Below are 72,089 nucleotides of genomic sequence, written 5' to 3'. Positions count from 1 at the left end.
AAAAAACATAGCATAGTCTTCAGACAAAGTTTTGCATAATAAAGGAATTACAACTGAGGTTGGACTTAAACATTCAACCCATAAGGATTCGACACCGGCCGACATGCTCTTTGATAAGATGAACTATTTCCACACAGCCACCATGTCATATTCGTTGGGAGCATTTGGGTTCCTAGAAATCATATCCCAATTGCTTTGATCTATACTCATGATGTCAATCACTGGATTGTCAGGATTATTTACTGCCCGCCGTAAGCTTGAATATTATTTAAAATTACGAGACTGCAGAGTATCAATAGAAAACACTTACTTGCTACTGGAGGCCCAACCAGGATACCTATTCCTGAGGCTAACATCACAATCCCGTAGGCAGAGGCGAGGTTCCTGACCCCCACAATGTGCAGAGTGAGGGGGTTGACCAGCACCCAGCCAACTGAGGCATACAAGCCGAACATTAAGGCATACGCGACTTTTCCAACTATTGTCTTCGTCATTGGCGTTATAAAAAAGTCTACGGTTGTGATGACACCATATGTTCCTGAGAATAGAACAGAAGGTCCTATATTTGGATCGTTGGCAGCGAACCCCCCAAGAAGTCTGGACAAGGCTCCCCCTATTCCAACGACGGAGATGAGGAAGGAGGCTTGTTGAGGAGACGAGCCTTGTTTGATGAAGATGTCGGGGAGGAAGAGGTAGGAGATGAAGTTGCCCACACTGAAGGAAAACGTTGCCAACAGCAACAGGAGAAACGCTGGATGGAACATCTCCCCCACACGGTCACATTGTCCACACAAAGACGTAAGGATTTGTTGACAGAGGGTTTTCCTTGACTTGGCACTGACTGCTAACGCCGTCTCAAGCTCAGAGGGTCTCATCAGGGCCCCGAATACTGCTGCATGGAACGCTATTGCTCCCAAGAAGAGGAAGCATCCTTCAAGTCCATAAATGTCCAGCAGATACTGAGTCAGGGGAGGCAGGAAGAAGGTGCCTATCCCAACCCCCGCCATTCCAACGCCAGTTACTAAACTCACCTGTAACACAATAGAAAAAGACGTTAGCAGAGGATGTTTCGGTATCGCGAAAAGCAAATACCAGGTGTAACATTTGTATAACATGAGCTTTAGGCGCATGTAGGCTGTCCCGTGTTGGGATTCGAAACTTGTGATCGGACGTCAAACACCTTGTTTACATGACCAGAGATTAAAACCTGACAGTTTAATGATGTCATCTGTGGGATGACTCTACATCCTGTTACAAAAGCATAGCACACACCTGTTAACTCCTAATGCGACCCCTGAACAAAGTTATTGTTATTACAGCATTTTTAACAAAGGATTCTAATCGTACTAAATGTTCCATGGTTTTGCAAACTGGTTAACGATATAAGGCGATAATTTGGGGGAGCTGTATGATCCCAGCCAGGTTGTGGGACTACAATGGCACTATGCCACGAAGGAGGCAAATTCCCTGAAGTCAACGTTCTGCTGGTTTAGAAAGTTCCGAGTCAGTCTTGCAGGATGGGGCCTGGCATTGTCGTGTTGAAACAATGTCCCCTGCTGTTGGTTTTGTAAGAACAGAAGCACAACTGGTTGCAACACTTGGTCTCTGTACTGTACAACGTTCACGTTTCCCTGTATAATCACCAAATCAGTCTTCTGATCTCTTCAAATACCGCCCCACACCATGACACCTCCCCGCCGAATGGATGAACCTTTCGAATACACGCCGGAGCCAAACGTTCCCCTCTGCGTCGATAAACTTGTTCTCTGCCGTCATTTCGAAACAAGTTAAACTGACTTTCATCAGTAAACAGCACTCGACGCAAAATTCGCACCAGCCAGCGTCGAACCTGCCTCGCCCATCGCAGTATCAGGCATCGATGTTGAGCAGTCAGTACCATTGCTCGGAAAGGACGATATGCTCGGATTCCAGCAGCACGAAGTCGTCGTAGTGCTGTGCGTTGGCTAATGGGATGTCCCAACGCTGTTGCTGCCGTCGCCGTCGCCGTTACGAATCTGTTTCGCAAGTGAATGAGCCGTACCTGACCGTCTTCCAGTGGTGTCGTCCGGTTCTAGGCCTGTCCTGTGTCCACCCTGCCTGCCTGTACCGTTGAATAAGCCTGGCTACTGTCAATGGTGTACAACCAAACCTTCTGGCAATTTGGACCTGTGTTGCCCCCATTTCGGCCATACCGATGGCTCTCTCTCTCTGCTCCTGTGACAGTCGTGGCATTTCTTTTATGTGCTTCCATCACGTGTGGTTATACCCAGCACACGAACGCATTTATGCAGCTACCGTGCACGTGCAGTTTATGCCATAGGCTTGAAACCTGTTTCACCATTTTTTGTAACAGCACGAGCGCAGTCAAAGGTGGTGCGTTCAGGTGAGGTGTTTTTTGTACCTGTTCCTGGGCAGTCACATTATCAATACCCACTTGCCACTAGTTATCGCTGTTTTTAGGAAAACTACAAATTCCCAACCTATACTTTCTTTTGCCGCTTAGTTTACTTCATTGTCCGAAAATTTACTTTTTTCTTTTCCTGTTGTTTCTGACATTTTTTTTAAATTCCGGGACATAATTTGATGATGAAGAATGTTTGGCTAGAGTATCTCCAAGTGAATTTTCAGTTTCAGTTTTATTTGTTGATAACTGATTACCTACCTTAAGATGGTGAACATTGGTACAATGTGTGAAGCCCATTTCTGGTGTCCCCCACCGTTATATTGCTGGAATTTTGCTAAAAGTGGCGTCAAACCATACTCACTCACTAAGATGGTGAACTGAAGATTTTGAACTTTTGCCTTTTATACTCTGAACCATATTCCACACCTTCGACATGGGTATAGGGAAATTTAGTTTGGAGACATAGTTCAAACAAGATTGTTATTTAGTTTGTTTAAAAGCACGTCATGCCTTGGCATTTGTAATTTTAACCTTATCTTAATTATGAACTGCAGGTTGTCGGTGAAAATATTTTTCTGCCTTCTTCCTACACTTTGTGGCCTGTTTGCATTCACTAGTAAACCATGGTTTAGGAATATGGGGATTTGCAGAGGACTATGAAATGGTTTGGTCAGCAATGTCATCCATTAAGTCCGAAAACAACTGTATCAGATCTGGAATATTCTTGAAAATGTCACGTTTTAAGTTGTAAGTACAAAGTACTTCATTTAAGGACCAATTAGCCTTGGTAAAGTTCCACCTGGATAATGGTGGCTCATCAGTAGGATTAACAGTTTTAACTTAACAAGATGTTCTCAGTAATTAATCCTCGATTAATCAGTGTCAACTCAGTTTATTGCCTATTACAGTGATTGGACTATCATGTAGGTACAATGTATTTACAGCAATCAAAACAAACAAAGCTTGTCAGTGTAGATAATCTTCATTGTGTTACAACTGCAGACAGAAACTGCTCAGTCCTAACTGTTGATCACGTCCGGTCAAAATTTAAGAATGTCCGGACAATACTTTTTTAAATGTAGGGACAGAAAAATTTAAATGTCCGGTAAGCAATTTTTAAACCGGACATTTGAGATTCCCAATCGGACATGTCCGGCGCATATGATGGTTTCCGGACCCCTGGTTTTAAGAACAGTAGGAAAATTATCACTCCCGCAGAGGTAATGATGGACTGATCCTCCGCCTCTCCTGTGAGGACAGAGTGACCTCCATATCCAGAGGTCTAAACATGTTCTGTAGAGGAACCTCTGAAGGTGTAGGGACGGTTGGTGTTTGTTTTCTATTAAATTTTCATGTCAAAGGAACGGTGGCTGGTTGTGAAACAGACGGTTGAGATTGTTTCTCAGGCTGACTCTCTGTCTGAGATCCAGCACTAGACTGAGTGACAGGGAAATAGGCTTATTAATTGAAGCTGTGTCAACAGGTTGTTCAGACTTGAAAGTCTGACATGAAATAGAGGATGTTACTACAGAACGAGTGACTGCAGCAGAGTATGTAAAGTTGGAAGGACTTGAGGTCTGATTTGTAAACAGTTTCTTGGCATCTAGGTAGGATATTTTCTTTTCACTTTTCATTTTCATATTTGTATATTCTCTTTGCCAGACAGTACAGGGCCTTGATCAGGCAGGCCATGGCAGTTAAAGCACTTGAAATCATTTTCACAGTCAGAGTTTCCGTGGGTTCTACCACAACGCTGGCACACCACAGAGTTGTTACAAGACTTTGATCTGTGGCCGAACTGTTGGCATTTGTAACATCGAGGTGGATTGGGGACATACACCTCCACTCAGATATTGAAATAACCTGCTTTAATTGATTGCGGAAGCGATGTCCGAGCAAACGTCAAGAAATAAGAGTTTGTATTCGTGATGACACCATAATTCTTGACAGTGAAACGTTTCACTGCGGTGACAGCCTGCTCCTCCAGCTGCAGCAATGTCCTCTTTATAAATGTTGGACAAGCAACGAGCCCGGTCGCAAACGATGCTTCTACAAGAATTGAATGTTCTGTCCACAGACACAGCAACTTCAATTTTGCAAATATTGTGATAGACAAAAGATTGAGAGATTGCCGTCTCCATGCACACTCAACCAGAAGTGAGCCACTACGAAGACGGGTGACATTTTTCACTTTTCCACAAATTCCAGAAACTGCTTTAGAGATAGCAAACGGGTTCAGTTTGATAGGTAGTTGATCACTAGCCTCAATAAACAGGAATCAAGCACAAGAATCAAAGTTTGGAGAATTATTATTTATATCCTCAATACATCTCTTCTTTTCATTCCGAGATGAACTATATTGTTGTAGTGACATGATGAAAGTAAATTGTTCCGCACCCTTGCTCCCGCCCCACCAGGGAGTGACAACAAGGACGGTGTCAAATTGCACCAGATATCAAGGATGATGACAGCAGGGATACAGGGATGTAATACTCCTGGAAATATGACGCAAACAACAAGAAATTGGAAACAGACATATTTCGGAGGTTAACATCACCAAATTGGCCCACCGCTATAACATAATGGCGCTAGCGAGGCCACATTGGGACTTATTTATTGAGTGAGTGAGTGAGTTTGGTTTAACGCTGCTTTTAACATCATTCCAGTTATATCAGTCAGCTTAATTTGGGAGGAAAGCCCAAAGTGATGCAGCTCTCAGAGATTTATCACTTCGTTGAAATCCACGAGCATGGATATGGTGCTGACAAACCTAGAAACATAATCGGGGCGAACCGAGATTCGAACCCACAGTCATAGGTTTCTGGCGTGCCCAAGGGACCCAACTCTGCACAGAGAATCGGGGCGACTTAAACAACTGAGCCACCTATGCCTCCTGAAACCTATCAATACCTTCTAGAAGGTTCTGTGCTATGCTGGATTAGTCAAGCTGTTCTATAAGATTCCAGATTACACTTCCAGATCCAACATCATTTAAATATACTAGTAGTAACTGACACATAAGCCATAATTTTGTACAAGTCATTATATAAAGAAAATATAATTACCCTCTCGTGTAGAAGACAATAAACGCACACACGCACGCACGCACACGCGCGCACGCACGTATTCTCACCTGATCTCGGAAGTAGAAACCCAGAATGACGATGGAGCCGGTGTAGACTAAACCTTCACCTAACCCTACAAAACAAACAATAGGGTCCCTCCTTTATCACACACAACATGGGGAGTACGGGCGAGAATATACGCCCCCGGAATCACAGGCTTGCCGTATGAGGCGACTGAATGAATCAGGCATGCTAACTTAGATCAATGCTCATGATGTCAACCTCTAGCTTGTCTGGTCCAGATTCGGTTATTTACAGACCTGGTCATATACCTGGAATATTACTGAGTGTTGCAAACCTTATTACACCTTGATGTCATCAGACTTATGACTACACACTACAACAATTAATGTCATCGTCTTGAGAAATGTGTTTGTGAACATAATTGACTGATTGATCATTGAAAGTTGATAGGTGTTCGAGCAACTAGGCCCATTTACACCTTGCCCATAATAAAGGTTTGCTTAGTTCAAAGAAATGTCATAAAGAATCAAAACTGCCACATGGTTTAATATAAGCAAGGATTGCATTCTGAACTTCATGACGAACGATATTCCTAGTACATAATATTCCAGCCAAAGAGAGGTCAATATTGAGAATTGAGAGAGACTCGACCATTTCCTTACGTTGATTAACATATGTTTTGCAATGCAATAAATAATGAGTCACATTGTCCACCTGATTACACACTGACAAATGTGCAGAAATGTCTTTATTAATAACATTTAGATATGCACCAAGACCACAATGCCCAAGACGAATTCCAGTCAACAGAACCTCCTCTCTCCGATTGATTTGCAATATTTGTAATGTTATTATTAATAAAAGGCTCGCTGCCATGCATAGAGTGACGTCCTTTCAAGGATGACGCCCATCTCTGTTGCCATTTGGTGTTAGCATGGATCTTACTGACGGTAACTTACTCTGCAGAAGGTGATATTGTCTCCTCCTGGTGTGACTCATCAAAGTCTAATGCTGCAATTATTCGGCCTTCTTATTTCAATGTCGTCCAACGTGAGCAGGTATCCATGACAATTCGACATCTCAAAGATTTACTTATTCATTAAGAAGGTCGAGTAATATGTTGATTAATTCCTGCCTCGCTGAAGATGAACCTACCCGAATTGCTGGTAAAGCACTGACAGAATCACTAAAATTGACTGCTGACACAGGCCGTGCAAAATGAATCCAACAGAACGCTTCAATGATTCCTCCAAGTTTAGCTGAAAATACTGACAAGTGATCAGACAATCGCATAAAAAATTCTCTTTTGTCATTTACACTGAAGACTCCAGCACCAACACGATCGTACACTGGACACTAACATCCATCAGTGTAAATCTGGATGGTATTTATCCACTGTAGACTTCAGAAATGTTCCACGGCTATAGCTTTAATACGAGGTGCTGGCTCGGATTTATGGACTTGTTCCAGTACATCCAGATAAACTGCTGGAAGTTAAGCAACCGCAGTAGCTTTTCAAGCAGAACAGTAGTATCATCCATGTCAACGTCATGTACAATATAATGGAAAGCAGTTCTCAGAGAATGCATCCCATAAGGCCCTATACTATCTTTCCAAGAATCTTGAAAATACTCAACTCAATCATTTAACACAGTTGACGTAGGGTGTTTTCTCCAAAATGATTTCAGTTTAAACATATATCTAACATCTAACATTTCACGCCTGAGATCTAAAGGCATTTCATCCTATTCAACTAGTAAAACCTCAACAGAGGTAGTTCTGAACGCTCCAATACATTATCTTAGGGCTTTCGACTGAACGACATCAAGTCTCGCTTTTTGTGTGGCACATGCAGATCCATAGGTTAGACAACCGCAATCAAGTCGAGATCTAATGAGGGCTCTATATAATATTATTAAACACTTCCTGTCTGCACACCATTTGGTACTGGAAATACTTTTCTGAAGGTTCAGGACTTTAGTGCACTTCTGAATCAGATAATCCATGTGTGGTTTCCAGGTGAGCCTCTTATCAAACCAGTGACCTAAAAACTTGACTTTATCCACAAACTCCAAATCAGAACCACACAAGACTAATTGTGAATTATTAGGAATGTTTTTCCTAGTAAAAATGATTGCAGATGATTTAGAAGCTGAAATCTTAAACCCCCAATGTACATACCCATTCTGTACAAGACAGAGCGATTGTGTGAATGCCTTTGAAGACAGTGTCAAAATTACCTGGCCGTTTCCACAAGGCTCCGTCATCTGCCAACTGTGATGTTGTGACCAGTATATTGATATTCTCTAACAAATCATTTATCATAACATTAAATAATGTTGGGCTGATCACATAAGGTTTTCCATTCTCTAACATGTAACTATCCAACAGAGAAGTTCCAAAGCGAACTTGTATATATCTACCCTATAAGAAATCCTTTATCCAATCAAGCATATGTCCACAAACTCCAAGCTGATACAATTTTATTCCCAAGCCTTCCCAACACATGATGTCATGGCCATTAAATATTCAGTGCTACCCAGTGCATTTTTCATTTCGGTTTCTAGTCGCACTAAATGATCAGCACAAGATCTATTTTCTTGAAAGCCTGATTGAACATCTGAAAAGAGATTGGTTTTTTTCCTTGAGTGAGTGAGTGAGTTAGTGAGTGAGTATGGTTTTACGTCACTTTTAGCAGTATTACAGCAATATCACAGCAGGGACACCAGAAATGGGCTTCACACATTGTACCTATGATGGGAATCAAACCCGGGTCTTCGGCGTGAAGAGCGTACCCTTTAACCACTAGGCTACCCGACCACCCCAATTTCCTTGAAGTGAACCATTATTTCTACATGTGGTAGATGTAGGAGCAATAGGTCTGTAGGATGTTATTTCAGTAGGATCTTTACCAGGCTTTGGAACTGGAATTACTATTGCTTTTTTCAAAGAAATGGGAAGTTTGCCTTCAAGCCAAATATCATTTAAACAAAAAGCATGGTTTCAGGGCTGATAAGTGGAAGCTGTTTAAACATATCAAAACACAATGAATCATTCACCTAGAGAAGTATTTTTTCTTTAATTCATTATTATTATTTTTATTATTATTATTATTATTATTATTATTATTATTATTATTATTATTATCATTATCATTATCATTATTACAGACATTAAAAATCGAGACCGATCTTTTATCCTTCAAATGAATATTGACTGCATTCGCTTCTGTTTCGGATTGTGGGGACCTAAGTTCACTAAATGACACTGATACCTTGATGAGTATGTCACAACCGCCTCTAAAACCAAACTGACGACCTTTCGTGGGCAGACATAACCTTCCCAACGGAATTGCTGTTTCTGATTTAAGAACGTTTCCTGAATACATATAACATCTGGCATTGGCTGTAGATAATAACAGCCTTAAATCCTGGACCATTAGCATTTAGTGATCTAGCATTCCACTGAAAGATCAAGAGAGCCATAATAAGGATTAGGACTTCCATTGGGGAGCCGGCCGGCCAGGGGATGACTTTCACGTTGTTTTGTCGAAGGGAATCCTGAACAAGTCGAGCAAAATGAGGCCGGGCGTTGTCATGTTGAAAGGTAATGCCTGGGCCATGACGACGCAAAAACGGTAGAACAACAGGGCCGATGATCTCGTCGCGGGATCCCTCTACCACATCAAACGGGTCCTCTGTCTTGCTGTAATCCCACCCCATACCATAACGCTGCCGTCCCCGAACATATCTTCTTCCATGACACAACGTAACGTTCACCTCGACGTCGGTACACTCGAATCCGTCCATCGCTGTGGCTGAGGTGAAAACGAAACTCGTCAGTGAAGAGAACTTGTCCCCACTGCATGGCCGTCCAGCGTAGATGCTGTCTGCACCACTGTAGACGTGCTTGACGGTGGTTTCCTATCAAAATGGGACGTCTGGTGGGTCTTCGATCTGGCGACAATCCCTGCACATCTGAGGCGGCGACGTACGGTTTGTGAAGATATTCGTCGAAGGCCAGGGATGCTTCTTGCAGTCACTGTTGTTGGCTGGAATCGATTTCGTAGGTATGTTGTTCGAATCCAATTGTCGATTATTGGTTACGCGTGGTCTGCCACTCCGAGGATGGTCTCTGACTGCATTCGTCTGTTGCCAACGTTGCCATAAACACCAAACGGTGTTTCTGTCGACGTTAAATTGTCTTGCAACATCACGTTGACTCGATCCTGCTTCAAGCATACCAATGGCTCGCAGACGCTCATTTTCGGACAGGCGTGTCATTTCGTAATGTTGAATAATTGCGTAATTTTGCTGTTTTTCTGAGTAGTTGCATATGGAATCCCGTTAACGCACATGTTTTTCTACCCAATCTTGGGTAGTGAAATGCATGGGGCTTGCATAAAAGTCGACTTTTGCATGGAATACATACTTCTCTGTATCAGTTGAAAACCAAACTTTACTTGTTTGAAAAATACACTAAAATATTGGTGTCACAGGAACTTTTGTAGTTGAGTATATGTATAACTATATGATGGGGGGGGGGGGGGGGGGGGTGGGGGGAATCTGGTTTGTTTTATTCAAAAATTGTGATATCCCTTACTATTTTACTTCCTTTGTCGACAGATATTTTAAAACTAATACCCAGTTTCCATCGCTATATGGCGGAAATATTGCTGACACGATTACAAATATAACTCACTCTCTCATTCACTCAAACACAACAGGTCTTCACTGGAAGTGTACTTGACTTGATCTCCATGTATGTAATGTTTGTCAATACCTTGCCAAGTCAACAGGTCTACACTGGAAGTGTACTTGACTTGATCTCCATGTATGTAATGTTTGTCAATACCTTGCCAAGACAACAGGTCTACATTGGCAGTGTACTTGGCTTGATCTCCATGTATGTAATGTTTGTCAATACCTTGCCAAGACAACAGGTATACACTGGCAGTGTACTTGACTTGATCTCCATGTATGTAATGTTTGTCAATACCTTGCCAAGACAACAGGTCTTCACTGGCAGTGTACTTGACTTGATCTCCATGTATGTAATGTTTGTCAATACCTTGCCAAGACAACAGGTCTACATTGGCAGTGTACTTGACTTGATCCTCCCTGTATTCAATGTTTGTCAAGTACACTGCCAAGACAACAGGTCCACACTGGCAGTGTACTTGACTTGATCTCCATGTATGTAATGTTTGTCAATACCTTGCCAAGACAACAGGTCTACATTGGCAGTGTACTTGACTTGATCCTCCCTGTATTCAATGTTTGTCAAATACACTGCCAAGACAACAGGTCCACACTGGCAGTGTACTTGACTTGGTCCTCCCTGTATTTACACCCGCGAAGATCCGAGGTAGAAAAGGTCTTCAGCAACCCACGCTTGCCTTAAAAGGCGACTATGCTTGTTGTAAAAGGCGACTAACGGGATCGAGTGGACAGGCCTGCTGACTTGGTTGATGCATGTCATCGATCCCAATTGCGTGGATCGATGCTCATTAAATCCATCACTGGATTGTCTGGTCCAGGCTCGATTATTTACATACCGCCCTCATACAGCTGGAATATTGCTTCGTGCGGCGTTAAACAACAAACAAACCAACCAACCTCCCTGCATTTAATATATATTAATACCTTGCCAAGAAAACAGGTCTACACTAGCAGTGAACATGAATTGATCCACACTATATTACGTTTTCATCACGACCTTTCCAACATAACTCGCGACATCAGCGGCCTCATTGTCATAACAATGTCATGAACTATGGATTTTATGCAATATGTTTCCACGTTTATTCATTTAAACATGACAACTCATCGTATATGTGACACCTATACTTGATTTACACTGCTCGTTGAATTCCAAACATAATCTATCGCGATTCAATCTGCAGGTAGCCCAGTTCTGTATCAGGACTTGAGGTGTCTATTTTTGAGGATTGTTCAGTTTCTTCATGATGTCCTCTGCCGTGGTAGTATTGATACACTTCTGAAGACAGGCGTGTTACTTCCACACAGGATATCGAGGGCAATGAAAGATACATCTGCAATATTATGCCTTTTGATTCTGTTGAGATTAAGCAGAATCCCGTTAAACTGGACTGTTCAGTGTTGTAGTTATCGAGGTGCTAACATGTTAATGAATGTCACGATGCATGTACCAGCCCTCCTGACTTGCTGATAGTGTTACAGATGGCGTGTGATACCGCCAGACACGGACTTGTCACCCGTTTCGCGAACATCTGGTGTCATCACTGATTTTCAGTGATCCATAGGTATATATGTCATCAATAATTTGCCATCTGTGCCTCTTGGAAGCTGTTTCGGGAGATTTTCGAAATGCATCGGCGTCTGTGATGTATATCATCACCATGATAAGGCGTCTAAGGCGCTATATATCGCTGTGCAGAATTGTCATGGTTTCGAATTTTATTAATCTTGTTTTTTTCAAATCCATATCTGTAATTGTGAGTCTTCACAGGTGTTAACATCACCTGCATCACTTCGGGTTTTCCTCCCACATTAAGCTGACACGCCGTGATGTAACTGGACTACTAATCAAAGCGGCGTTAAACCCAACTCACTCACTCACTCCACTGAATTGTATGAAATGGGGAGCCACTTCGTATAATTGTTCACACTATTTTGCATTTCACGCTGTTTGGAATCTGTTCCGGCAGATTATCAAGAATGATTATTCTCTGACGTTGACGATTTATATTCAGTCAGCGGTCTCAGTCAATGTCTCCCTCAATTTCTCACGGCTGTAACACGAGGTGATAGATTGTCTCATAGGTGCACCTGTAACCTACCTCAACGTGACACATTGTCTCTCATGTAACCTACCTCAACATGACACATTGTCTCGCAAGTGTACTTGACGCCTAACTCGAGGTGATACATTGTCTCTCAGGTCTACTTGTAACCTACCTCAACTTGACACATTGTCTCGCAAGTGTACTTGACGCCTAACACGAGGTGATACAGTGTCTCTCAGGTCTACTTGTAACCTACCTCAACGTGACACATTGTCTCTCAGGTCTACTTGTAACCTACCTCAACTTGACACATTGTCTCGCAAGTGTACTTGATGCCTAACACGAGGTGATACAGTGTCTCTCAGGTCTACTTGTAACCTATCTCAACGTGACACATTGTCTCTCAGGTCTACTTGTAACCTACCTCAACGTGACACATTGTCTCTCAGGTCTACATGTAACCTACCTCAACGTGACACATTGTCTCTCAGGTCTACTTGTAACCTACCTCAACGTGACACATTGTCTCTCAGGTCTACTTGTAACCTACCTCAACGTGACACATTGTCTCGCAAGTGTACTTGTAACCTACCTCAACGTGACACATTGTCTCTCAGGTCTACATGTAACCTACCTCAACGTGACACATTGTCTCTCAGGTCTACTTGTAACCTACCTTAACGTGACACATTGTCTCTCAGGTCTACTTGTAACCTTCCTCAACGTGACACATTGTCTCTCAGGTCTACATGTAACCTTCCTCAACATGACACATTGTCTCTCAGGTCTACATGTAACCTTCCTCAACATGACACATTGTCTCTCAGGTCTACTTGTAACCTTCCTCAACGTGACACATTGTCTCTCAGGTCTACATGTAACCTTCCTCAAAGTGACACATTGTCTCTCAGGTCTACTTGTAACCTTCCTCAACGTGACACATTGTCTCTCAGGTCTACTTGTAACCTTCCTCAACGTGACACATTGTCTCTCAGGTCTACTTGTAACCTTCCTCAACGTGACACATTGTCTCTCAGGTCTACATGTAACCTTCCTCAAAGTGACACATTGTCTCTCAGGTCTACTTGTAACCTTCCTCAACGTGACACATTGTCTCTCAGGTCTACATGTAACCTTCCTCAACATGACACATTGTCTCTCAGGTCTACTTGTAACCTACCTCAACATGACACATTGTCTCTCAGGTCTACTTGTAACCTACCTCAACGTGACACATTGTCTCTCAGGTCTACTTGTAACCTACCTCAACATGACACATTGTCTCTCAGGTCTACTTGTAACCTACCTCAACGTGACACATTGTCTCTCAGGTCTACTTGTAACCTACCTCAACATGACACATTGTCTCTCAGGTCTACTTGTAACCTTCCTCAACATGACACATTGTCTCGCAAGTGTACTTGACACCTAACTCAAGGTGATACATTGTCTCTCAGGTCTACTTGTAACCTACCTCAACTTGACACATTGTCTCTCAGGTCTACATGTAACCTACCTCAACATGACACATTGTCTCTCAGGTCTACTTGTAACCTACCTCAACGTGATACATTGTCTCTCTTGTCTACATGTAACCTACCTCAACATGACACATTGTCTCTCAGGTCTACATGTAACCTTCCTCAACGTGACACATTGTCTCTCAGGTCTACATGTAACCTTCCTCAACATGACACATTGTCTCGCAGGTCTACATGTAACCTTCCTCAACATGACACATTGTCTCTCAGGTCTACTTGTAACCTACCTCAACGTGACACATTGTCTCTCAGGTCTACATGTAACCTTCCTCAACATGGCACATTGTCTCTCAGGTCTACTTGTAACCTACCTCAACGTGACACATTGTCTCTCGGGTCTACTTGTAACCTTCCTCAACGTGACACATTGTCTCTCAGGTCTACTTGTAACCTTCCTCAACGTGACACATTGTCTCTCAGGTCTACTTGTAACCTACCTCAACATGACACATTGTCTCTCAGGTCTACTTGTAACCTACCTCAACATGACACATTGTCTCTCAGGTCTACTTGTAACCTATCTCAACGTGACACATTGTCTCTCAGGTCTACTTGTAACCTACCTCAACATGACACATTGTCTCTCAGGTCTACTTGTAACCTACCTCAACGTGACACATTGTCTCTCAGGTCTACTTGTAACCTACCTCAAAGTGACACATTGTCTCTCAGGTCTACTTGTAACCTTCCTCAACATGACACATTGTCTCGCAAGTGTACTTGACACCTAACTCAAGGTGATACATTGTCTCTCAGGTCTACTTGTAACCTACCTCAACGTGACACATTGTCTCTCAGGTCTACATGTAACCTACCTCAACGTGACACATTGTCTCTCAGGTCTACTTGTAACCTACCTCAACGTGACACATTGTCTCTCAGGTCTACTTGTAACCTACCTCAACATGACACATTGTCTCTCAGGTCTACTTGTAACCTTCCTCAACATGACACATTGTCTCGCAAGTGTACTTGACACCTAACTCAAGGTGATACACTGTCTCTCAGGTCTACTTGTAACCTTCCTCAACGTGACACATTTTCTCTCAGGTCTACTTGTAACCTACCTCAACGTGATACATTGTCTCTCAGGTCTACATGTAACCTACCTCAACATGACACATTGTCTCTCAGGTCTACTTGTAACCTACCTCAACGTGATACATTGTCTCTCAGGTCTACATGTAACCTACCTCAACATGACACATTGTCTCTCAGGTCTACTTGTAACCTTCCTCAACATGACACATTGTCTCGCAAGTGTACTTGACACCTAACTCAAGGTGATACATTGTCTCTCAGGTCTACTTGTAACCTTCCTCAACGTGACACATTTTCTCTCAGGTCTACTTGTAACATACCTCAACGTGATACATTGTCTCTCAGGTCTACTTGTAACCTACCTCAACGTGATACATTGTCTCTCAGGTCTACATGTAACCTACCTCAACATGACACATTGTCTCTCAGGTCTACTTGTAACCTACCTCAACGTGATACATTGTCTCTCAGGTCTACATGTAACCTACCTCAACATGACACATTGTCTCTCAGGTCTACTTGTAACCTACCTCAACGTGACACATTGTCTCTCAGGTCTACTTGTAACCTACCTCAACGTGACACATTGTCTCTCAGGTCTACTTGTAACCTACCTCAACATGACACATTGTCTCTCAGGTCTACTTGTAACCTACCTCAACGTGACACATTGTCTCTCAGGTCTACTTGTAACCTACCTCAACATGACACATTGTCTCTCAGGTCTACTTGTAACCTACCTCAAAGTGACACATTGTCTCTCAGGTCTACTTGTAGCCTAACTCGAGGTGATACATTGTCTCTCAGGTGTACTTGTAGCCAACCTCGAGGTGATACATTTTCTCGTAGGTGTACTTGTATCCTACCTAGAGGTGATACATTGTTTCGTTTGTGTAGGTGGAACCTACGTCGAGTGATACATTGTCTCGCAGGTGTACTTGTAGCCAACTTCAAGGTGATTGATTTTCTCGCAGGTGTACTTGCTTTCAACCTCGAGATGATACATTTTCTCGTAGGTGTACTTGTAACCAACCTAGAGGTGATACATTGTCTCTGAGGTGTACTTGTAGCCTTCCTCGAGGTGATTACTTTGTCTCGTAGATTTATTTGTGTCCTTCCTCGAGGTGATACATTATCTCGTAGATTTATTTGTGTCTTTCCTCGAGGTGATTACTTTGTCTCGTAGATTTATTTGTGTCCTTCCTCGAGGTGATACATTATCTCGTAGATTTATTTGTGTCTTTCCTCGAGGTGATACATTATCTCGTAGATTTATTTGTGTCTTTCCTCGAGGTGATACATTGTCTCGTAGATTTATTTGTGTCCTTCCTCGAGGTGATACATTATCTCGTAGATTTATTTGTGTCTTTCCTCGAGGTGATACATTGTCTTGTAGATTTATTTGTGTCCTTCCTCGAGGTGATACATTATCTCGTAGATTTATTTGTGTCTTTCCTCGAGGTGATACATTGTCTCGTAGATTTATTTGTGTCTTTCCTCGAGGTGATACATTATCTCACGGTTGTACTTATACCCGAGGTCGTGGTGAACCTCGTACAGCTGTGTCTTTCAATGTGGTCGAATTTATGCTTTTATGAGAATAAACATGCATCATCTTGCTGCAGTGGCATTGCAGCCTCCCCCCACTGCAAACCCCATGCATTTCACTACCCAAGAATTGGTATATAAACATGTGCGTTAACGGGATTCTATATGCATTGTTTAGCATCGTGCTGACAACAACCACTCAGAAAAACAACAATATTACGCAATTATTACGAAATGCCACGCCTGTCCGAAAATGAGCGTCTGCAAGCCATTGGTATGCTTGAAGCAGGATCGAGTCAACGTGATGTTGCAAGACAATTTAACGTCCACAGAAACACCATTTGGTGTTTATGGCAACGTGAGCAACAGACGAATGCAGTCAGAGACCATCCTCGGAGTGGCAGGCCACGCGTAACCAATAATCGTCAAGACAACTGGATTCGAACAACACACCTACGAAATCGATTCCAGCCAGCAACAGTGACTGCAAGAATCATCTCTGGCCTTTGACGAATATCTTCACAAACGGAACGTCGCCGCCTCAGATGTGCAGGGATTGTCGCCAGAAGACCCACCAGACGCCCCATTTTGATAGGAAACCTACCGTCAAGCACGTCTACAGTGGTGCAGACAGCATCTACACTGGACGGCCATGCAGTGGGGACAAGTTCTATTCGCTGACGAGTCTCGTTTTCACTTCAGCGACAGCGATGGACGGATTCGAGTGTACCGACGTCGAGGTGAACGCTACGTCAATCATTGTGTCATGGAAGAAGATCGATTCGGGGGAGGCAGCGTTATGGCATGGGGTGGGATTACAGAAAGACCCAGGACCCGTTTGATAGTGACAGAGGGAAATCTCAATGGACAGCGCTACCGCGACGGCCCTGTTGTTCTACCGTTTTTGCGTCTTCATGGCCCAGGCATTACCTTTCAACATGACAACGCCCGGCCTCGATTGCTCGACTTGTTCAGGATTCTCTTCCACAAAACAACGTGAAAGTCTTCTCTTGGCCGGCTCGCTTCCCTGATCTCTCACTAATCGAGCACATGTGGGATAAGATGGGTCAGCGCCTTCGACGTCAACCACGTGTTCCACAGACATTCCGGGAACTTCGAAACATGCTCCAGCAGATATGGACAGATATCCCACAGGACTTTGTGCGACGCCTGGTCCATTCCATGAGACAAAGATGTGTTGCTTGCATCGCAACCAGAAATGGACACACACGCTATTGGTTTGTAAATTGACATGAAATCAAGCATTTTCTGAAGTCAGTATGGCAAATTAAGCCATTTGAACACTCATATGAGCCTTTTATCTGTTGCAAACCGAAATTCTTTCAGATTTAGTAAAAAACATAACTTGGCATTAAATCTTATTCAATGTCACAGGAACTTTTGTTGTTCAGTATATAAGACACCCCGATCCCTACGCACGCACGCACGATGCGGCTGCGGATCGTGTAGGGGGTTATTGGTATGCTGGAAACTGGCACAAGTCAGCCTGCAGTGGTCAGTACGTTCAGTCGACGCCGTTCAGGGCAATGACTAGAGTACAGGAACGATTAATCCAAAGTTATCCTCTACGAAATCGGGCTCAAATGGGCGAGTGGTGAGGTGAGGTGAAATGGGATTTAACGTCGCGTCCAAGATTATTGCACTTATATAGAGACGTGCATGTACGTGTGTGTGTTTGTGTGGCTGCTTGTACTAGTCCGGACTGATGCCGATTTATAGTGCTAGTACACTTAGATACCATGCCGCAGTTTAACATGAATACCCCACTCAGACACAGTATACTGACTCCGAGCCGACCAGTCCTTGTTTTATCCCCTTAATGCCGAGCGCCAGACAGGGTAACAACAAGTACCATCTTTTAACCTCTTTTGGTATGACGCGGTCGGGGATCGAAACCCGGACCTTCCGCTCTCCGGGCGAGAGAAATTGCTCCAAACTTTCATCAGGCAACTGCAGTACGAGCCACGAGTGAGACGATGAGGAATCGTCAACATGCAGCTGATCTTCATACAAGATTTAACTTTTAACTTTTTAAATGCTATTAATTGGATTTTGATACTCGCATATATGTTTGTATTTATTTCTCGTGTGACAATAAATGCGTTTACATGTTGGAATGTTCTCAAATGACGTCTAGCTTCTCGTTTAGCCTGTACATTCGTGTCATAGTCGTCTAAGGCGTTGCAATTCGCTGTGTAGAGTTGCGTCCTTGGGGCACGCCCGAAACCTATGATTGTAGGTTTGAATCCTGGTTCGCCTAGTATGTTTCTAGGTTTGTCAGCACCATACCCGTGATCGTGCTCGACTAGCATCATTTCGGGCTTTCCTCCCACACTAAGCTGACACGAGGTGATATAACTGGAATACTGTTCAAAGCGACGTTAAACAAATTATAAAATTTATTTTTTGTTTCTATTTACAACAGACTTCTGTCGTCATTCCGTTGCATTGAGAATAATGTTTACAAACATTTCCTCACCAACAGCAGCATTAGTTTCCACTATACTTGTAAATTGTAAATATACTCTTCAAAAAAAGAACCGCAAAGCCAGATTTGTGTGAGGTAGGAAAATACATTTATACGAGGAACCGTACAAGGTATTGAGCCAAAATGTTAAGTAGATAACACTTAGTGAATGTAGACATCTCAGGTATCGGTACATAGGAAACGATCAAGGTGAGGGTCAGCTACCGTCAATAACGCGAATGTTCCCCGTTGGAATCGATAGCGGCCTGACCTCTCCTGCCCATGACAGAGATGAGTATGCGAATCACATCCTGGGGAATAGTAGCCCAGTCGGCCTGCAACGCAAAAGCCAACTGCTGCAACGTCTGGAGTTGTGGTTGACAAAATAATCCCACAGGTGCTCTATCGGGTTCAAATCCAGGGATCTGGAGGGCCAGGGGAGACCATCAACGTTGTTGTTGTGTAGACAGGCTCTTGTATGCAATCGAGAGTTGTGCTGCTGAAATACACCGTTGCAGTTGGTTGCAATTGGGAGGACGTGTGGTAGTAGAATTTAATGGATGTATCGTTGAGCCGTCAGACTGCCCTGGATATGAACCAAATCTATCCTGCCATAATGAGAGATAGCCGCCAACGTCATGACGCTACCCCCCACCCCCCACCCCCCAACACACTCACACAAAAAAACAAAACAAAAACTGTCCACTTCCTGTACGCAGGTTCCTGTAACGTTCTCCCCGACATCTGTAAACCCCTGCTCTTCACTCCCCTCGCGATTGGCGGAGGAAAAATCTTGATTCATCGCTGAACCAGACATCACTCCATCGCAATACCTTTTGTTGACGACACCAATGCAGTCGTTGTTGACGATGTTGTCGACTCAATATGACGCGTCTTGTTACATAACAAGCTTATGTTACTGCGGACCCTATTCACTCACCCAAGGATTCAACAGACTGGCAAGGAACTGTTCCAGTAAGTTCATATCGGGTGTGGTCTGAAGTAACACATATGTGTGAAACACTTTATCACTGACCGTCTCCCAAACAATTCGTTTCCGCACTCAGTACATCAGAAATGTACTAAAGAAATATAAAACGAGTGGATGTGGCAGTGTCGGTCAAGTCAATATTATGAACAGGGGGGGGGGGGGGTTGGGGGTAAATTTGGTCTTTCCCACATATTTTTTAGAACTTGCACCTGGGTTATCTGCACCTTTTTCCCAATACCGATTGTCATATCTCTCCTACTTTTGGATGCGATTGCGTTTATCGGCATTGCCCAGCTACATCTACGGGGAACAACTCACTAGACACCTTACTCTAAAATATAACGTCGTCCAGTTTACAACGTCATCAAGTTGCGAGCGCATGATCGAATCTCCAGAAATGACGTCATGATAGAACAATGTATTATCGTTCTTCATTGTTCTTTGTGATTCATCGCGTAGCTATCTATATTTTGAATTACATACATCAAGTCATGCATAAGGAATGTATCGTCACGATATGGCTGAAATATTGCCGATGTGACGTTAAACTTTAACTCACTCACTCACTCATAAGGAATGTAACACCCCATGACCAGCAGAACGTTTGTTTTATCGATGACTGTCAAATACGTCAGCAAACAACGCAAGGATAAATGTTCATTCACATCCCCACCATGGAAAACCGTTTAAAGGGGGAGAATCAGCGGCATTGCACCCCGTCCAGGCTAACCGCCATCACAGACCACACGGTCCACTTGGAAGCCACAAACTATCCATACCCTCGTGACGCAGTGAAGCGCAAACGCTGGGTGGTAACGAAGAGATTGTGTGAAAAGGCATAGCGTGAGTCCGGTGTTGAGAGTTGGCTGCCTCCCTGTATGAACGTAACACCCGTGTGACGCTGTCTCTGCTAACAGTAAGTATTAATAGTAATACGATATCCATACCACAGGGACATGCTCAAAGCGCTACAATATTGTGGTCCCGGTCAACGGATCAGTGTGCACTCAACCATCATTCTCAGCTCCCTAGGGAGTATGCTGGATTGCCATCCCATCCTACCGGGTACCCAGTCACTGCTGGGTGAACAGAGTAACATTTCGAACAAAGTCTCGTCCCCAAGGAGACGCCACATGTGTTGCAACTAACGGGATCGGGTGGTCAGGCTCGCTGACTTGGTTGGTGCATGTCATCGTATCTCAATTGCGTGGATCGATGCTCATGATCTCAATCATTGGATTGTCTGCTCCAGGCTCGATTATTAACAGACCGCCGCCATATAGCTGGAATATTGCTGAGTGCGGCGTTTAACAACAGACAAACAAAAACATGTGTTGCCTGTGTGTCAGTGTGTGGCGGTACCGAGGCCCTTTTACTCTCAGGAGCCAAGCTGCCGAACACGCCCACCTGCCCAAGACCTCCGTGGTCTAGTGGATAGAGCCTCTGCCAGGACAGAGAAAAGGTCGTGGGTTCGAACCCCGGCTGCGTCATACCACAAACACGTTAAACGATGGACCTTGTTGTTACTCTGCCTGGCGCTCGGCATTAAGGGGCTAAAAAACATATTTCTCATTGTCTGCAGCAGCTTAATAAACGCGTCCATGGCTGGAATGTCAAATAAACGTGGAGTAATATGGTTCTTTCTGAGCCGGCTGTAATGTTGACAATAAAGTAAACACTGTTCCATTGCTATAACTAATCACATCTGGTTTGGAACTGGTTGATGTTAATATGTAAAAGATTATTACCTGTTTGTTACTGATTTCAGTGCACCAAACTCCGATATGTCTCTTCCAACGTTTTGTCCATCACAACCGCCAATGGATGTTACTTATTATGATATAGTCAACCCTGAGTCGACCATAACAACTTGATATGTTTGTAGCGCATGGCAAACACCGTGACACTTGTAGAGAACGCACACTGGCTTCAGTACAATCGACCCTGAGTTACATCCATATACTGAATTTTTAAAACTTGTCTGTTCTTAAATACACAAAAGCCTGTAGCCTATATGTATGTGAAATAAAATGATGATGGTGTTCATCACAACCACCGATGAATATTACGAAGTGAGTGAGTATGGCTTTACGGCAATTATAGCAATTTACCACCAATATCATGGCGGGGACACTTAAAATGGGCTTCACACATTGTACCCATTTTGGGAATCAATCCGGGTCCTCTGGGCGACGAGCGAACCTTGAACCACTAGGCTGGCTACCCTACCACCTTCAGTGAATTTAAAAAAGTCTACCCAGAGTTACACTTGATATGTATTTTAGCGCATGGCATACACGGTGGCACTTGTAGAGAATACACACTGGCTTGAGTATAATCGACCCTGAGTTACATCCAACTTAGACGTCGATCATATTTGTTGATGATGAGCATCGCGAAAGGTCTTCATCCATATCAAATTGCCTTCGTTGTATTAGTCCCTTCGGGACATCCGACTTCGATACACCCGGGGACACAGGTCTTCCTGTCTTCTAAGGCGACATGGAGAGTTGCGTCCCTTTGGTCATCAGAAAGCTTGGATCTTGTGTTCAAATCTTATATTCTCCATGACTATGTTTCTAGGTTTGACAGCACATGGGAATCATTAAAGTGGTAAACGTTTAATCGTTTCCTCCCGAATCCAGCTGACACGCATTGATATAACTGAATTAATGTTCAAAGCGGCGTTGAACCCACCTCACTCACTCACTCAATGCATTTATGCTCATTCAACATGTCATCATCTCGGTAAGGTGCACTTGGGATGGGGGCGTGGCCTTTGCTCGGAGGCTGGATGACGAGAGTGAGTCCGTCAGCCTGATGGGCGTGGTCCATCCCGTCTGTCAGACTCTGTAACTCTGGGATGTCGGACTTCTCCTCCGCCAGGTCCGAGTGGGTCTTCTTCAGCAGCATGATCATCAGGCCACACATGGACGACACAAAAAACGTTGAACCTTTAACGAAAATAACGATTTTTGTATCAAGGTATTTTACATACTTCAGTCAGTCTTCTTTTTATAAAGGGGTAACACGGAGGTTAAAGTGTTATCTCTATAGACTGTAAAAGATAAGTCAATACAACCTTTTTATTTTTCAGTCAGTCAATCCAAATGATATTGATATCTTACCAACTTTTAAGAGTATTCAACCTGGTACAACACCTATGCGTTCCAATTTCCTCAATAGGATTTTTAGTTTTTAAGAAAACTAAACCCATAGATGTGTCAGAGGAAAAAAGTTAATTTTTTTTAAATATATGAAACATTGTTGCCAAAAACACTGATCAACACTATCTGGATTTGCCAGCTTCTGTGTTAGAGGACTTGCTGTTTGACAACCTTTTCGTCCCCCCCCGAATCCAAAGACCGGACTTATTGCAGGTTTGCTTTTGTGAACGATGACAATGTTGAAATCACTGGTATACTAACAGCCAGGACGTTCCATACACTCTCACTTCATGTCCTGGAGTGAGTGAGTATGGTTTTATGCCGCTTTTAGCAATATTCCAACAACATCACGGCGGGGGACACCAGAAATGGGCTTCACACATTATCGGGAATCAAACCCGGGTCTTCGGCGTGACGAGCGAACGCTTTAACCACTAGGCTACCCCATAGCCCCCTCATGTGCTGGAGGTTCGGAGACTACGGGTAGGAGAGCAACTGATCTCTTCCTCCGATCATTAGACGGAAATGTGAAATTTCCCTCTTTAATTGAATGTTATCACTTCCCAGAAGCGCGAGAAGAATTCCTACCCCTGATGTCGCCAGACATCACTCCTAGAATTCTCCTAGGATGACTTAACCTGACAATAGATCTCAAGCTTTGAAGCGAGCCCAGATACGTGATGATAGCCTTTGGAAGAATCCAGAACATTCATGCAGAAACTGTTAGATAACAATCATGCGGAAGTAGATCTGCCTTTGAGAAGTGGTGAGGAGTGCTGGTTTATGCCAATATCTGGAGTATGCGGCCTTTAAGATGGCATATTCCAAATATGGGCAGAAAGCAACACTTCCAAAAAACCTGTAGGGTGTTATTTCGGTAATATGTTATTTAGATATTAGCTGACCTCTTGCTTGTAGAGCATACAGAATATATTAGTTCATTTTGCTCTTAAAGTTATCTTACCAACTTTATTAGTCTGTGATAACTGTAATTGTGGCATCTTTTGGGTTTTCAGCTCTTTACCCTTAAAGAAATATTCAGAATGTATTCTTGACTTGAAGCATGCCTTGTCTGTGTTTCAAAGTAAGCCAGAGTCAGCCGTGAATAATAGTGCAATGTGTGTACTTATAGTTTACCTGATCACCTTTGAAACGTCTGAATGTATACATTTTTAGTTTGCATCAAAGAAAAGGGATGGTGTTTTTTTCATAAAATGTTTCAGTTTGTACATGCATAAAACCAGTAAACCCTTGTCACCTCACAGGGAAATATACTTGCTACTCCGTACAATGCCAACAGGAGGTGGATATTTGTTGTACAATGTTGGAGTGTATCAACCAGTTAACCCTTGTCACATCACAGGGAAATATACTTGCTGCTCCGTACAATGCCAACAGGAGGTGGATATTTGCTGTACAATGTTGGAGTGTGTCAAACAGTAAACCCTTGTCACATCACAGGGAAATATACCTGCTGCTCCGTACAATGCCTACAGGAGGTGGATATTTGCTGTACAATGTTGGAATGTGTCAAACAGTAAACCCCGGTCCGCCCAAACAAAAGGTGATGGAAATGTTGCCTGGTCAAACAAAGTGAAATACGGATTACACCCGTGAAGAACCACGTTACATCGCCCCAAATTATACATCATAACAGTTATCAGCACTTACCAGCAAAATAAAAGGCTTCTTGATATGTCCCGTGTTCTGCAGCGATGATACCTGTATAAAAAATAGATATTGTGTTTGCTGTTATACACTGCAATTACCATATTCCAGATCCCAGTTCCACAAAGCGATCGTGGCGCTAAGACAGTCTTATGTCCACGTTTAAAAAAGAGAGCTTTGTGGAACGGGGCCCTGAAGTATCAATAATCCAGTCTGGACCCGGGGTAGAAAGTGTCCCTTGCACCCCATTGCTGGTCAGCCCCGTGGGGACCCGGGGTAGAATGTGTCCCTTGCACCCCATTGCTGGTCAGCCCCGTGAGGACCCGGGCTAGAACGTGTCCCCAGCACCCCATTGCTCCTAATATAAGTCACTGGTTGGCAGGATCAGACTTATACCACCTTCTTGTAGTTGGAATATTGCCGAGAGTGACGTTAAAAAATAAAACAAAAAAAACATTGCATAGTCTTCAAACCAGGCTGGACCAGACAAAGCATTGTATAATAAAGGAATTACAACTGAGGTTGCACTTCACACATTGCACCCAAAAGGATCCGACACCGGGCCGACAATCCTGATCCCTCCTCCACTTTCATGATAGAAACAATTACTCCGGGTAAGAAAGAGGTAAGGTTCCCCACCAATCAAACACATAGTAAGTACGAGGCTGTGGAACTGTCATAGACAACTGGATGGCTGGACCAGTCTCTATTATTACAGACCACTGTCATGCAGTTGACATAATGCTGAACGTGGCGTTAAGAACAAACAAACAAACGAATAAATCATCGTATAAAAAACTTAACTAGGCTCAACCCGACGGAGATATAACATAGGAATGTACGTCAAACACTGCGGCCATCAGGATCCGCGGCCGACATCCCCTTTGATAAGATGAACTATTTCTATATACCCCCCATGTCATATTCGTGGGGATTCCGAGTAAGCATTTGGGTTCCCAGAAAGTATATCCTAATTGCTTTGATGTCAATCACTGGATTGTCAGGATTATTTACTGTCCGCCATAAGCTTGAATATTGCTGAGTGCGGTGTAAAACAACAAACAAACAATCTTAATTACGAGACAGCAGAGTATCAATAGAAACACTTACTTGCTACTGGAGGCCCAACCAAGATACCTATTCCTGAGGCTAACATCACAATCCCGTAGGCAGAGGCGAGGTTCCTGACCCCCACAATGTGCAGAGTGAGGGGGTTGACCAGCACCCAGCCAACTGAGGCATACAAGCCGAACATTAAGGCATATGCTACTTTTCCAACTATTGTCTTTGTCATTGGCGTTATAAAAAAGTCTATGGTTGCGATGACACCATATGTTCCTGAGAATAAAACAGAAGGTCCTATATTTGGATCGTTGGCAGCGAACCCCCCAAGGAGTCTGGACAGGGCTCCCCCTATTCCAACGACGGAGATGAGGAAGGAAGCTTGTTGAGGAGACGAGCCTTGTTTGATGAAGATGTCGGGGAGGAAGAGGTAGGAGATGAAGTTGCCCACACTGAAGGAAAACGTTGCCAACAGCAGCAGGAGAAACGCTGGATGGAACATCTCCCCCACACGGTCACATTGTCCACACAAAGACGTAAGGATTTGTTGACAGAGGGTTTTCCCTGACTTGGCACTGACTGCTAACGCCGTCTCAAGGTCAGAGGGTCTCATCAGGGCCCCGAATACTGCTGCATGGAACGCTATTGCTCCCAAGAAGAGGAAGCATCCTTCAAGTCCGTAAATGTCCAGCAGATACTGAGTCAGGGGAGGCAGGAAGAAGGTGCCCATCCCAATCCCCGCCATTCCAACGCCAGTTACTAAACTCACCTGTAACACAATAGAACAAGAGATTATTGGCGGAGAATGTTTTCGTCAATGTCACATATTAGGAGTAACATTTGCATTATAATAGCCTTTGTCAAGAGTAGCGGCCATACAATTTCCGAATCCTGCGATAGGATTCGAACCACAGACATGCTGATCCGAGGTCGGACATTACGCCATCGGCACAAGCACAAACAAAATAAACATCTTTGGGGGTGATGCCACGCCCTGCTATACAACCACAATACACATTTGTTTATTCTTGATATATAGACCTGTAAAATGCTCCTTGTAAAGTTACTGCCACGCAACAGCGAATTTAGTTTGTAAAATCGCTTTGGTAATGACACGAATAGATATCCATACCTAAAAGGTGAATGTTTGGTAGAGGTTCTGCCGCGTAATGCACGTGCAGCAAGCCACACGCGTTAATATTGTTCATGTTCTTCGCAACTGTGTGATATGATGACGTCATTGTGTGTTATCTTCTCACTTGGCACACTTCTATTGAACTATATACCACATCATGTACAGTGCATTAATTCATACCTCAGTGTTAAACAAGGTATATTTGTGTATTTTAACTGATGGATAACGTGCGTATCATCTGAGGCAGGCTGACCAGTGTATGCACGAATCCATGACAGAGTGAATCACTAGTCACCAGTGTATGCACGAATCCATGACGGAGTAGATTACGACTGACTAGTGTATGCAAGATTCCATGACAGAGTAGATCACTACTGACTTGTGTATGCAAGATTCCATGAGAGGGTAAGTCACTAGTCACCAGTGTATGCACGAATCCATAACGGAGTAGATCACTACTGACTAGTGTATGCAAGAATCCATGACATAGTAGATCACTACTGACTAGTGTATGCAAGATACCACGACAGAGTAGATCACTACTGACTAGTGTATGCAAGATACCATGACAGAGTAGATCACTACTGACTAGTGTATGCAAAATACCATGACAGAGTAGATCACTACTGCCTAGTGTTTGCAAGATACCACGACAGAGTAGATCACTACTGACTAGTGTATGCAAGATTCCATGACAGAGTAGATCACTACTGACTAGTGTATGCAAGATACCACGACAGAGTAGATCACTACTGACTAGTGTATGCAAGATTCCATGACAGAGTAGATCACTACTGACTAGTGTATGCAAGATACCACGACAGAGTAGATCACTACTGACTAGTGTATGCAAGATACCACGACAGAGTAGATCACTACTGACTAGTGTATGCAAGATACCATGACAGAGTAGATCACTACTGACTAGTGTATGCAAGATACCACGACAGAGTAGATCACTACTGACTAGTGTTTGCAAGATACCACGACAGAGTAGATCACTACTGACTAGTGTATGCAAAATACCATGACAGAGTAGATCACTACTGCCTAGTGTATGCAAAATACCATGACAGAGTAGATCACTACTGACTAGTGTATGCAAGATTCCATGACAGAGTAGATCACTACTGACTAGTGTATGCAAGATACCACGACAGAGTAGATCACTACTGACTAGTGTATGCAAAATACCACGACAGAGTAGATCACTACTGACTAGTGTATGCAAAATACCATGATAGAGTAGATCACTTCTGACTAGTGTTTGCAAGATACCACGACAGAGTAGATCACTTCTGACTAGTGTATGCAAGATACCATGACAGAGTAGATCACTTCTGACTAGTGTATGCAAGATACCATGACAGAGTAGATCACTACTGACTAGTGTATGCACGAATCCATAACGGAGTAGATCACTACTGACTAGTGTATGCAAGATACCACGACAGAGTAGATCACTTCTGACTAGTGTATGCAAGATACCATGACAGAGTAGATCACTACTGACTAGTGTATGCAAGAATCCATGACAGAGTAGATCACTACTGACTAGTGTATGCAAGATACCATGATGAAGTAGATCACTACTGACTAGTGTATGCAAGATACCATGACAGAGTAGATCACTTCTGACTAGTGTATGCAAGATACCATGACAGAGTAGATCACTACTGACTAGTGTATGCAAGAATCCATGACAGAGTAGATCACTTCTGACTAGTGTTTGCAAGATACCACGACAGAGTAGATCACTACTGACTAGTGTATGCAAGATACCATGACAGAGTAGATCACTACTGACTAGTGTATGCAAGAATCCATGACAGAGTAGATCACTACTGACTAGTGTATGCAAGATACCATGACAGAGTAGATCACTACTGACTACTGTATGCAAGATACCACGACAGAGTAGATCACTACTGACTAGTGTATGCAAGATACCATGACAGAGTAGATCACTACTGACTAGTGAAGGCAGGATACCATGATGAAGTAGATCACTACTGACTACTGTATGCAAGATACCACGACAGAGTAGATCATTACTGACTAGTGTATGCAAGATACCATGACAGAGTAGATCACTACTGACTAGTGTATGCAAGAATCCATGACAGAGTAGATTACGACTGACTAGTGTATGCAAGATACCATGACAGAGTAGATTACGACTGACTAGTGTATGCAAGATACCATGACAGAGTAGATCACTACTGCCTAGTGAAGGCAGGATACCATGATGAAGTAGATCACTACTGACTACTGTATGCAAGATACCACGACAGAGTAGATCATTACTGACTAGTGAAGGCAGGATACCATGATGAAGTAGATCACTACTGACTACTGTATGCAAGATACCACGACAGAGTAGATCATTACTGACTAGTGTATTCAAGATTCCATGACAGAGTAGATCACTATTGATTAGTGTATGCAAGATACCACGACAGAGTAGATCATTACTGACTAGTGTATTCAAGATTCCATGACAGAGTAGATCACTATTGACTAGTGTATGCAAGATACCACGACAGAGTAGATCACTACTGCCTAGTGAAGGCAGGATACCATGATGAAGTAGATCACTACTGACTACTGTATGCAAGATACCACGACAGAGTAGATCATTACTGACTAGTGAAGGCAGGATACCATGATGAAGTAGATCACTACTGACTACTGTATGCAAGATACCACGACAGAGTAGATCATTACTGACTAGTGTATTCAAGATTCCATGACAGAGTAGATCACTATTGATTAGTGTATGCAAGATACCACGACAGAGTAGATCACTACTGACTAGTGTATGCAAGATACCATGACAGAGTAGATCACTACTGACTAGTGTATGCAAGATACCATGACAGAGTAGATCACTACTGACTAGTGTATGCAAGATACCACGACAGTGTTGATCACTACTGACTAGTGTATGCAAGATACCATGACAGAGTAGATCACTACTGACTAGTGTATGCAAGATACCATGACAGAATAGATCACTACTGACTAGTGTTTGCAAGATACCACGACAGAGTAGATCACTACTGACTAGTGTTTGCAAGATACCACGACAGAGTAGATCACTACTGACTAGTGTATGCAAGTTACCATGACAGAGTAGATCAATTCTGACTAGTGATATGCATGATTCCATGAGAGGGTAAGTCACTAGTCACCAGTGTATGCACGAATCCATAACGGAGTAGATCACTACTGACTAGTGTTTGCAAGAATCCATGACATAGTAGATCACTACTGACTAGTGTATGCAAGAATCCATGACAGAGTAGATTACGACTGACTAGTGTATGCAAGAATCCATGACAGAGTAGATTACGACTGACTAGTGTATGCAAGAATCCATGACATAGTAGATCACTACTGACTAGTGTATGCAAGAATCCATGACAGAGTAGATCACTACTGACTAGTGTATGCAAGATACCATGACAGAGTAGATCACTACTGACTAGTGTATGCAAGATACCATGACAGAGTAGATCACTACTGACTACTGTATGCAAGATACCACGACAGAGTAGATCACTACTGACTAGTGTATGCAAGAATCCATGACAGAGTAGATTACGACTGACTAGTGTATGCAAGAATCCATGACAGAGTAGATTACGACTGACTAGTGTATGCAAGAATCCATGACATAGTAGATCACTACTGACTAGTGTATGCAAGAATCCATGACAGAGTAGATCACTACTGACTAGTGTATGCAAGATACCATGACAGAGTAGATCACTACTGACTAGTGTATGCAAGATACCATGACAGAGTAGATCACTACTGACTACTGTATGCAAGATACCACGACAGAGTAGATCACTACTGACTAGTGTATGCAAGATACCATGACAGAGTAGATCACTTCTGACTAGTGTATGCAAGATACCATGACAGAGTAGATCACTACTGACTAGTGTATGCAAGAATCCATGACAGAGTAGATCACTACTGACTAGTGTATGCAAGATACCATGACAGAGTAGATCACTTCTGACTAGTGTATGCAAGATACCATGACAGAGTAGATCACTACTGACTAGTGTATGCAAGATACCATGACAGAGTAGATCACTACTGACTAGTGAAGGCAGGATACCATGATGAAGTAGATCACTACTGACTACTGTATGCAAGATACCACGACAGAGTAGATCATTACTGACTAGTGTATTCAAGATTCCATGACAGAGTAGATCACTATTGATTAGTGTATGCAAGATACCACGACAGAGTAGATCATTACTGACTAGTGTATTTAAGATTCCATGACAGAGTAGATCACTATTGACTAGTGTATGCAAGATACCACGACAGAGTAGATCACTACTGACTAGTGTATGCAAGATACCATGACAGAGTAGATCACTACTGACTAGTGTATGCAAGATACCACGACAGAGTAGATCACTTCTGACTAGTGTATGCAAGATACCACGACAGAGTAGATCACTACTGACTAGTGTATGCAAGATACCATGACAGAGTAGATCACTACTGACTAGTGTATGCAAGATACCATGACAGAGTAGATCACTACTGACTAGTGTATGCAAGATACCATGACAGAATAGATCACTACTGACTAGTGTATGCAAGATACCATGACAGAGTAGATCACTACTGACTAGTGTATGCAAGATACCATGACAGAGTAGATCACTTCTGACTAGTGTTTGCAAGATACCACGACAGAGTAGATCAATACTGACCAGTGTATGCAAGATTCCATGAGAGGGTAAGTCACTAGTCACCAGTGTATGCACGAATCCATGACGGAGTAGATTACGACTGACTAGTGTATGCATGATTCCATGACTGAGTAGATCACTACTGACTAGTGAAGGCAGGATACCATGATGAAGTAGATCACTACTGACTACTGTATGCAAGATACCACGACAGAGTAGATCATTACTGACTAGTGTATTCAAGATTCCATGACAGAGTAGATCACTATTGATTAGTGTATGCAAGATACCACGACAGAGTAGATCATTACTGACTAGTGTATTCAAGATTCCATGACAGAGTAGATCACTATTGACTAGTGTATGCAAGATACCACGACAGAGTAGATCACTTCTGACTAGTGTATGCAAGATACCATGACAGAGTAGATCACTACTGACTAGTGTTTGCAAGATACCACGACAGAGTAGATCAATACTGACCAGTGTATGCAAGATTCCATGAGAGGGTAAGTCACTAGTCACCAGTGCATGCACGAATCCATGACGGAGTAGATTACGACTGACTAGTGTATGCATGATTCCATGACTGAGTAGATCACTACTGATTAGTGTATGCAAGAATCCATGACGGAGTAGGTTACTACAGACCAGTGCATGCAAGATTCCATAACGGAGTTGATCAATACTGACCAGTGTATGCAAGATTCCATGACAGAGCAGGTCAATACTGGCCAGTGCATAAAAGATTCCATGACCGAGCAGGTCAATACTGACTAGTGCATGCACGATTCCATGACGGAGGAGGTCAGTACTAACCAGTGCTTGCAGAATTCCGTGACAGAGTAGGCCACTTCTGACGAGTGTATGCAAGATGCCATGACAGGATAGATCAATACTGACCAGTGTCTGCAAGATTCCATGACAGGGTAGATCAATACTGACCAATGTATGCAAGATTCCATGAGGTCGCTACTGACCAGTGTCTGCAAGATTCCATGACAGAATGGGTCTCTACTGACCAGTGTATGCAGACTTCATGACAGGGTAGATCAATACTGACCAGTGTATGCAAGATTCCATGACAAAGTAGATCAATACTGACCAGTCTATGCAAGATTCCACGACAAAGTAGATCAATACTGACCAGTGTATGCAAGATTCAATGACAGTGTATATCAATACTGACCAGTGTATGCAAGATTCCCTGACAGAGTAGATCACTACTGACCAGTGTATGCAAGATTTCATGACAGAGTAGGTCTCTACTGACCAGTGTATGCAAGGTTCCATGACAGTGTAGATCAATACTGACCAGTGCATGGAAGATTCCACGACAGAGAAGATCACTACTGACGAGTGTATGCAAGATTCCATGACAGTGTAGATCAATACTGACCAGTGAATGCAAGATTCCATGACAGGATAGATCAATACTGACCAGTGTATGCAAGATTCCATGACAGGATAGATCAATACTGACCAGTGTATGCAAGATTCCATGAAAGGATAGATCAATACTGACTAGTGTATGCAAGATTCCATGACAGAGTAGATCAATACTGGCCAGTGTATTCAAGATTCCATGACGGAGTAGATCACTACTGACCAGTGTATGCAAGATTCCATGAGAGGGTAAGTCACTAGTCACCAGTGTATGCACGAATCCATAACGGAGTAGATCACTACTGACTAGTGTATGCAAGAATCCATGACATAGTAGATCACTACTGACTAGTGTATGCACGATACCATGACAGAGTTGGTCTCTACTGACCAGTGCATGCAAGATTCCATGACAGTGTAGATCAATACTGACCAGTGTATGCAAGATTCCATGAGGTCGCTTCTGACCAGAATATGCAAGATTCCATTAACCGAGTAGGTCACCAGTCGTGAAGATCGTTTGTCGCCTCTTTCGGCAAGCATGGGTTGCTGAAGCCTAATTTTGAAACGGATCTTTACGGATCCAGCACGTGCCGACTAATGTGGATGGTTGCAGTGTGCGAGGGGGCTGATTGGTGCCATCGTGCCATTACTTGTTTCGGTAGTATATGATGTTACAGTGTGTCATAAGGTTGTCCGTAAATGTTCTTTTTGACATTTGATGTATGTTTAACGTGTTTCTTGTCTTGTGCAAATCTACAAATATATGTACTTGCATATAGTAATTTGATAAACACCGCTGTGAATGAGTGAGTGAGAATGGTTCTACGTCGCTTTCAACAATAATCCAGTAATATCACGGGGAACACCAGAAATGGGCTTCATACATTGTACCCATGTGGGGGATCGAACTGGGTCTTCCGCGTGACGATCGAACGCTTTAACCACTAGGCTGTCCCACTGCCCCCATTGCTGTGGCGTTACCACAGTTGATATGTGTACTTGTGTTAACTACACATATGGAGAGACATAATTAGTGTGGCCACATAGTTAAGGTTGATAACAATATGAAAAAAAATAAAATATGAAATCTTTTGTCAAAATTATGTGTGCGTGTTTGTTTGTGTGTGTGTTCGACTCATTGTCTGTGTAAAAAGGTAGTAGATAACTACATAACTCACATCAGAACGCACAATTGTTAACCATACAGTTTAAATGGATAGAGAATTGCTACATAAATATGAATATTCCTGCCTGAGCCTTTACTATAATTGGATATCTAGTCTGTCATGGCGGGAAAGTTAAACTTTATTTTACAAGCACTTTAGCATTAAATTTAATTCCCGAAGACAGTTTGATGGAAAGGTACAAGAACAAAATAAAAATATGAACTGTGACTATCTGTATTCTGTGAATCTTGCTTATTTATTACACTACAAGAAACTATACAAGCTAAACGAGAAAACACTATGTGTGTATTTTGTAACATATTTATCTACTGCAAGATGTTTAAAGAATCTAATCATAAGAGGCAAATAGCAGTGAGAATTACAGGAATGGATCACTAAATATCAGCAAAAAACGTTCTAATTTACGGCATTATGGGAAGTATCGCTTTTTCGCTCACTCACTCACTCACTCACCTGATCTCGGAAGTAGAAGCCCAGAATGTCGATGGAGCCGGTGTAGACCAAACCTTCACCTAAACCTGGAACATAGACAACACGGTGCCTCATTTATCAGACCAAACCTTCACCTAAACCTGAAATATCGACAACACGGTGCCTCATTTATCAGACCAAACCTTCACCTAAACCTGGAATATAGACAACACGGTCCCTCATTTATCAGACCAAACCTTCACCTAAACCTGGAACATAGACAACACGGTGCCTCATTTATCAGACCAAACCTTCACCTAAACCTGGAACATAGACAACACGGTGCCTCATTTATCAGACCAAACCTTCACCTAAACCTGGAACATAGACAACACGGTCCCTCATTTATCAGACCAAACCTTCACCTAAACCTGGAACATAGACAACACGGTGCCTCATTTATCAGACCAAACCTTCACCTAAACCTGGAACATAGACAACACGGTCCCTCATTTATCAGACGCCACATGGAGGATTCCGGGCAAGAATGTACGCCCCCAGCATCACAATCTGGCAGAACGAGGTGACTGAAAGGATCAGACTTGATGGATTGTGCTACATGTCATCGTATCCCAATTTTAAGAATCGATGCCCATGATGACAGTCACTAACGTGTCCGGTCCAAACCGGGTTTGCAGACCGCGGTCATATGGCTGTCATATTGACGAGTGCGGCATTAAACAAACCAACCAAACTTAATATATACACTTGATGTGATCAGATAAGGGTTTATTGTTTATGTAATGGTAATCGCCTCACTGAGCAATTTTTCCGATCTATTTAACGCGACTAATAAGTATTTGTTGTCTGAAATGCAATCACCATAACTAATGTGTACATTATTAATGATAAATATATATACATTATGCTTCTATTGTACATAACATTAAGTACAAACGTTACATACATTCTTCAAAAAAAAGAAACGCACAGGTGGTATGCAGTTCATTAAAACTGACAATACAAAATATCCGGTATATAAAATGAATATATGTTATTGGAAAATGTGGGTCTCCTGATATTCGATAAACGGTGCGTCCAAACGCAGCCATTGTCGATTTCAATTACTTAAACGGCATTGTTTTCACATTTGTTCAAAAATGTCATGGAGGAAAACAGCAAAGTAGAATGCACGTGCAAGTTATGGCATTCGTAACTCGTGGTAGTGGTAAAAAAATGCTAGAATAAACCAATAATGTGTCATTCAATTGTCAACATTTTTTCAAGTTCGAAAATGCCGAGACTCAGCACTGCCGATCGGAACGTCGCCATAGGACGTATCCAAAGAGAGGAATCGCAGTCGTCTGTTGCACGCCACTTCAACGTCCACCACAGCACCATTTGCCGCCTTTGTGACCGATACACACAGGGGGGCATATCCTAAACCAGGAGGTCTGCATTAGTTGTGGTTCACTCTGACATCAAATCGCTACAATCTCACCTTCTTCCAATCATTGACCGCCAGAGGGAACTGTTTCAACAGGACAACGCTCCACCAAACACAGCTCGTGTCACGGTAGACTACCTTCATAATCTCAACCCTAAGGGATGACTCGATCCACGTGCACGTCAACATCAGAACACGCCACAGGCAATCCCACAACTGACCAACGCGTTACAAGCAGAATGGCGCAGAATTACGCAGGACAGAATTCGTACAGGAGAAGCAGAGCTATGATTGAAGCCCGGGGCGGTCACACGAGAAACTGAGTTCAGCGCAACCTTGTGGCCTTATTTGACATGACTATGAACAGCTTTTAATGCCTGTGCACAACGACAACATGTGACTATCGAGCTCCAAAATTTCATATTTGTATCTATGACATTACACTAAATATATCGGCTTTACATTCACTAAAAATCTACCTGTGCGTTTCTTTTTTTGAAGAGTGTAGATTAAAGTGAAACAACCACATAGATTAAAGTACAAGCTGTTTCCAGCTCCCTTGTCACTAGCGTTATTGATGTAGCCTAACGTTGAATGATGGGAGCAACAGAATGGCGCTTGCGAAGCCACAGTGACTTATTTACATCATAAACTGGTACCTCCCAATCTGTTGCCATCACAGCAAAGTCAGGCTGACTGAGTGAAACTATCTACATTCTGATGACAAACAAACCTGTAGGAACTGAAACATGTGTTGTCTGAGTATATAACTGATATAAAATTAACGCGTCTTGTAAAATTTATTTAAAATTGAAACAATTTTCATCAAAACTCGTGTGACCCAAACAATCCTCTGTTTTAATTCAAACAAGGTAAAACATGTACAGCTTTGACATACGCAGTGCAACATAAAGGTATCAAATTTTCATTGTGAAATTCCTGACTTTCATGAAAAGACGGCTATGTCATTCACTGTAGAGGAACTTGAGCCGCTCCCACACTGCCAGGTGAATGGGGACTCTCGGGGCTCAAGACATATCAGATATTGCAATCCATTTGGCTATTATACTAGTAGTTATTTTTCCAAGATTAGAATCCAAGATAGAAAAGCAAGAACGCAGAAACAGGAGAAATAATTTAATATTATATGGAGTGCTTGAATCACAACATGAATCTTATATGTCGTGTAAGGAATGTACTGGTAGTATTGAATAGTGCCAGAGAAGTAGAGAAGAAATGTTCCCCACTCAATTCCAGAGATGAAGAACGTGCACATCGTATTTCGACGAAGAACCCTAATACACCTCGACCTCTTATCGTGAAGATGCTACACTGGGACGATAATATGCAAGCCATATCAATTAGGAGTGTCCTTAAAGATCAAGGATATGGCATCTCTAATGACTTGACTTTGAATCAGAGGCAGGAAGTAAAACAGCAAAACAGATGAACCAGACACACGGTTCTACTACAAAGGAGGGGAATTGGTGAGGGAAACCAAAGCGGGGAGAGATACAAGTAAAGACGAAGCTGCACAGGAAGCATATCTGGAGGCACAGAGAGAAAAGGAAGACAACAGGATGGACGGGGAGGTAAGGATGAGAGACGGGATACGCGCTCGAGGTCACAGAGGTCAGCAGCAGGGAGACGGAGATAAGGGTGTGGCCAGGGCCTATACACTGATTTTACTGCCCATCAAGAGAACCCATCAAGTGAGAGAAGCGATAGTAATAACAGCTTAATTTACTTTCTCTCCTGGAATGTTTCAGGCATCAAATATAAGTTAACAGATAATGACTTTGTCAACTTTGTCAACAACTTTTATATAATTGGTGTTACCGAAACTTGGAGGGAGAATGTAGAGGATGTGAAAGTCACTTTCAGAGACTTTACCCTTTATAGTAAAGATGCTGATAGACTGTCTAAGACAGGCAGACTTTCAGGTAGGATAATAGTACTTGTAAAGAAGTAACTACAGCAATATATTAAATGGTGTAAATTAACGGAAAATTGTATATATATATATATATATATATATATATATATATATATATATATATATATATATATATATATATATATATTGATAATTCCTTGCTCGGTTGTCAATCTGACATACTCTATGCATCTGTAGATATTCATCCTAAGGGATCTAGCTGGTATAAAATTTTATCTGTTGATTGTAAAAATGGAATCACTATATTACAAAACCGTTTGTTGGACATTTTATGAGAATTAAGAGATGCTATTGTTATCTGTGGTGGCGACTATAATGCCAGAACTGGAACGAAGTCGGATTTTGTATAAAATGACATTATTAAATATATCGAAGGGCTTGGGCAAGGTAACTCAAGCTGGAGTTTTATGCGCGATTATATTTGCTTAAATCGTTTCTCAAGTGATATTAATGTAAACAAATTTGGTAAATTCATGTCATGAACGGAAGATCAGAAACTAACCGGGAAATTGGGGATTATACATTCATTGGGCAACAGGGGGCAGTGCAATAGATTATATAATTGTATCTGCCGCAGTGTTTGAGCTTGCCAATGCCTTTTCTATCCAATCACGTGCAGAGTTACCTCATCTCCCGCTCACTCTGAAGCTAAAAGCTTGTGAAGCCTGCGCAAATGTAAATAACACTGGTATCAATCACAATTCATTTAGATTTAAATGGGACTCTAAAAAGTTAGAATTTTTTAGGGAAAATATGCTGTCCGACCATATAAAAGAAGTACTTGATAAATCTGTTGATATGATTTTTAATGACATTGATAGAAGTATAGAGTGTATTACAGATGCATTATGTGTCGCGGCAAATGATATGAAGAAGCCAGCTGGAAGAAGTATATACAATAATGAATGGTTTGATACTGAATGTGAACTGTTGAAACGTAAAAGATGTAGAGCATTGAATAGGTGTAGAAATATAAGGGTAGCCACTCTTTGAAGGATTACAACTATACAAGAAACAAATATGATGCTGTATGCAGGGAAAAAAGGAATGAATATTTTGAAAACAAAAAGCAATACATGGAGAATAACATTAAGAACTCAAAGAATTTCTGGTCTGTGATTAAAAGTTTGAATTGTAAGAATTATGTTCAAATTAATATCAATATTGCTGACTTTTTTGCACATTTTAGAGATTTGTTTGCTGGTGAGACTTTCGGAGAATCTTACAAGATGACTGTACCGATGATGATGTCACTAAATATATTACAGAGGATATTCTCAATATGCCTATAACAAAATGGGAAATATTAAACAGCATCCATCATTTAAAATGCAACAAATCTCCAGGAATATATGACACCATTTCTGAATTATTTATACATTCGGCTGATCTACTTGTCCCATACCTAGAATTGTTATTTAACGTGATGTTTGAAGAGGGATACCTCCTGGAAACATGGTCTATTGGTATTTTAATTCTGCATCATAAAGCAGGTGCTTCTAATGATGTCAACAACTACTGAGGGATAACTCTCTTGTGTATCTTCAGAACAATATTTTCTTTTAATATTAACAAGAGACTTGAGTGTTGGGCTGATACCATGGATACAATTTCGGAATCGCAGGCTTGATTTAGGAAAGGATATTCAACAGTTGATAATGTCTGTATGTTGCAATCTCTGATACAGCGCTATATCAAAAAAAAGTGGGGAAGTTTTATGGATTATTTCTCGACTTCTCTAAAGCATTTGATTCTATACACAGGTGTAAACTATGGAGATTATTTACTGCACTGGACTGGATTATGTAGTATATATTAAAATATTAAAACGTGTGTACGGGACAAGGTTTGATGTCTGATATCTTTGAATGCAAATTTAGCGTCCGCCAAGGATGTATATTGAGTCCGTTTTTATTTTCCTTTTTCATAAATGAATTAGTATCGGAAATCCATACCAATTGTACAAACGGCATTCAATTACATCCAGATGTTAAACTCTTTCTTTTATTATTTGCAGATGATATTATCATGTTCTCAACCACAGCTGGTGACTTGCAAAGGCAAATTGATGCCTTAGAAAATTACTGTGATAAATTGAAACTTACTGTTTATAGAGTCAAACCATAATTATTGTTTTCTAAATGAAAAATGGTCCATTAAAGGTGAAAGTCTGAATGTGACTACACACTATAAATATTTGGGTGTTTATTGAGTAACAGTCTAAATTGGTCTATTCATGTAAGAGAAGCATCAGTTCAGGCTAAAAAGGTTTCATTTGGTACACTAAAGAAAATACATATCCTTGGTGATATAAGTTAAAAGTCATTCTTTAAGATCTTTGATGTTAAAATTAACACAATCTTACTTTACGGTGCTGAAATGTGGGGATTAAAACAATATTATGATATCGAAAAGGTCCACTTATTTGCATGTAAAAGATTTCTCGGTGTAAAATCCAACCCATATAGCCAATGGTTTATGGAGATTGTGGTAGATTTCCTCCACTCATATATTCACAGCTGAGAGTCATAAAGTACTGGCTGAAACTCCTTAAAATGAATTCATCTAAGAAATGTTACAATAAGATGATGTTATACGATACGAATGGAAAGACTAATTGGGTAACTTTTGTGAAAAAATTGTTATTTAATTGTGGATTTGGAAATGTTTGGTATGGTCAATTTGTACAATCTGAATGCGTATTTACAAATTCTTTTCTACAGAGGTTACAAGATATTTACGACTTCAACTTCAGTCTTTATTTCAAGTACTGAAAAGGCCATAGGCCTATAGTACATATATACATACAGTAGCAATGGGTGCAATAGGAATTACTTATATCGTAACAAAATATCACATCTATAATGCAGAGGATCTGATGTTCATTGCATGATATATATACATCGAAAGATATTTTGTGACTGTTTCATTTTGGGATGACATGAGGATATAAAATTTGTCAATTCTAGGATTCAGATAAAAATATTTATGTATGTATTCTTTTCTGATATTTGCATACAATGGACAGACTAGCAAAAAATGGTATTCATCTTCTATCTCTTGGCAAGTACAATATTTACACAATCGCTAAATGTCTACCTTTTTCTATTAGAAGGTCATGAGAACTACATTTGAAACGGGATAGTGCTGTTCGGAATTTCTTAACATTTATATCCAAAAGATATTTTTCGGTCAGAATGAATGATTTAATACAGGTGTAATGCTTTAACTTATTATATAAGTTTAGTTAAGTGTACCACTTTTGAAAATACATATCTTTTAGCCTTTGTCTTAAATTATATATGAAACGATCTGGTACTGTTACATGTTGCTCTCCCCATATGTACTCATACCCGCCAGATTGGAGTATCTTTTTGACACCCGAGGCCCAGTTTTTTTTACCTCTGCTATCGTAAAGAATCATCATGTTATAGCATTTCTTTGGGAATCTGGTATTTGGCATTTTAAGCAATTTTACCCAATATTTTATTACTTTTATGTAACTGAATATATACATTTGGTATCTCCCACATTCCCCTTAAACTGTAACATTTGGAGTGTTGGAATATACTCCTAAAAATCTTTTATACGCAAATAGATGTACCTTCTCTATTGTATCATAGTTCTCTAGGCCCCAGACTTCAGCACCATAGAGTAGAATAGGACTGATCTTAGTGACTAAAATCTTAGAGAATGTTCCAAAGCTAATATTTCCAATTGCAAGGGGTTTTAGGTTTTATAAAATGCCAATTAAAATCTTTTTGGCTTGCAGTGCGGCTTTGTGACCAAGTAAGTCGATTTGTAAAATGTACCCCCAAATATTTGTAACTTCTTACAACCTCACGTTTTTCACCTTTATATAGCCATTTTTCTCGTTTTGATAATTTCCCTCCATTTTTGAAAACTATAAACTTTGTCGTATCGATATTGACCTTCAATTTCCATTTGTTACAATAATACTCAAGTTCATTTATTAACTTTTGAAGTCCAGGTACTGTGCTCGAGAACATAACTATATCATCAGCAAAAAGGAGTAGAAAAAGTTTAATAGTTTCTGGATGGAGTTGGATACCCTCGTTACAATTTTCAGATATTTGTATCGAAAGTTCATTTATGAAAAACGAAAACAGGAATGGACTTAGAATACATCCTTGTCGAACCCCAATATTACAGTAGAAGGAATCAGATAAGGTGTTATTGTTTCGATCACAGACTTTCACATTGTGATATATGCAACATAGTAATTTACCAATTTTAGTACTGATACCTTGAGATTTGCAATGGGACCACAACCTGTTTCTGTTAATTGAGTCAAACGCCATGGCAAAATCGTAGAGTATCCATGCCTGAAACCGGCTTGTGCTTCATCTATCTTATTAAAGGTACAAGATATTTATCTGCAATCGTGGTCATTTTCGTTGACATTATCGAATAAATGTTTATATTATAGAATGTTGAAAACTCATATATACACTGAACAGTATCTGTTTTATGTAAATATAAAGAAATACCGCAATTCATTAGCAAGGTTTCGATGTTCATCCCATGATTTATGCATCGAGGGTGGGAGATATAAAAAAAACTTCAATATTATGTAAAATGTGTAGTAGGCAAGATAGAGTGGATGAATATCTCTTTTTACTTGTATGTCCATTGTACTCCACTGTGAGAAAAAATATATTCCTGTGTATTACTTTAACGATCCAAATATTGTGAAATTCCGACAATTGTTAAACAGTCTAGATAAATTGATAATGCAAAACTTAGCCATGTACATATTCCACGCACTGTTATATAAACCAAATCTGTAAATAATAGTTCAAATTGTGTGCAACATCTCATGTCACATGTACTATAGGTCTAGGGCCTCTTAAGTACTTGATTAAAGATTGATTGAATATTTTTTAAATTGTTTTTGAATACATATGTAATTTATTATCTCGGTAAGATACTGTTCGCTCACAGTCGAAAAAGTGTACATTTATCGATGCAAGATGCAAAGTGATTAATGTTTGCTTTTTGTTTTGCAAAAAACACTTTTGGACATTTGTTTTGTAACCAGTCGTCTATTTACAATTAGTGTTACACTATATTTTATATTGCATCAGTTCAGGTTAGACCCAGTGCCGCCGCATCTTATGTAGTTCATATAGTCGTGAGACGAAGTCCCCATCAAGATATGAATCTTCTTCAAGGAACACATTCCTGTTTATGCATATTGCTCTCACTCACCAGAATGACGTATTGCCCTCACCCACAATTATATAGGAATTGCCCTTACCCACAAGGATGGCGTAAGTCAGGAAGAGCCATCGCATGTCTGTGATGAACGCACTACAGGCAAACCCGACCAGCTCGAGGACGCCTCCCAAGATCACACATGTTCGACAGCTGAACATGTTGATCGCCAAACTGGCCACGGGCCCTGGAACATGTATACAACAAAAGATCATATAAGGGTGATTATTAATTTATTTTCAGGCCAAATTAAATAAGTATGTGAATTATTGTGTCAATAAGGACGGACTTCACATAATCGAGACAGGACCATGAAACCAATGGTCGATAACATGAGCATCGTTCCGTGGTGTTGGTGTACAACGGCTTGCAATCACAGAGCCTCATTACCCGAGCTACGGCTCTCACGGCTCTTACGACTCTTACGACTCTTACGGCTCTCACGACTCTTACGGCTCTTACGGCTCTTACGACTCTTACGACTCTTACGACTCTTACAGCTCTTACGACTCTTACAGCTCTTACGACTCTTAAGACTCTTACGACTCTTACAGCTCTTACGACTCTTACGGTTCTTACGACTCTTACGACTCTTACGACTCTTACGGCTCTTACGACTCTTACGACTCTTACGACTCTTACGGTTCTTACGACTCTTACGACTCTTACAGCTCTTACAGCTCTAACGGCTCTTACGGCTCTTACGGCTCTTACGGCTCTTACGGCTCTTACGACTCTTACAGCTCTTACGGCTCTTACAGCTCTTACGACTCTTACGGTTCTTACGACTCTTACGACTCTTACGGTTCTTACGGTTCTTACGACTCTTACAACTCTTACAGCTCTTACAGCTCTAACGGCTCTTACGGCTCTTACGGCTCTTACGGCTCTTACGACTCTTACGGCTCTTACGGCTCTTACAGCTCTTACGACTCTTACGGTTCTTACGACTCTTACGACTCTTACAACTCTTACGACTCTTACGGTTCTTACGACTCTTACGACTCTTACGACTCTCACGGCTCTTACAGCTCTAACGGCTCTTACGGCTCTTACGGCTCTTACAGCTCTTACGACTCTTACGGCTCCTACAGCTCTTACGACTCTTACAACTCTTACGACTCTTACGGCTCTTACAGCTCTTACGACTCTTACGGTTCTTACGACTCTTACGACTCTTACGGCTCTTACAGCTCTTACAGCTCTTACGACTCTTACGACTCTTACGACTCTTACGGTTCTTACGACTCTTACGGCTCTTACGACTCTTACGACTCTTACGACTCTTACGGTCCTTACGACTCTTACGACTCTTACGACTCTTACGGTTCTTACGACTCTTACGGTTCTTACGACTCTTACGGCTCTTACGACTCTTACGGTCCTTACGACTCTTACGACTCTTACGACTCTTACGGTTCTTACGACTCTTACGACTCTTACGGCTCTTACGACTCTTACGACTCTTACGACTCTTACGACTCTTACGACTCTTACGACTCTTACGGTTCTTACGACTCTTACGACTCTTACGGTTCTTACGACTCTTACGACTCTTACGACTCTCACGGCTCTTACAGCTCCAACGGCTCTTACGGCTCTTACGACTCTTACAGCTCTTACGACTCTTACGGCTCCTACAGCTCTTACGACTCTTAGAGCTCTTACGACTCTTACGGCTCCTACAGCTCTTACGACTCTTACAGCTCTTACGACTCTGACGGCTCTTACAGCCCAACGGGACCAGTTAATCTCAAGACATTTCATTTGAAGTCATTTGTGACAAGAAATATATGTTATTCGTTTCTTCGAGAGGTACTTTTCGTTTTGAAAATTACTTCTCAAACAAATGAACAAGATGTATGTTTCTAGTATAGAACCATTGCTGGCTTCTTGGACTTCGTGAAAACGCCAAATACAAGACGCAAGGGCCAGATTTACAAAGCGATCTTAGCTCTACGACTATCGTCAGTCTTTTTTTTTAAAGTATTGGAGTTACGATTGTCTTAGCTTCAATGAGGTTCTGGGGAGTGGTGCCGTCAGGAGACATCGGTCAATCATGAGAAATATAATGGTTACGAGACGTCTAGGATTGAAGGTGCAATCATCAATGTCTCGCCAAGAATAAATCGTTCACAACGCTCGCACGTCACGATGGCTCAGAGCTACAGATGCTCGAATAACATCTTGGTCAAACCACAATCTCACACATATGCTGATTCCAGATGTGCAAAATGTTCTGTGGGATGTTTCACCAGCGGTAACACTTGTAGTAAGTTAGTGTGTACGTCACATGTGTAGATCTTTAAGCAGCAATCCTAATACAGTCGCAAAACCTTTAGTTCCATGATTGCATTTCTTGATGTTTTGTCAACCATCATTTAAGAGAATCTGACTTTTTTCCTTTACTGCCAAACAAACACCAACAAAACGCATTAGATTGTACACTAGGCGTTCAGCGTGCAACGGAAGAAACCATTTTCATTGAAAGGGGACTGCGGAGGTGTGCGCGTGAAGTTCATGCTTTACGTGTACTGGGCAATGCGCTCTTGACCACTCACCAACCAACAAACCCCCTACCCCTAGATGTGTTTATCGACTGAACGGATTAGCACATCACGAGTCTTCTTAAGTTTTTTTTAACCTCAGTTAGGAACACCTGACTGGTCACCTGTTAGAGCGAACATGCTGGCGAAGAGGGACCCCAGCCACGCCGTGACGGTCACGTCCTCGTGGTAGTGGTCCAGCAGCGCGACGTGCACGACGCCGGCGCAATACGACACCGTGCCCCCCAGCAGCAGGGCGAAGAAGGACGAGACCATCACCACCCACTTCCACCACTGGGGACTGTGTACAGTGGTTGCCATGGCAACACACCAATGACCTGGTCAGTGGTCTGAAATATTAAACATAAAAGGAAGACAATGAAGAAGAAATAGAAATTCTGTCATTTTTTATCAATCAACATGTTATTTCGACGAGTGGCCTGATTAAATGGATATTGCTATGATTTGAGCAACGTCGTAGGTCACGAGAGGAGCTCAACACTTTACAATAAAAACAACCAAAACATTTCCATACCAAGGACGATTCCGACTCGATACTGTAAGCATCACTATCAAACAAGCTTCATCGTGATGCCTGGAGAACAATATGTGGTGTAACAGGTGGTCAGAGCTATAGCAAATTATACTACACCCTCCCAAAAAGAAGAGAAAAGTAAAAAATCTGTCTATATTATAAACTGATACATAATATTGCTCCAGAATGACTGTGTAATCTCGTTCAGCGTCAGACAGATATTGATAGGCATTACTTATAAAGCAATGGCATGCAGTTACAAGAAATGGTTTGTAAGACTTAGTTTTGCTGTCAGTCATTTCGACCAGCTACGACCCGCCTTGTGAATCTGGTACCTGATGATACTAAGTGGTCTTACATGTACGCGGGTTTTAAAAACAATATTGAATAATTCTGAAAATTGTAAATACTTTCACTTAAATTACTGTACTCGATATTGTCAAATTGCAGTGATCTCAATAGTCATAGATTTGAAAGACATATTTCAAATATTGCAGCATCTCAGTGTGGGTTTTATTTGGAGTCTCCACTTCGCTTCCTTTACTTGTCCTACTTATCATGTCATTAGAAGCACGATGTCCTACCACATAACGGGTTTTGATATGAATACAGCATTGTGTGGTAACAAGAGATGTAAACTACATATTACGTATGTCTGTCCATGATTTTATAGAAAATAGTGGTAGGTTTGTACATTGAGTATAAATATATGTTTAGCTATAAATACGCCAGTAGTGTTGGTAACATGAGTTGTCTTCTCATTTCAAAATATGTATTGTTTTTTTACCTTAAAGTTTTGATGTCAACATAATGGAATTACGTAGCAGGGACGGTAGTTACATAAGCCAGTTTGGTCTGTTTACCAACCCTTTCAAGTTAAGTTGAATAAAAGATGTTTAAACTAAATATGAAATACTTATGATAACAATATGAAATACGCTACGCGACCTGTACTTGCATCAGATACACTTGTACAAGCCACTCGACGTCAGGACAAAACATGTCGAGGTAGTGATGTAGTAGCAGTGGTCGTCGGTGTCCCTGCACTTCATATATTTTAGGAATTGCCTTTAATGTGATGATGTAGATTCCGGTGTCCATACTGTGTAAATCACGTTGGGTGCACATCGTGTTTACGTCAGACTGCTCATCTAACCATTTACACTAAAAACTGTAGACAACAACAGCAACCAACAACACTGCTAATTCTATTGTCAGTCAGTCAGTGTGTGTAGGTATGTGTGCAAGCAGCATCAGCATCAGTCTCTAACACTGTCATTAATGTAGAGTTTATGCAACGTATACAGACGCATATTCATTACAGCCCCTGGCCAAAGGGACTTAACAATTCACCGCATGTAAATGCACCTGTACTCTAATTATACTGTGCTTTGAATTCCACATCCAATTTATCGCGGTTTATTTTGCAGGTAGCCTATTTCAATATTAAAAACATGTTTGGAGTCTGCATTTGTTTGTGATACGCTTACCTTTCCGCGAATACCTGGTGTCATCATTATCTGATAAGTTATAAAATCACAAGCCCATGGTATGAGCTTATAGCGCCTCAGCAATGGTTTGACTTCTCGAAGGACTTATTGAAATGTAAAGACAAAATGTTACTACCTAACGTTGATACAACAGTATATAATTATATTGATCCTCATATATGTAACAGTTGTTTAGATGTTTCCTTCCTAGAGGAGATGTTGTCTTGTGATATTACTGATGAAGAAGTGTATTAATGAGTGAACTTGGAACAATGCAGCGAGTAAAGGCGGTATTCCTCTTTTTTAAATCCTCTGATGCTATCCAAGTTCCCTATTTGAGAGACCTATTTAATAAAGTTTTATATGTAGTTATATTTCTAACAGTATGGAACATAGGTGTGCTTGTTCCTTTGCCGAAATCCGGTAACTTGAGTGAACCATCTAACTACAGAGGTATTTCGCTCAGATATCTCGGGTAAACTATTTACCAGCATTTTAGAAATTGGTTTAGGTTATTGTTGGAACTAAATAAATTACCTAGTGAGGCACAGTGCGGGTTTAGACATTTGACCTTGAGATAGGAAAAAAGATTATATATATATGTTCCATTCTAAAGGATGTCATGGAAAAATGCATTTAATGTTGAAGTGCATGTATGAGTCAGTGGCTGCATGTGTGAAAACTAACTCGGATAAGACAGTGACGTTTAATACCATATCAGGTGTGCGACAGGGCTGCGTCCTGTATCCACTATTTTCCATTTTCTTTATAAATGTATTTAAGAGAAATGCAGTTATGGGATATATGTAACTCCTGAAATTAAGGATCTACTTTTACTTTTATTTTGTTACCTGAGAAATACAAGATAATAGGAAGAACCAAGTGCCTATTGTAAATCTGGCTCCTTTGAAAACGAGTTCCATAATCTTTTTTATCTGTGACGCCTTTGCTTCCAAAAGAAATATTTGCCACATTTAGAACATACACTCTTCAAAAAACGAAACGCACAGATAGATGTTTAGTAAATTCATTGTATAAAGTCGATATATTTAAATTAATATCATAGATACAAATATGAAATTTGGAGCTCGATAGTCACATATCGCCGTAGTACAAAGTCATTGAAAACTGTTCATTGCAATGTCACATAAGGCCATATGGTTGCGCTGAACTGAGAATCTCGTGTGACCGCCCCGGGCAGCAATCACGGCTCTGCATCTCCTCGGCACTTACTGGATAAGTGTACGAATTCTACGCCATTCTGCTTGTAACGCGTTGGCCAGTTGTGGGAGTGTCTGTGGCGTGTTCTGACGTTGACGTAAATGTCGATAGAGTTCATCCCAGAGGTGTTCGATTTCTGGTGAAATCTGGAGATCTCGATGGCCAGGGCAAGTCGGTGATGTTGGCATTATGAAGGTGGTCAACCGTTACACGAGCTGTGTAGTCAATGATTGGAAGAAGGTGAGGTTGAAGAATTTGATTAATGTAGCGATTAGCTGGCAAATTTCCCTGAACTACAGATCTCGTTGTGTAGGTTATGGTCCCCCACGCCATGACACTACCGCCACCGAATGTGTCGAATTCACGTACACAATGTGGAGCAAAACGCTCATTTCGACGACGATAAACACGTTGTCTTCCATCTCGCCGTAGAAGAAGACATCGTGATTCATCGCTAAACCATACTCATCTGCAATTTCTAAAATTCCAAGGCTGTAAGGTATGGCACCAACGCAAGTTTCCCTGTTGATGGATCTGTTGCAAAACAGGGACAATAACAGATCTTGCGGGTCGGATTCCAGCCTCGCGAAGATGGCTCCTGACAGTCTTGTCCGATATCCTTCTCAAACCAGCGATGCGTCCTGCAGTCTCCGTCGCTGTGGCAGTGCGATGATGTAAGTGGAACAGTCGAATGTAGCGATCCAGTGCAGAGGTGGTAACTCTTGGACGGCCAGTTCTCGGACGGTCTGCAGTGGAACTGAACTGTGTGTATCGGTTACAAAGGCGGCCAATGGTGCTGAAGTGGAAGCTGAAGTGGCGTGCAACAGAAGACTGCGATTCCCCTCTTTGGTAACGTCGTGTGGTGATGTTCCTATAGGCAGCGCTGAGTCTCGGCATTTTCGAACTTTCTTGCCTTTTTTTTAGCCACTACCACGAGTTACGAATGCCATAACTTGCACGTGCATTTTGCTTTGCTGTTTTCCTCCATGACATTTTTGAACAAGTGTGAAAACAATGCCGTTTAAGTCATTGCAAATCGACAATGGCTGCGTTTTGACGCACCGTTTGTTGAATATCAGGCCACGAACATTTTCCAATAACATATCTCCAATTTATATACCGGATATTTTGTGCAATCAGGTTCAATGAACTACATCCTACCTGTGCGTTTCTTTTTTTGAAGAGTGTACATACGTAAATCACCAAGTAATGTAGACTTTACACAACTCAAATGATGTTCATACTATTAAGTCAGTAGCCACCTTTATCAAAGACATTTTCGAGATGATTTCAAAAGGGTGGTTAATTTAGCAAATTTCCTGTCAGCCACGTGACTACCAACTTTATTCTGTCCACTGAATTGTACTCTGGGCCACAAGACCGAAATACTGAATACTGCCTGATACAGTCGGACTCGTGCAATCGACTCTGCTTTCGGTGGAGATTTCTTATGAATATGGAAAGGGTTTTGTCGCTTTCATTGATCTCACACCTTGTTTCTATTGAGTAAAGCAGAAACCCGTTAATCTGTTGTCTTCAGTTTCCAGGATAACTCAGTGTTATTATGTTCATGAGCGCCACCTGCCTCAGTAATACCTGCTCCCTGGCACTTGAGTATACGCGGCGTGTGCTGCAGGTAGAGCAGGATCTGCTTACCCCTTTCGTGAACACCTGGGTCTTCACTGTTTTTCAGGTATCCATTCGTATAATTGTCATCAAACATTGGCCATCAAAACCATTGGATCTGTGTCGGCGGATAGTCGAGACGCATTGGCGTGTTGGGTTTATGTTATATTATATCAAATCATTTTAATACCTTACCAGTTGAGGAAGAAATTTTGGATGTTGATGCTTTGGCTGTGATTGAAGAAAACACTGATGCTTTGGCAGGAAGAAATTAGAATTTGAAAGAGAAAATTTGGGTATGGGAAATTGAAAAAGAAAACTTGAGAATTGAATCTGAAAAAGACATTAAGCTAAAACAACTTGAATTACAGAAGGATGTAATGGTGATGGATTGTCCAAGCAGAGTAGACTTGTTCCGCCCATCACTGAACGTCATGTTGAGAAGTTTTTCTTACATTTTGAAAAGTTGGCTAACTGTTTGAAATGGGCTGAAAATCAGTGGACGATGTTGTTGCAAAGTGTGTTGAGGGGAAAGCTGAGGAATTGATTCTGCCTTACCTATTGAGATTAGTTCTGATCATCAGGTTATTAGGGCTGAAGTTTTGAAGGCATATGAATTGCTTCCTGAAGCTTACAGCGAAAGTGACCCGTGAAGATCCGGGGTAGAATAGGTCTTCAGCAACCCATACTTGCCGTAAAAAGCGACTATGCTTGTCGTAAAAGGCTCGCTGACTTGGTTGATGCATGTCATCGATCCCAATTGCGTGGATCGATGTTCATGATGTAAATCACTGGATTGTCTGGTCCAGACTCGATTATTTACAGACTGTCGTCGGAATATTGCTGAATGCGGCTAAAAACAACAAACCAAACCAAATACAGAGAAAGTTTAAGTCTGTTAAGAAAAGGGATGGTTCTGATTTTGTTGAGTAACTCAAAGGGTACGTTTTAAGCAGTCAGGGTTTACAGGCAGGAGTTTGCAGGGCCGCAAATCAGGACAAGATGGTCCACCCCCTTCTAGATCTAGTTCTAACAAGTCTGGTTCTAAGTTTGTTGACAAAAAGTCAAGTCCTTCTTCAGCTGGTTCTAAAAATACTTCTGGATTTTCGTCAAAGCCTACGAGGGTATTTCCTCAAGTCATTCTCCCCCTAATGCTTTTGTTTGTGAATGTCAGGACATAACTTTTTTGTGGTTCGGTTAATGAGGAGTTAGCTTTTGTAGACCAGTCATCAAAGTCTGTTGTTGTGAGAGAGGAGTACTTACCTTTTGTTAGTAAAGGTTTTGTGTCAGCTAAAGGTGACAGTTCCAGTGTTAAGCCCATTACCGTTTTTAGATATACTGGTTCTCTTCAAACTCTGACTTTGGATGGTATTTTGCCACTTTCTGAGGAGTCTTCAGCGAACTCTGAGGTTTAGTGAGAGGGTTTATGTGGTTTAGTGAGAGGGTTTATGTGGTTAAGTGAGAGGGTTTATGTGATTGTACCAGGCACTTCTCCATTTTGTGAATTTGAAGACTTCGGAAAATACTATATTTAGATACTGGTGTGATGTGTAAACTTTCGGCATACCGTGGACTGGACAGCTTTCATGTGAGGATCACTCATCATCCCTGATTTCCTGCCTAGCCCATCTCGGAAGCCTGACAACTGTCGCGGCTGGGTGAATATATATTATTACCACTGTTCATTTAGGTACAGATTTCTAGATTAACATATTGTTTCAATTTTGGGAATCGACACATAACAATCATGACCTGGATTGGGCGTCTAAGGCCCTTCATTTCGCTTTGAAGAATTGTGCCCTAATTAGGCGTGTCTGAAATATGTAGTCGTGGGTTCGAATCCCAGTTGTCCTCCTTAAGACTCTCGCTGTGTCAGCACCATACCCGTAGTCATGGGTTTCGCGAAAGTGGTAAACGTCTAAGACCCGCATCACTTTCGGTTTTCTCTCTCTGACACGGTGTGGTATAACAGGAATACTGTTTAAAGCGGCGTTCAACCCAACTCAGTACTTCATGGGTACCTGCTGAATAAAATGGCACCACTATTTTGCCATTTGCGCGCATTTAAATCTGATTGTGCAGATAATCGAGGCTTATATTTCTCTGGCGTTGACGATATGGTAAATAAATGTACAGGCCTTATAGGCTGCGTTGTACAGTTGTGATGGAACACAAAATAAATAATCATACGATTATATGATTGAGCTAAACATTTATAGTTTACACACGGACACATTTAAATGATATCCGCCATCTGCATGGATAAAATATCATTCTATGTGGATTACGGTCTTCCGATGCCACGTGTGACAGGCATACGCGGCCCCGAGGCATGCAGAAACTCACTAAACATTGATACATTCAGAGAGAGCTGGGACCTCTAGGGGATCGGTTAAACTAACAGTAAACCTGTAACAGCACTGCATCATACTCCTTTGGTGAAAACTGCACTGTCAGAAGGCCACATCACGAGGACCCTCAGTGTTTGTATGACGTTGCTGTGGATGTTGACATTAGCATCCTAGTTATTTGATGAAGCGACTGGAGGGCTGCGCTGATCATGTGGACGGAATGTGAATGTGTTATGAATGTTACATTTATACACTCCACATGGACGCTAATACATATATTCATATAAGCTCCTTTTCCTGGTGCCATTTCGTTTGTCAGCTCTAGTCTTTGTAAATAATGTCTTATTAGATCTGGCAATTAATAATTATATTGATTTTATTTTCTCATATTTAACACAACATCCGTATGTTACACTCCATCCTCACAAAAGTATTTTGCTGTAAATAAAAGTCACTCTCCCAGTTATTGTTTATGATGAATGCCTTCCCTGAGTTCCAGAAAAAATAATAATAGTAATAACAATAATAATAGCAATATTTTAAAATGATGATGATGATGATGATGATGATAATAATAATAATAATAATACTATTACTACTACTACTACTACTTCTACTACTACTACTACTACTACTAATAATAATAATAATACAAAATAGTTCACGATGTCATCGCCTTCCGCTGTGTTAGTTCATTAGAAATTAGATTAAAACAGAAAACTAATGCATTACCTCTGATCGTCGTACAGGACGTTATGCTGACAGTGTTCACTGCAGGTGCTGCCGCCTAAATTGCGTTCATGTATTGCATAAACATGTATCATGTGGCAGCCTACCACTCCCCCCTCTTAGTTGCATCCCTGCATCCCTGCATCACTGCATCACTGCTTCACCAGCATATACATTCGTTCACTGAAGCGCAGTGTTATGTACACGGCATCACCACTGCCTGTAGAGCTGATATAACGTATATCGATGTGATCTAGGATAATACCTATCATGTTTGTTGTATTCATATATACATGAACAGGTGTCAGAGGACAAGGGAGGGTGTGTGTGTGTCGGGGGGGGGGGGGGGGGGGGGGGGGGGGAGGGAGAACTCACGCACCACCCAGCATGTGTATGTTACCGTATAGAAACCGTCGCCCTCACGCTGTTGTGAAGGGCCGACTGTATAGCTTCCTTCCACTGGCATAATGTAACGGACACCGCCTCACTCTGCCGTCATTATTTACTCCGAGCTGGTACTTGATGGGAATAACATAGGAAGCCTACCTGTCACAGGGGATCCGCTCCTGTTGTCTTGTTCTGAACAGCGACACTGACACGTCTAATGGACTCCGCCACACCTTAGGCTCAGGGATCCTCAGTCTCAACAGCGTGGGACTCACTCAAGCGTACCAAAGTGAGGAAAAACTAGGTCGTGGCTACACCGTGACGTGTTTAACGCGAAGCAACAATGGTCGACTTGGAAACACACACCACTGCTGTGTAGTATATATTTTTATCAACAGCATAAAAAATGACAACATGTGATCTGTTTATTATTTAACGCTTCAGTGTATTCAGAGAAATAATTGCACCGAGTTGTTAGACAATTATAATCTTCCCCTACATATATACGATTTGTATAGCGTATAGTCTGTGAACTATAGTACATAATGTGGTTGATTCAAATGAACACAGATGGCATGCCAATACAATTAGTGGTATATTAAGTCACGCGATGAAACTGAAACTGAAAACTGAACATTCGGACACAGTTTGTGGAGTCTCTGTTTATTAGGCCACCAATGACAGTGTACGGGAATACAATCGGTACCCGAGGCAACCTGTTTTGTATTTCTCCTGACATCGACACGGTGTGATTATCTTAATACGAATTACCTGTTACCTGTACCCGTACATTTGCCGAATAGAGGAGGGTCTTAGCGCCAAGGTGTTCCCAACTCCAATACCTTAACATCGGCTTACACCTGTCGTAGCGCTACGGTCGCTTTGTGGAACGGGGCCCCGTGAACTACATTTTTTTTCCATAAATAACTCGGCTTTTCATTGGTCGACGGTACACTACTTTCCATACTTTCATCCTTTCAGTCCATTATCCACGTGTTCGTACGGAATGAAAACAACTTTCCTTGTGCCCTGCGTGTCTCCTGCGTGTGTCCTGCGTATGTCTTGCGTATGTCCTGCGTATGTCTTGCGTGTGTCCTGCGTGTCTCCTGCGTGCGTCATGCGTGTCTCCGGCGTTTGTTCTGCATATGTCCTACGTATGTCCTCTGTGTGTCCTGCGTGTCTCCTGCGTGTCTCCTGCGTATGTCCTGTGTGTGTCCTGCGTGTGTCCTGCGTTTGTCCTGCGTATACCCTGCGTATGCCCTGCGTATGCCCTGCGTGTGTACTGCGTATGCCCTGCTTCTCTCCTGCGTATGCCCTGTGTGTGTCCTGCGTTTGTCCTGCGTTTGTCCTGCTTATGCCCTACGTTTGTCCTGCTTATGCCCTGCGTTTTCCTGCGTGTGTCCTGCGTTTGTCCTGTGTGAGTCCTGCGTATGCCCTGCGTTTTTCCTGCGTGTATCCTGTGTGTCCTGCGTATGTCCTGCGTCTGTTCTGCGTTTGTCCCGCGTCTGTCCTGTGTGTGTCCTGCGTGTCTCCTGCGTTTGTCCTGCGCATGTTCTGCGTGTGTCCTACGTGTGTCCTGCGAGTCTCCTGCGTGTCTCCTGCGTTTGGTCCTGCATATGTCCTGCATGTCTCCTGCGTTTCTCCTGCGTGTGTGCTTCGTGTCTCCTGTGTGTCTCCTGCGTTTGGTCCTGCATATGTCCTGCGAGTCTCCTGCGTGTGTCCTGCGAGTCTCCTGCGTGTGTCCTGCGTGTCTCCTGCGTTTGTCCTGCGCATGTTCTGCGTGTGTCCTACGTGTGTCCTGCGAGTCTCCTGCGTGTCTCCTGCGTGTCTCCTGCGTTTGGTCCTGCATATGTCCTGCATGTCTCCTGCGTTTCTCCTGCGTGTGTGCTTCGTGTCTCCTGTGTGTCTCCTGCGTTTGGTCCTGCATATGTCCTGCGAGTCTCCTGCGTGTGTCCTGCGTGTCTCCTGCGTTTTTCCTGCGCATGTCCTGCGTGTGCCCTACGTGTGTCCTGCGTGTCTCCTGTGTGTGCCATGCGTTTGTCATGCGTGTATCCTGCGTGTGTCCTACGTGTGTCCTGCGTGTGTCCTGCGTGTCTCCTGCGTATGTCCTGTGTGTGTCCTGCGTGTGCCCTGCGTATGCCCTGCATGTGTCCTGCGTATGCCTTGCGTGTGCCCTGTGTATGCGCTGCATGTCTCCTGCCTATGTCCTCTGTGTGTCCTGCGTATGCCCTCCGTGTGCCGTGCGTGTGTCCTGCGTGTCTTCTGCGTTTGTCCTGCGTGTGTCCTGCGTGTCTCCTGCGTATGTTCTGCGTTTGTCCTGCGTATGCCCTGCGTATGCCCCGCGTGTGTCCTGCGTTTGGCCTGCGTTTGCTCTGCGTTTGTCCTGCGTGTGTCCTGCGTTTGGCCTGCGTTTGCTCTGCGTTTGGCCTGTGTGAGTCCTGCGTATGCCCTCCTTGTGTTCTGCGTGTGTCCTGTGTGTGTCCTGCGTATGTCCTGCATATGCCCTGCGTTTGTCCTGCGTATGCCCTGCGTATGCCCCGCGTTTGTCCTGCGTATGCCCTGCGTATGCCCCGCGTGTGTCCTGCGTATGTCCTGCGTATGCCCTCCTTGTGTTCTGCGTGTGTCCTGTGTGTGTCCTGCGTATGTCCTGCATATGCCCTGCGTTTGTCCTGCGTATGCCCTGCGTATGCCCCGCGTGTGTCCTGCGTTTGGCCTGCGTTTGCTCTGCGTTTGTCCTGCGTGTGTCCTGCGTTTGTCTTGCGTGAGTCCTGCGTATGTTCTGCGTGTGTCCTGCGTGTGTCCTGCGTTTGTCCTGCGTGTGTCCTGCGTGTCTCCTTCGTTTCTCCTGAGTGTGTCTTTCGAGTCTCCTGCGTGTCACCTGCGTTTGGTCCTGCATTTGTCCTGCGAGTCTCCTGCGTGTGTCCTGCGTGTCTCCGGCGTTTGTCCTGCGTATGTCCTTCGTGTATCTTGCGTGTCTCCTGCGTGTGTCCTGCGTTTGTCCTGCATATGTCCTGCGTGTGTCCTGCGTGTCTCCTGCGTTTGTCCTGCATATGTCCTGCGTATGTCCTGCGTGTATCTTGCGTGCCTCCTGCGTTTGTCCTGCATATGTCCTCCGTGTGTCCTGCGTTTCTCCTGCGTGTCTCCTGCGTGTCTCCTGCGTGTATCCTGCGTGTCTCCTGCATATGTCATGCGTGTGTCCTGCGTTTGCCCTGCATATGTCCTGCGTTTGCCCTGCGTGTCTTCTGCGTTTGTCCTGCATATGTCCTGCATATGTCCTGCGTGTGTCCTTCGTGTCTCCTGCGTGTTTCCTGCGTATGTCCTGCGTGTGTCCTGTGTGTGTCCTGCGTGTTTCCTGCGTATGTCCTGCGTATGTCCTGCGTGTTTCCTGCGTATGTCCTGCGTGTGTCCTGTGTGTGTCCTGCGTATGTCCTGTGTGTGTCCTGCGTGCCTCCTGCGTATCTCCTGTGTGCGTCCTGCGTGTGTCCTGCGTATGTTCTGCGTATGCCCTGCGTGTGTCCTGCGTATGCCCTGCGTGTCTCCTGCGTATGCCCTGCATGTCTCCTGCGTATGTCCTGTGTGTGTCCCGCGTGTCTCCTGCGTTTGTCCTGCTTATGCCCTGCGTGTCTCCTGCGTGTGTTCTGCCTAGTAATTAAAGTGTTCGCCCGTCACGCCGAAGACCCGGGTTCGATTCCCCACATGGGTACAATGTTTGAAGCTCATTTCTGGTGTCCCTGCCGTTATATTGCTGGAATATTGCTAAAAGCGCGGCGTAAAACAATACTCACTCACTCCATGTTGATGTCGAATAACTTGATAAAGGGGCAAGACGTAACTCTGAAACATCTTTAGAAAGAGAAAGATAAGTTGTTATCATGATACGTGTCGTGTATTCATGTTCTTCCAACTTCTAAATGCCCATATAAGACTTAATGAGACGTTCAGTGCCTACAGACACTCGGAAAGTGGGAACACAGCTGTACAAGTGCACGATCCGATATCACGAAAGCAGGAAGGCAAAAAGCGTTGACATGAAGGCAAGGTACTGTTTAGCAGGGTGACATCACCTTCGCTACAGAGGATTGTGTCGCACACCATCTGTACCACAACTCGTGTATCCCTGATGCCACAAGCTGACGATTAACAGAAGACGCCACCCAGGCTCAAGAAGTGATAGGAGTTGGGGACCGGACTATGGGACGAACTACTTCCGGGGGGCGTGTGCATCCGAGATGGTGGTGGCGGGAAGGCGGGAAGGTGGGGAAGGCGGGAAGGTGGGGAAGGTGGGGAAGGAGGGAGGAGGAGGGAGGGAAGAGGAGGGGGAAGGAGGAGGGTGTACAGAGTGTGTGCCGATTGCTTGGGGAGATGACAGATCACTGAGACGAGCTTTTACACAGTCGATGACCCAGCAACTTTGTTGCTAGCTTGACGTCACATCGGCGAAGGATCTTGCAACAAAATTCCACAAATCACGTCATCGGGTATTATGACGTGATTGTAAACTTTGAGGTGAAAGGTTAAAGTATGGGAGTGGTGATCACCTCAGCGCTACGATCATGTGGTGGAACTTTAGTATGGGGAATCGACATGCACACCCGAGGAGAAAAAAAACAGGATCGAAATCTGCGCGCTGCGTGGTGGACCAATCAGATTACAGGCATTTTATTAATGCGTTTGCTGATGAGTAAGCGTTTTGGACATTTCGGCGCCAAGGATGAATGACCCTCTTTCCTACATTTTGTACACTATGTGTTGCAGTTTTCTTTGCAAGAAAATCGGGAGCAGTTTTTTGCACTTGGGTGGCTGGTTGCATGATGTTTTTGTATGTCCATAGAGCATACAGTCCGTGCATTGGGTTGGCCTTTTCCTGTATTGCATAGTTCCTATGTCCTTACCACCTAGATTAAGGTGGACGGGGACTGACTGGCCTAGTAATGTGAGCATTACTACTCGTGTGTTGGTTGTGCCCATTGATCTGATCCTGAACGCCGACAGGATTGTTGGTTGAGTGACTTTCCTTTGGGCTTGGCAGTCAGTTTGATAAAGCTGGTCGTCGGTGATCTTTTTGTCCAGATATACAGCGCACCTGGCATTAGTAAGCCACTTCGGGGTTTCCATTTTAGTTTGATTTCGTTTATGCTTTTGGGCATGTCAGTTGACTCTGTGAGGTTGTCCCCGACAACAACATCGCCTCTTCCACACTTACTTATTGTAACAATGTTTGTGTGCGTATTCTCTTTCGCAATATATAGTTTATATGGGGCAGTTTTTCTGGTGACTAGATTGAAGGGTTGGGCTGACCCTTTTGAGAACTGGGCTGGTTCTCTTGTGAGTTTGACGGGCTCTCAACAATTGTAATTTCTGGACATAAGTTTCTCCATTTCCAAGTTCATATTTGTCAGTCCCGGGGGCCTGGGTGATTGACTGGTGAGCGGACCGAGCTTGGTGGGCGCGGAGGGTTGTGTACAGTACGGGACCTGTGACACAACTGGTTCTTTTCCTCACAAGTATATAGTACGGTACTTATAGTAATGTGAGATTATACTCAGGTTATGGAGACGTTTAATCTAAACTGGGCGGCAAAAAAAAGTATAGGTCGAATTCCATGATCGATAAAAAAATAATAATAAGAGGTTTTGTTGTGAATTATAATATAATCTAGGGAGGGGTAGCAAATGATTGATCAACCACAGTTTGAATGAAATTGTGCAATCACAGGTAATGTAAACTCAAGGTAAACAATGGTGGGGTAAGAAATTTCATTTTCAAAAGTTGTCTGAAATGTCAATGCATGCTTTGATGCGCCGCCTCATCGATGACGTCAGTCTTCTGATGACGTGAACTGGAATCCGTTGCCACCCGTCTCTCAGGGCCTGCTGCAATTCTTGTCTGTTGACGGGAGGTTGATGGCGTGCTCTAATCTGTATGTCAAGATGGTCCCACAGATGTTCAATAGGATTCATATCGGGTGAGTGGGCAGGCCAGGGCAAAACGTCAACGTTCTGCTGGTTTAGAAAGTTCCGAGTCAGTCTTGCAGTATGGGGCCTGGCATTGTCGTGTTGAAACAATGTCCCCTGCTGTTGGTTTTGTAAGAACAGAAGCACAACTGGCTGCAACACTTGGTCTCTGTACTGCATAGCGTTCAGGTTTCCCTGTATAATCACCAAACCAGTCTCCTGATCTCCACAAATACCGCCCCACACCATGACACCTCCCCCGAATGGATGGACCTCTCGAATACAAGCCGGCGCCAAATGTTCCCCTCTGCGTCGATAAACTCATTCTCTGACGTCATTTCGAAACAAGTTAACCCGACTGTTGAGCAGTCACTACCATTCCTCGAAAAGGACGAAACGCTCGTATTCCAGCAGCACGAAGTTGTCGTTGTACTGTACGTTGGCTAATGGGATGTCCCAACGCTGTTGCTGCCGTCGCCGTCACCATTACGAATCTGTTTCGCAGGTGAATGAGCCGTATCTGACCGTCTTCCGGTGGTGTTGTCACTCGGGGTCGTCCGGTTCTAGGCCTGTCCTGTGTCCTCCCTGTCTGCCTGTACCGTTGAATCAGCCTGGCTACTGTCAGTGGTGTACAACCAAACCTTCTGGCAATTTGGACCTGTGTTGCCCCCATTTTGGCCACACCGATGGCTCTCTCTCTGCTCCTGTGACAGTCGTGGCATTTCTTTTGTGTGCTTTCATCGGGTGTGGTTATACCCTGCAGACGAACGCATTTATACAGCTAACATGCACGTGCAGTTTATGCCATGGGCGGGAAACCTGGTTCACCATTTTTTTGTCACCGCACGAGCGCCGTCAAAGGTGGCGCTTTCGGGTGAGGTGTTTTTGGTACCTGTTCCAGGGCCGTCATATTCGCAATACCCACTTTCCACTAGTTATAGCTGTTTTTAGGAAAATTACAAATTGCCAACCTATACTTTTTTTGCCGCTTAGTTTATATAACATGTTCTTATTTTCTACCTGACAATGTATTTCGTTAAAATAATGCAAAACAAACTCAAAGGTTAAAAATATTATTGGTCTTTACTGAGCTTCCTATATTCTATATAATTGCAAACAATACCCTTAGCCTTTGCTAAGAAAACAAACGCTACCCGACACAGGTCAAATGCATTCATTATCTAAGTAAGGATAAGATTGATGGGTAAACAAACTTTGGTGACTTGCTTGATAACGGTGTTAGAACCTACACCGAAACGTCGCTCCTAACTTTAATAAATGAGCTGTTCGTCTATTAATCTTATCCTTACTTAGTATTCCAACTTCTAAAAGCTTCTTAAAGAAGACAACCAGTATCTGGTTAATCTGTGTCTCTCAACGGCTTGGGGTAGCTGACTCTGTCCACAGTCTGCAGCAACAAGTAATTAGAAGTTAGGTCTACTATCGCCTACAGTGAACTTTACCTACAGTCTTATCAAAACAATGTTATGCATCAGTGGCTGTCACTAATGAGCTCCCATTAGAAGGTAAAACCAGAGGTGTCGTGCCTGGTTAGCAAAAATCCAATATTTTAAGATATAAGTTATTGTTGTTTTTGTAGAAATTATAATGTACATCTATGAAATATTAAAGTATTAGAGTTATTAAATTTGTTAAATGTAAAGTACTTTTGTGCAACTATACTATACTTCAGCATCTAATAAATTACTACTGTGATTACAGTATACGCATTTCTGTGTTTTTCTTGTAATTTGAGAGTCCCGGTATAGCAACATCCCGTGTTTACTGTAGCGTGACCAGTCCGACTGTAGCTGCACGAAAGCGAAGAGATTTAAAGGGGCACTGATCTAACGCAATTCCCCGGGACTGGTTGTTGCCTTTGTTATTGTTTTTTCCCAGTGATTACCCTGATGTAGAGCAGAAATCTAGACTAGTTCGCGACCTCTGCTGCGCCATTCGTAAGCGCATTAGTCACTTTTATGGGTAGTAATAAGGGCGTATGGTCACATTGATAAAAAAATGAAATACAGTTTTCGAGATAATAAGGAAATGTAGGTATCTTTGCGGGTAGCATCGGTAATGGTGACGAAATGTTGATTAGTCACTTCCTTGGTAATTTTACGATTTTCGTTTACACTATTTTGACTTGCAACACAAAGTAAATATTTCACCTGAGCATTGCTTTTTTTATAGTGTGTATATTTTTTCACTGTCAAAATGTGTTTTACATTTCCAAATTTATTAAACGCCTAAATATTTTACAAAGTGACTGAAAAACATTTCCAATAACAAAGGCAACAACCAGTCCGGGGAATTGCATTAGATCAGTGCCCCTTTTAGAGTTGATTATGGCTAGGTTTCGCTCTCCCGGCCTAGAACCAGACAAGGCAGTTACACTGGTCACACGTGACTGATCTGTCGGATGATTGGGTCATCTGACGATTGGGTCATCTGACGATTGGGAGTGAACCGTATTGGCCCTGTTGCTATAAGAACATATAGAAACATGCTGAATTAGATCTTTAAGAGTCAATATTGTATATAGTACACAATGCCATTTCGAAAGCGGTCAAATGTAACAAATGTAATATTTGGGATACCACTGTCTTAGTAAAGAACATTTTCTAGTACTTTGTGGGGTTGATCTGTACTTTACTAAGAAAATATTATCCGAAAGGTGACAATTATTAGATTTTTTAATTTGTTCTTGATGTTAGTAATCGCAATCCATTGAAACTGTCTCTCTTTATATGCGGAATGAGTAATACCTTCAGGTGAGTCGACAATACCTTCCCTCGTTCAATAAAAATTTGACACACCAGTCGTGAACAGACAGTTTTGCAGGTGTTGCTGTGGGCAAATACCAAGCCTTTATCCATGTATGTATTTTTGTAGAGACGTGTATTACATATTTTCGTTAATTGTGGATATACAGTCTCTCAAAAAAGAAACGCAACCCCAGTCTGAAATTGTTAAATTGGATACCATGTACACTATTTATTAACGTAAGCGCCCAAACACATTAATTTTCGTGCACAAGGGCATTTTATTGTTACTTTTATCATAGTGAGCAAAAGTTTCACGTGGCCCATGCCAAAAGCCTCATGCACGTGCAATTCATGGAAAGAGCAGTAGAAGTATGGGTTTATAAAAGCACGTGTTGATTAGCAATTCACTCTATCATTTTCACCGAAAGACAAGGTCGAATATGCCACGGTTGAGTGCTGCAGATCGAAATGTAACAAATGTAATATTTGGGATACCACTGTCTTAGTAAAGTACATTTTCTAGTACTTTGTGGGGTTGATCTGTACTTTACTAAGAAAATATTATCCGAAAGGTGACAATTATTAGATTTTTTAATTTGTTCTTGATGTTAGTAATCGAAATCCATTGATTGGCATGATCCACGTGAAATATCGCAATTTGTCGTATTGAGGCCGGACAAAGCTTTGGAAACGTTGCCTGGCACCTCAATATTCATAAAACAACGATTCCCGACTTTGGAGCCAATACACCCCGTGTCATGCCACTGAAGAACGCCCCAGAAGTGGTAGGCCAAGTGTTACCACACCACCTCAGGATCGATTCATCCGGGTCACCCACCTACGTAATCGGCTAGCCACATCTACTGTCACTGCAACACAGGTGCCATGTTTGAGAAGAGTGTCCGCACAAACAATTAGGCACCGTCTACGAGAGGCCGGTCTACGTGCAGGAAGACCACTTATTGGACCTGTTTTACGCCACGAACATCGACGCCAACGACTCCAACGTGCACCAACGTTCGTATATGGACCCTCAGAAACCGGAGGCGCGTCTGGTTTAGTGACGAATCACGTTTTCGCTTACAACGCCGTGACGGAAGACAGCGTGTCTATAGAAGAGGAAACTAACGTTTTGCCCCGAAATGTGTTCGGCAGGTCGACAGATTTGGAGGAGGGAGCGTCATGGTGTGGGGAGCCATGTCTTACAACCAAAGATCAGACTTGGTGATCATTTGTGGCAATATTACAGCCCAGCGCTATATCAATGACGTTTTACAGCCTCATCTTCTGCCGATTATCGACCAACAGAGGGAGCTCTATCAACACGACAACGCCCAGCCGCACACTGTTCATGCAACAGTGAATTTTCTCCAGAATTCTAACGTCAACGTGTTACCATGGCCCTCCCGATCACCAGACATCAACCCAATCGAATATCTTTGGGATTATCTGGATCTACGAGTACGTGCACGTACACCGCCGCCCGAGACGTTGGATGCACTGCAGGAGGAGTGGAGAGCAATCCCTCAGGAAAGAATCCGGCGTCTAATCCGTTCTGTTCCAAGGAGGTGCAATGCTGTGATCGCAGCTCGTGGCGCTCATACGAGGTACTGAGAAAGACGCCCCCTTGCGTCAAGTCAATCTTAGTGAGAGAACTGTCGAAGCCTGGACTTAAACTTGCATAACTGTACTGCCACCATGTCAAATTTCATGTTGTTGTCTTCAATAATAAATGTGTTATAATAACTTGAATATTGAGATAAACATCTTGAAAATATAGGGGTTGCGTTTCTTTTTTGAGAGAGTGTATTAGGCACAAAGCCACAAACAGTTTATGAAAGATGAATTGCTGCCTTCATATACAAAAGGAACGAATCTTATTTTTTCTCCGCGATCCTGATGTGTATCATCGTTTAATGGTTCATTCCATGACATATTTGTTAGGAGGCGACATCAAATGAGCCGCCCAGTAGACTCAGACAGTGTCGTCCGTTTCGGGTGAACTGCCACCCTACTTCCCCACTCTGTCAGTTAGAGTTGTGTAATCGTTACACAAATAACTTTGATGCGGTGTCAGTGTGAAATTGAAGGAGTTAACAGATTGATGTATGTTGTACACAGTCCTCTTATTTGATAACAACAGAAAGTAATATCACTGGAAGATCAAATGGGTGTTACATTCCCTATATCACCCGACGGTCCTGTTTGTGAAAATATGCACTTGACATACGATTTAAAGACTAACAGAAACAGTTTTAAGACCGGATAGACAATAAAACCAAATATAATATATCTTGGTATCTTCTCTTAGATGATGGTAATGATCTGAATGTTATAACGTTAGATTAGGAAAGATACAGGAGTTAAGGAACCCCCAAACACGTGGTTGAAATCAGCCACTGACATAAGCAATAAGATTGAGCAACATACACATGCATAAAAGAGTATAGGGAAAATGGTGGAACCAATTGAAATATATTTTAATAAAAAAAAATATTGTACTAAATAAATTGCCTATGCACAAGCGATCCCAAATATGTTTGACAGTTTTGTGTTGTTGTGGACTGACGAATAGCAAGTGATGTAAGCTTCCATTACACATTACAAAGTCAGATATACCACCGGTATGAAGCATTATGAATCTGAGATCTGAGATGCCAAGTATTTCCTGCATTCACACACGGAAGCAATAGAAGTCTTGTGTGTATGCCCACTCCTCTGAAAAATGCAACACTAAAGTATTTTGAATTGTAGTAAATATAGTTACAAATAAAACTTTGTAACTCAGTGTTACATGGTGGGTCTCCGACACATGTGATTTTCAGCTTATTGACAGCTTTGATTAATGGGGATTACGTACAGGCAGTCACTTTCTCTAATTCATCTGCTGGTTAGAAATTTCAACTGTGATGGTATAGCACTGTTATTAAAATCTAGTAGGTTTTTTATCGGATATGAATAGTTGATTCGTCTAGTCATACAGTCATATTTACCCGATCGAATGATTGGCACGACACATTCCGGCAGAGAGGTTTTTTTTGCATTTTCCTTCTACATGTATTGTTAATTGTTGTAGATACCTACATCACTGCATCTTAGAACGCAGAACTGATAACTTCCAAACATATAATTAGTACACAGAGAATTAATACATATAATTCCCTGTATATTCCTGCTTGAACAAAGAGCCTACATGTATGCTGTAATCGATGCAGCTGTGTGTCCACGTGTACAGACTCAGCTGGCTAACGTCACATCTCCCATCAAGTCAGATCTATTTCTCAAGCATAATTTAATTTCCGAAGAGATTTTTAATGAAAGGAATTAGAAAGAAATTCGTTTAATTACCATATTAAATAAACCTACATATATTTTACCAAATTCAAACACTGAAACACCCGCTCTACATTGTTCCTTTGGACCTTGACCATTACAGTGTACGTGTATATGTAGAACTTTTCTTGTGGGTGAGAAACCATTTTAGACAAAAGGTATCAAAGTTATGTGTGATATCGAATTCCATGCCCATGATTGGTTACTGCATAGAGCTGACCTGATTGTAATTCATTGTGAGTTACTCGAACTACAGTCGAAATCACCAATGTCTTGTCGCAACTTTATGGTTTTAGGGTGCACTAAAAGTTCTATTCTACCCCGGACCTTCACGGGGGAGACAAGCATGGATTGCTGAAGACCTATTCTACCCCGGATCTTCACGGGGGGAGACAAGCATGGGTTGCTGAAGACATATCATATTCTACCCCGGATCTTCACGGGGGAGACAGGCATGGATTGCTGAAGACCTATTCTACCCCGGATCTTCACTGGGGGAGACAAGCATGGGTTGCTGAAGACCTATTCTACCCCGGATCTTCACGGGGTGAGACAAGCATTGGTTGCTGAAGACCTATTCTACCCTGGATCTTCACGGGGTGAGTGAGTGAGTGAGTGAGTTGGGTTTAACGCCGCTTTTAACATTATTCCAGTTATATCGCGGCGTGTCAGCTTAATGTGGGAGGAAAGCCCGAAGTGATGCAGGTCTCAGACGTTTACCACTTCGGTGAAACCCACGAGCACGGGTATGGTGCTGACAAACCTAGAAACATAATCGGGGTGAACCGGGATTCGAACCCACAATCATAGGTTTCTCGCGTGTCCAGGGGACGCAACTCTGCACAGCGAATCGCGGCGCCTTAGACGACTGGGCCACCCGTGCCCCCTTCACGGGGTGAGACAAGCATGGGTTGCTCTAGACCTATTCTACCCCGGATCTTCACTGGGGGAGACAAGCATGGGTTGCTGAAGACCTATTCTACCCCGGATCTTCACTGGGTGAGACAAGCATGGGTTGCTGAAGACCTATTCTACCCCGGATCTTCACTGGGGGAGACAAGCATGGGTTGCTGAAGACCTATTCTACCCCGGATCTTCACTGGGGGAGACAAGCATGGGTTGCTGAAGACCTATTCTACCCCGGATCTTCACGGGGGGAGACAAGCATGGGTTGCTGAAGACCTATTTTACCCCGGATCTTCACTGGGAGAGACAAGCATGGGTTGCTGAAGACCTATTCTATCCCGGATCTTCACGGGGTGAGACAAGCATTGGTTGCTGAAGACCTATTCTACCACGGATCTTCACGGGGTGAGTGAGTGAGTGAGTGAGTTGGGTTTAACGCCGCTTTTAACATTATTCCAGTTATATCGCGGCGTGTCAGCTTAATGTGGGAGGAAAGCCCGAAGTGATGCAGGTCTCAGACGTTTACCACTTCGGTGAAACCCACGAGCACGGGTATGGTGCTGACAAACCTAGAAACATAATCGGGGTGAACCGGGATTCGAACACACAATCATAGGTTTCTCGCGTGTCCAGGGGACGCAACTCTGCACAGCGAATCGCGGCGCCTTAGACGACTGGGCCACCCGTGCCCCCTTCACGGGGTGAGACAAGCATGCGTTGCTCTAGACCTATTCTACCCCGGATCTTCACGGGGGGAGACAAGCATGGGTTGCTGAAGACCTATTCTACCCCGGATCTTCACTGGGGGAGACAAGCATTGGTTGCTGAAGACCTATTCTACCCTGGATCTTCACGGGGGGAGACAAGCATGGGTTGCTGAAGACCTATTCTACCCCGGATCTTCACTGGGGGAGACAAGCATGGGTTGCTGAAGACCTATTCTACCCCGGATCTTCACGGGGTGAGACAAGCAGGGGTTGCTGAAGACCTATTCTACCCCGGATCTTCACGGGGTGAGACAAGTATGGGTTGCTGAAGACGTATTCTACCCCGGTTCTTCACGGGTATAGTGCATGTGTAAATTGCCGGCCAAATGAAAGTATACACCCAGGTTTGATGATGGCTGAAAATGGAACCAACAAGGAATGGTTATTCGATGGTGATGCATTCGATATACGGAAAACATCATTGTGTTGAAATCATCATTGTGTGTGGACATTAAGTTTGCAGTGTTTCGTCGATTGTTTTCATCCTTGTAGCATTTTGATAATATAAGACATTTTTTGTCAAATCTTATCTTCATGTCTTTTGCCGGACTGTTTATATCTACAATCAACTGTAAATTAATGATATTGTATTTTGTCCGGAGATTAGATGTTATTTCAGTTAAAGCTGCTAAACAAGATAATTTCTTGCGTTAAAACTATGAGCCTTTATATTATCAATTGAAGAAAAAACACCTTGCAACATTTATTTTGTGGTAGGCAAGTGAGGTTTTTTGAAACAGTTGCAAGCAGTGTTTTCTGGGACAATTTATTATGTTCGAAAAAATCTCAGGCCCAACCCCCACCAACACCCCCACCCCCACCCCCACCCCCACCCCCACCCCCGACCGCAACAGGTCATGATTGTTGTCCTTTGAGTACTGACAAAGATCTACCAGGTAATAGCATATATTCTGGTTTCTATGTAACAGACGCCAGAGCACAGGTTTTCAAACCTTATTGTTAAAATAGTAGCGTGTCCCTTTTGTCACAGTCACGGCCCAAAATGTAAACTTTACCAGTTTTGTTTAATCATATTTTATTGTCTCAAGAGTACAAATGGATCGGGAAAAGTGTCGCACGTCCCTCTCCGTACACACATTGCACTATGGCAAACATAAAGTTCATGTTCAGATTGTATCAAGTGTTGTGTGAGTGAGTGAGTTGGGTCTAGCGCCTCTTGGAACAATATTTCAGTTATATCACGGCGCGTCAGCTTGGTGGGGGGAAAGTAGCAGTGATGTGTTAGGTGTTTAACACTTCGGGAAACCCTCTAGGACGGGTGTTGACAAACCTAGATTTCTTGCACACCCAGGGATGTACTAATGGCTTACATTGATGTACAGTGTAATATTAAACCTTCAAAACAAGTGAATAAACAACCGACTTGGCAAGTTCATTAGGCCCATAACAACATACATATAAACACGACAATCGTGGGACAATATATTTCCCCCTGACAGAAAATAAACGGAATGTATAACTCCACAGCAAGTTAATATTTGGACAGGACGGGAGGAAAACAAGAGCTTCTCTCAGCTTAAGTCATGATCAAGTAATTGAAGTACAATTCATTTCATATTTACAATCCCCAAGGGGTTGTGGTACATAGAGGGGAACTCCCTACAAAGTGATAGTACAGTAGAGGGAAATCCCCAAGGGGTGATGGAACAATAGCGGGGAATCCCCAAGGGGTGATGGAACAATAGCGGGGAATCCCCAAGGGGTGATGGAACAATAGCGGGGAATCCCCAAGGGGTGATGGAACAATAGCGGGGAATCCCCAAGGGGTGATGGAACAATAGCGGGGAATCCCCAAGGGGTGATGGTGCAATAGCGGGGAATCCCCAAGGGGTGATGGAACAATAGCGGGGAATCCCCAAGGGGTGATGGAACAATAGCGGGAAATCCCCAAGGGGTGATGGAACAATAGCGGGGAATCCCCAAGGGGTGATGGAACAATAGCGGGGAATCCCCAAGGGGTGATGGTGCAATAGCGGGGAATCCCCAAGGGGTGATGGTGCAATAGAGGGGAATTCCCACGAGGTGATGGTACAATAGAGGGGAATTCCCAAGGGGTGATGCTACAATAGAGGGTACTCCCACGAGGTGATGGTACAATAGAGGGGAATTCCCAAGGGGTGATGCTACAATAGAGGGGAATTCCCAAGGGGTGATGGTACAATAGAGGGGAATTCCCAAGGGGTGATGCTACAATAGAGAGGAATCCACAAGGGGTGATGCTGCAATAGAGAGGAATTCCCTACAAAGTGATGGTGCAATAGAAGGGAATCCCCAAAGGGTTGTGGTACATAGAGGGGAACTCCCTACAAAGTGATGGTGCAATAGAGGGGAATTCCCACGAGGTGCTGGAACAATAGAGGGGTATTCCCACGGGGTGATGGTACAATATAGGGGAATTGCCAAGGGGTGATGATACAAAAGTGGGGAATTCCCACGATATGATTGTACAATAGAGGGTAATTCCCACGAGGGGATGGTACAATAGAGGGCAATTCTCACGAGGTGATGGTACAATAGAAGGGAATTCCCACGAGGTGGAGGCACAATAGAGGGCAATTGCCACGAGGTGATGGTACAATAGAGGGGAATTCACACGAGATGATGGTACAATAGAGGGTACTCCCAAGAGGTGATGGTACAATAGAGGGTACTCCCACGAGGTGATGCAACAATAGAGAGGAATCCCCAAGAGGTGATGGTACAATAGAGGGGAATTCCCACGAGATGATGGTACAATAGAGGGCAATTCCCACGGGGTGATGGTACAATAGAGGGTACTCCCACGAGGTGATGGTACAATAGAGGGGAATTCACAAGGGGTGATGCTGCAATAGAGGGGAATCTACAAGGGGTGATGCTGCAATAGAGGGGAATTCACAAGGGGTGATGGTACAATAGGGAGGAATCCACAAGGGGTGATGCTGCAATAGAGAGGAATCCACAAGGGGTGATGCTGCAATAGAGAGGAATCCACAAGGGGTGATGCTGCAATAGGGAGGAATCCACAAGGGGTGATGCTGCAATAGAGAGGAATCCACAAGGGGTGATGCTGCAATAGAGGGGAATGACACATTCGTCGTGGCGAATACAGAACCAGTCAGATCAGAAGACAGAGGCAGACCACTATATAATTCGGGAGAATGGATTTTTCATGGGTGTGATAATACAATAGAGGGGAATTCCCTCCAAAATGATGCTACAATAGAGGTGGATCCAACGTGGTGATGCTACAATAGAGGTGGATTCCCACGGGGTGATGCTACAATAGAGGTGGATTCCCCATAAAGTGGGAGACCACTATAAAATTCGAGGGAATGGATTTTGCCAATTGAATAATGGTTTGGTAATTTTTTTAATTTAATTTTATACAATTGTCCTCGCGAATAACACAATTAAAAATGTCTTTTCACAAGACAGAAAGTAATTTGACACATTTCTTCACGTTGATACACGACTTTAGATGCAGGAAATAACACAGAGAACACAGTGTTATCTATTATACACGACTTTAGATGCAGGAAATAACACAGAGAACACAGTGTTATCTATTATACACGACTTTAGATGCAGGAAATAACACAGAGAACACAGTGTTATCTATTATACACGACTTTAGATGCAGGAAATAACACAGAGAACACAGTGTTATCTATTATACACGACTTAATGCACACAAATCTTGGTCAACACATCGTTTCTGTAAATGCACGACTTCAAAGGCTAGATATAACCCAGCCAGCAGAGTTATGTGTTCATGCACGACTTCAAAATCTAGGAGTAAGTTCGAGGCAAAGGCGCCGAGAAATTTGGTTTCAGTGTTCAAACCTGTCACAAAGGTCATTCAATGACGTTCGCCCAATGCGACCCGTGCAAGCTCCCCACAGTGCAGTGATTGTCTCGTGGAGTAACTGGTCACGTGACATCCTCCTCCTCCTCACATTGGCGAATCGTTGACCATGAAGGCACCGAAGTAAGTGAACTCTTCGTTCATCCGGACACGTGAATACCGCTTACAGTAGTGGGAGACTCGAACCTTGAGTACGTCGCCTCGCCTCAGCTCGAATAGCCCCGCCTGCAGCTGGGTGTCCAAGGGGTAGACACGACCCCCCTCCACGTTGCTCCGGGGGTAGAAGCTGCCCCTGAGAGTGAATACAAGAAGGCAAACTGCTCATGGGATTTTCAAATTTGTATCGTAT

General features: G+C 42.8%; 4 protein-coding genes across 4 annotated transcripts in view; all 4 read right to left on the bottom strand.

Annotated features, from left to right (window-relative positions):
* The window catches only part of LOC139477887 (monocarboxylate transporter 12-like), a 15,489-nt gene extending 5,713 nt beyond the window's left edge, over nt 1–9,776 (bottom strand). Inside the window, exons 1-3 of the mRNA XM_071260319.1 lie at nt 9,737–9,776; nt 5,538–5,602; nt 311–1,031 (exon numbers count right to left, since the gene is read on the bottom strand). Of these exons, the coding sequence (XP_071116420.1) occupies nt 311–1,031; nt 5,538–5,602; nt 9,737–9,776 (826 nt within the window). The remainder of the gene's footprint in view (nt 1–310; nt 1,032–5,537; nt 5,603–9,736) is intronic.
* Nucleotides 9,777–21,301: 11,525 nt separating this feature from the next.
* LOC139477899 (monocarboxylate transporter 12-like) lies at nt 21,302–54,361 on the bottom strand. Its single transcript, XM_071260332.1, has 7 exons — nt 54,304–54,361; nt 45,931–46,155; nt 43,303–43,446; nt 34,660–34,724; nt 25,817–26,537; nt 24,710–24,760; nt 21,302–22,825 (listed from the first exon to the last, which is right to left on the bottom strand). The coding sequence occupies exons 2-7, from the start codon at nt 46,124–46,126 to the stop codon at nt 22,578–22,580; spliced, it is 1,425 nt and encodes a 474-aa protein (XP_071116433.1). The 5' UTR covers nt 46,127–46,155; nt 54,304–54,361; the 3' UTR covers nt 21,302–22,577.
* Nucleotides 54,362–55,931: 1,570 nt separating this feature from the next.
* Nucleotides 55,932–57,326, bottom strand: LOC139477886 (filaggrin-like). The gene has a single exon (XM_071260318.1). It carries the CDS (start codon nt 57,324–57,326, stop codon nt 55,932–55,934), a length of 1,395 nt encoding a protein of 464 aa, XP_071116419.1.
* Nucleotides 57,327–70,289: 12,963 nt separating this feature from the next.
* The window catches only part of LOC139477910 (uncharacterized), a 13,028-nt gene continuing 11,228 nt past the window's right edge, over nt 70,290–72,089 (bottom strand). Inside the window, exon 9 of the mRNA XM_071260351.1 lies at nt 70,290–72,032. Coding sequence (XP_071116452.1) covers nt 71,828–72,032 — 205 coding nt within the window. The 3' untranslated portion in view covers nt 70,290–71,827. The remainder of the gene's footprint in view (nt 72,033–72,089) is intronic.

The sequence above is a fragment of the Haliotis cracherodii genome, unplaced genomic scaffold (genome assembly GCF_022045235.1).
Source record: "Haliotis cracherodii isolate W230 unplaced genomic scaffold, xgHalCrac1.p SCAF_37, whole genome shotgun sequence".
Lineage (NCBI taxonomy): Eukaryota > Metazoa > Mollusca > Gastropoda > Lepetellida > Haliotidae > Haliotis > Haliotis cracherodii.
This window is presented reverse-complemented; position numbering and strand designations above follow the sequence as displayed.

What these genes read in the sequence shown, in the direction of transcription:
- LOC139477899 (XM_071260332.1), bottom strand. Translation starts at nt 46,126, where the DNA reads ATGGCAACCACTGTACACAGTCCCCAGTGGTGGAAGTGGGTGGTGATG. An exon ending in GCTTCTACTTCCGAGATCAG is followed by an intron (nt 26,538 to 34,659) that starts GTGAGTGAGTGA and finishes ATTGTGTTACAG; the next exon opens with GTGAGTTTAGTAACTGGCGT. An exon ending in AGAAGCCTTTTATTTTGCTG is followed by an intron (nt 22,826 to 24,709) that starts GTAAGTGCTGAT and finishes TTTTCGTTAAAG; the next exon opens with GTTCAACGTTTTTTGTGTCG.
- LOC139477886 (XM_071260318.1), bottom strand. Translation starts at nt 57,326, where the DNA reads ATGCAGGAGACACGCAGGATACACGCAGGAGACACGCAGGAGACACGC.